Genomic DNA, 72,089 nt, shown 5'->3' with positions numbered 1-72,089 from the left:
TTTCTTCTAGATTTTCTAGTTGATTTGAGTAGAGGTGTTTATAGTATTCTCTGATGGTAGTTTGTATTTCTGTGGTGTCGGTGGTGATATCCCCTTCATCATTTCTTATTGCGTCTATTTGATTCTTCTCTCTTTTCTTCTTTATTAGTCTTGCTAGTGGTCTATCAATTTTGTTGGTCTTTTCAAAAAATCAGCTCCTGGATTCATTGATTTTTTGAAGGGTTTTTTGTGTCTCTATCTCCTTCAGTTCTGCTCTGATCTTAGTTATTTCTCACCTTCTGCTAGCTTTTGAATGTGTTTGCCCTTGCTTTTTTAGTTCTTTTAATTGTGATGTTAGGGTGTCAATTTTAGATCTTTCCTGCTTTCTCTTGTGGGCATTTAGCGCTATAAATTTCCCTCTATACCCTGCTTTAAATGTGTTCCAGAGATTCTGGTATGTTGTGTCTTTGTTCTTGTTGGTTTCAAAGAACATCTTTATTTCTGCCTTCATTTCATTATGTACCCAGTAGTCATTCAGGAGCAGGTTGTTCAGTTTCCATGTAGTTGAGCAGTTTTGAGTGAGTTTCTTAATCCTGATTTCTAGTTTGATTGCACTGTGGTCTGAGAGACAGTTTGGTATAATTTCTGTTCTTTTATATTTGCTGAGAAGTGCTTTACTTCCAACTATGTGGTCAGTTTTGGAATAGGTGTGGTACGGTGCTGAAAGAATGTATATTCTGTTGATTTGGGGTGGAGAGTTCTGTAGATGTCTATTAGGTCTGCTTGGTGCAGAGCTGAATTCAATTCCTGGATATCCTTGTTAACTTTCTGTCTCATTGATCTGTCTAATGTTGACAGTGGGGTGTTAAAGTCTCCCATTATTATTGTGTGGGAGTCTAAGTCTCTTTGTAAGTCCCTAAGGACTTGCTTTATGAGTCTGGGTGCTCCTGTATTGGGTGCATATATATTTAGGATAGTTAGCTCTTCTTGTTGAATTGACCCCTTTACCATTATGTAATGGTTTTTGTCTCTTTTGATCTTTGTTGGTTTAAAATCTGTTTTATCAGAGACTAGGATTGCAACCCCTGAAGTTTTTTGTTTTCCATTTGCTTGGTGTATCTTCCTCCATCCCTTTATTTTGAGCCTATGTGTGTCTCTGCATGTCAGATGGGTTTCCTGAATACAGCACACTGATGGGTCTGGACTCTTTATCCAATTTGCCAGTCTGTGTATTTTAATTGGAGCATTTGGCCCATATACATTTAAGGTTAATATCGTTATGTGTGAATTTGATCCTGTCATTATGATGTTAGCCGGTTATTTTGCTCGTTAGTTGATGCAGTTGCTTCCTAGCCTCGATGGTCTTTACAATTTGGCATGTTTTTGCAGTGGCTGGTACTGGTTGTTCCTTTCCATGTTTAGTGCTTCCTTCAGGACCTCCTGTAGGGCAGGCCTGGTGGTGACAAAATCTCTCAGCATTTGCTTGTCTGTAAAGCAGTTTATTTCTCCTTCACTTAGGAAGCTTAGTTTGGCTGGATATGAAATTCTGGGTTGAAAATTCTTTTCTTTAAGAATGTTGAATATCAGCCCCCACTCTCTTCTGGCTTGTAGAGTTTCTGCCGAGAGATCAGCTGTTAGTCTGATGGGCTTCCCCTTATGGGTAACCCAACCTTTCTCTGTGGCTGCCCTTAACATTTTTTCCTTCATTTCAACTGTGGTGAATCTGATAATTATGTGTCTTGGAGTTGCTCTTCTCGAGGAGTATCTTTGTGGTGTTCTCTGTATTTCCTGAATTTGAATGTTGGCCTGCCTTGCTAGGTTGGGGGAGTTCTCCTGGATAATATCCTGCAGAGTGTTTTCCAACTTGGTTCCATTCTCCTCGTCACTTTCAGGTACACCAATCAGACGTAGATTCAGTCTTTTCACATAGTCCCATATTTCTTGGAGGCTTTGTTTATTCCTTTTTATTCTTTTTTCTCTAAACTTCTCGTCTCACTTCATTTCATTCATTTGATCTTCAATCACTGATACCCTTTCTTCCAGTTGATCGAATCTGCTACTGAAGCTTGTGCATTCATCACGTAGTTCTCATGCCGTGGTTTTCGGCTCCATCAGGTCCTTTAAGGACTTCTCTACATTGGTTATTCTAGTTAGCCATTCATCTAATCTTTTTTCAAGGTTTTTAACTTCTTTGCAATGGGTTTGAACTTCCTCCTTTAGCTAGGAGAAGTTTGATCATCTGAAGCCTTCTTCTCCCAACTCGTCAAAGTCATTCTCTGTCCAGCTTTGTTCCATTGCTGGTGAGGAGCTGCGTTCATTTGGAGGAGGAGAGGCACTCTGATTTTTAGAATTTTCAGTTTTTTTGTTCTGTTTTTTTCCCCATCTTTGTGGTTTTATCTACCTTTGCTCTTTGATGATAGTGACGTACAGATGGGGTTTTGGTGTGGATGTCCTTTCTGTTTGTTAGGTTTCCTTTTAACAGTCAGGACCCTCAGCTGCAGGTCTGTTGGAGTTTGCTGGAGGTCCACTCCAGACCCTGTTTGCCTGGGTATCAGCAGCTGAGGCTGCAGAACAATGAATATTGCTGAACAGCAAATGTTGCTGCCTGATCGTTCCTCTGGAGGTTTCATCTCAGAGGGGTACCCGGCTGTGTGAAGTGTCATTCTACCCCTACTTGGGGTTGCCTCCCAGTTAAGCTACTCAGGGGTCAGGGACCCAATTGAGGAGGCAGTCTGTCCGTTCTCAGATCTCAAACTCCATGCTGGGAGATCCACTACTCTCTTCAAAGCTGTCAGACAGGGACATTTAAATTTGCAGAGGTTTCTGCTGCCTTTTGTTCAGCTATGCCCTGCCCCCAGAGGTGGAGTCTACAGAGGCAGGCAGGCCTCCTTGAGCTGCAGTGGGCTCCACCCAGTTCAAGCTTCTGGGTTGCTTTGTTTACCTACTCAAGCCTCATCAATAGCGGGCACCCCTCCCCCAGCCTCGCTGCCACCTTGCAGTTTGATCTCAGACTGCTGTGCTAGTAATGAGCAAGTCTCTGTGGGCATAGGACGCTCCAAGCCAGGCGCAGAATATCATTTCCTCGTGTGCCATTTGCTAAGACCATTGGAAAAGCGCAGTATTAGGGTGGGAGTGACCCGATTTTCCAGGTGCTGTCTGTCACAGCTTTGCTTGGCTATGAAAGGGAATTCCCTGACCCCTTGGGCTTCCCGGGTGAGGCGATGCTTCGCCCTGCTTTGGCTCACGCTCGATGCACTGTACACACTGTCCTACACCCACTGTCCAACAAACCCCAGTGAGATGAACCCGGTACCTCAGTTGGAAATGCAGAAATCACCTGTCTTCTGCATGGCTCACGCTAGGAGCTGTAGACTGGAGCTGTTCCTATTCAGCCATCTTGGAACCACCCCCACCAGTAACAAAAGTTTTAAATCACCAAGATTTACAACAATCTTATATTTATATGTATTGAATAAAATGGTCTCAAAACATATAAAGCAAAATTGAAAAAACTACAAGAAAAACAGAAAATTCCAGCACCATAATAATGAGAAAAATGTGTCACCATGTTTCTCACTGATTGCTCACTACAAAAAAAAAAAAAGATGCTCAAAGTCATTAGTAATCAATGAAAAGCAAGATATAGCCATAGCAAGATATAACGTCACATCTGCCAGCTTGGCAGAAATTTATAAACTGAACAATAGGCCATGAAGCAACAGGAATGCTCATCCACTTGCAACTGCTCAGAAAAAAAGAGTTTGGTATGTGCATTCCTTTGAACTAACAATTACTCTCCTGGAAATAGACCTTAGAGAAACTTTTTGCACATCTGTATCAGAAGAAAGGTTTGTTCATGAATTTTTTTTTTTGCATTTTTCAAAACCCAAAAGTGCAAACTACAGAAAGTATAAACTATGGTATATTTCTACAAAGGAAAATTGTAAAGCAACAAAAACAAATGAAAATAAACACAGCAACCACCAGATAATGAGGAAATCTCAGAAATATAATGTTGAGTAAAAGATTCAAATCACAGGAGAGTATAAGAACTGTGATTCTAGGAAGGGGAACATCACACACCGGGGACTGTTGCGGGGTGGGGGGAGGGAGGAGGAATAGCATTAGGAGATATACCTAATGCTAAATGACGAATTAATGGGTGCAGCAAACCAACATGGCACATGAATACATATGTAACAAACCTGCATGTTGTGCACATGTACCCTAAAACTTAAAGTATAATAATAATAAAATAAAAAACGAACTGTGATTCTATTTAAATAAAATTAAAAACAGGCAAAATCAAAGAATATATTTGAGAGAAAGAGAGAGAGAGAGTGTGTGTGTGTGTGTGTGTGCGTGTGTGTATGTGTGTTTTGCAATACAGTACAGTGGCTTCCATTGGGCCAACAAACCAAGTTGACTAAGGTAATTCAGAAAAATCAGGACATCTGGATGTGACAGCCCACACATTCAGGACTACTAGAACCCAACTTTCGGAACACTTTCCAGTTTTCCAAAATTTTCCCAAGTCAATATAGGCAATGAGGAATCCGAAAGAAATTTGAAGCTAAAAGGAATCAAAGCTCAAAGCTCTGAAAGAGAAATAGTAAGGCTATGGCCTGAGAAACAAAAGCTGTACAAAGCCCACAGTATTCATCATATTCTCTCTCTCAAATCCTCCAATTACTCCTCATAATTAAATACTAATCCCTTAGCATTCTGAATTCAACCCACTTTAGCTAAGCAAAACAGGCCACTTTACCCTCTAGCTTCACATTTTCTTCTTTCCTCATTTTTGTTACTATTATTTCCTCTCTCTAAAATCCTTTTTGCACATCTCATCATGTCAAATCCCTGCTGAATAGGGAAAAACTGAAGGCCTTTCCTCTAAGATCTGAAACATGACAAGAATGCCCATTGTTACCACTGTTTTTGAACCTAGTACTGAACGTCTAGCTAAGGCAATTAGACAAGACAAAAAAAATAAATAAATAAAGAGCATCCAAATTGGAAAGGAAGAACTCAAATAAGCCTTGTTTGCAGAGAGTATGATCTTATATTTACAAAAACCTAAAGCCTTCAGCAAAAAACTGTTAGAACTGATAAATAAATTCAGTAAAGTTGCAGGATATAAAATCCACATACGAAAAGCAGTAGCATTTCTATATGCTAACGGTGAATAACCTGAAAAGGAAAGAAAAAAGTAATCCCATTTACTATAGCCACAAATAAAATTAAATACTTAACCAAAGAAGCAAAACGTCTCCATAATGAAAACTATAAAACACTGCTGAAAGAAATTGAAGAGGACACCAAAAAAATGGAAAGATATTTCATGTTCATGAACTGTAAGGATCAATATTGTTAAAATGCTCATACTACTCAAAGCAATCTAGATTCAATGCAATCCCTATCAAAATAGCAATGACGTTCTTCACAGAGATAGAAGAAACTATCCTAAAATGTATATGGAACCACAAAAGAACCCAGCATAGCAAAATGGGAGGAATCACGTTACCTGACTTTAAACTATAGAGCTATAGTAACCAAAACAGCATGGTTCTGGCATAAAAACAGGTGTATGGACCAATGGAACAGAATAGAGAACCCACAAACGAATCTACTTACCTACAGTAAACTCATTTTTGACAACAGTGCCATGAGCATACACTACACAAAAGATAGTCTTTTCAATATGCAGTGCTGGGAAAACTGAATATCCATATGCAGAAAAATGAAACTAGACCCCTATCTCTCATCATATACAAAACTAAAATTAAAACAGATTAAAGACTTAAATCTGAGACCTCAAACTATTTAACTACTACAAAAATATTTCGAGGAAACTCTCCAGGTCTGGGCAAAATGTTCTTGAGTTATACCCCACAAGCACAGGCAACCAAAGCAAAAATGGACAAATGGAATCATATCAAGTTAAAAATCTTCTGCCCAAGAAAACGTGGCACATATACACCATGGAATACTATGCAGCCATAAAAAATGATGAGTTCGTGTCCTTTGTAGGGACATGGATGAAACTGGAAAACATCATTCTCAGTAAACTATCGCAAGGACAAAAAACCAAACACCGCATGTTCTCACTCATAGGTGGGAATTGAACAATGAGAACTCATGGACACAGGAAGGGGAACATCACACTCCAGGGACTGTTGTGGGGTGGGGGGAGTGGGGAGAGACAGCATTAGAAGATATACCTAAGGCTAAATGACGAGTTAATGGGTGCAGCAAAACAACATGGCACATGGATACATATGTAACAAACCTGCACATTGTGCACATGTACCCTAAAACCTAAAGTATAATAATAAAAAAAAAAAAAATCTTCTGCCCAGCAAGAGAAACAATCAACAGTGAAGAGACAACCCACAGAATGAGAGAAAATATTTTCAAACTACTCATCTGACAAGGGATTTATAACCAGAATGTATAAGGACCTCAAACAACTCTACAGGAGAAAAATCTATTAATCCAATGTAAAATGGGCAAAAGATTTGAATAAACATTTCTCAAAAAAAGACATACAGGACTGGGTGCCGTGGCTCATGCCTGTAATCCCAGCACTTTGGGAGCCAAGGCGAGTGGATCACTTGAGCCCAGCGGTTTGAGACCAGCTTGGGCAACGTGGTGAAACTCTGCCTCTACAAATAAACACACAAAAAATTAGCTGGGTGTGGTGGCACGTGCCTGTAGTCCCAGCTACTTGTGGGGCTGAGGTGGGAGGATTGCTTGAGGCCAGGAGGTCAAGATTGCAGCAAGTCAAGCAAGCAAGCACTCCAGCCTGGGCAACAGAGCAAGAAGCTGCCTCAAAAAGAAAAAGACATGCAAATGGAAAACAGGCATATGAAAGGAGCTTAACATCATTGATCATCAGAGAAATGCAAATCAAAACTATAATGAGATATCATCTCACCCCAGTTAAAATGATTTATATCCAAAAGATAGGCAATAACAAATGCTGGCAAGGATGTGAAAAGGGAACCCTTGTACACTGTCGGTGGGAATGCAAATTAGTACAACCACTATGGAGAATAGTGTGCAAGTTACGCAAAAAAACTAGAAATACAGCTATCATATGATCCAGCAATCCCACTGCTAACACCCAAAATAACGGAAATCAGTATATCAAAGAGATATCTGCGCTCCCGTGCTTGTTACAGCACTGTTCACAATAGTTAAACTTTGGAAGCAACCTAAGTGTCCATCAACAGAGGAATGGAAAAAGAAACTGTGTTACGTATACACAATGGAGTACTATTCAGCCATAAAAATGAATGAGATCCTGTCATTTGCAACATGGATGGAACTGGAGGTTATCATGTTGAGCTAAATAAGTCAGGCACAGAAACATTGCATGTTTCTCACTTATTTGTGGGATCTAAAAATTAAAGCAATTGAACTCCTGGAGATAGAGAGTAGAAGAACGGATACCAGAGACTGGGAAGAGTAGTGGGGAGGTTAGGGGGAGGTGGAGGCGAAGTGGGAAGCTTAATGGCTACAAAAAAAAAGTAGCAAAGGGAATAAATAAGATGTAGTATTTGGTAGCACAACAGAGTGACTATAGTCAATCATAATTTAATTGTACACTTTAAAATAACTAAAAGAGTATAATTGGATTGTTTGTAATACAAAGGATAAATACTTGAGGGGCTGGATACCCCATTTCCCATGCTGTGATTGTTATGCATTGCATTCCTGTATTAAAACATCTCATGTACCCCATAGTGGATGTGTATACCCCTATTATGTACCCATAAAAAATAAGCTAAAAAAATGGATTGAGGTCACCAAGGGACAGAGTGATGGCATTTTTCTCAGGAAAAGTGACTAGCCTTCAATACCTGTTTCTATTAATAGTTATCAGATATTTAGACAAATGACATTATTAAATGTACAAAAGCCAGCTTCTTTCACAACTCTGAATACACTGCTTAGACGTGAAAGCTGCAAAAGAATGCAGACTGAAAACAAGTAGCCATCATTTAATGTTTCTCCACTCCTTTATGTACAGGAGTCAATAGTTTTATTATTTATTAGGATAATTGCATAGGCTGAACTACCAAGAATGAAATGGAATTGCCGAACCTTAACCCAAGGACTACCATATTGCTTTGAAACCCCAATTTTACTTCATCGGAAATCCCATTCATGAGGAATTATGAGTGTAGCACAGCTGTGCTATCTGTAAACTTTAGTCTCACCTCACCTTCTGTTTCTGAGGTGACCAAGGAGTTGCCTATAAACTCTAAAATCTAGTTCTCCCATGTTTGGCCTGCTCAGTGAATGGAACAAATCTCATGGGGGCAGGAGAAGTTAGAGGACAAATACCAATCTGTGGAGTACCTGTGGAGTAAAAGGTATAAACTTGGTGTTCTGCAGTATATTATCTGGCAACACCTGTAAGCTATCTCCAAACAATAAAAGTTAATTACATTAGTCTCTTCCCCTGGTCATAGTCTCTTCCCCTGGTCATAGTCATCATTCTAGCCCACATCAGCATATAGGGTTATTTAACATATTAAATAACGTTACAGGATTACAGGACTAGTTACTGTCATATTCCAGTTGATCCAAGCACTGCTTAGATATTGGCTGCAAATCTGTTGGTTGCAACAAAATTCTCTTTGGAAAATTTCATGCAGCAGGGGTATGTAGAAGATTCATTGTGTCACTACGCTTAATGAAACTGGTTTTTGAATATAAAATTTCCCCAAGAATTATATTCAAATATATTACTTCCATTTTTGTCATTCACTTTCTCCAAAACCAGCTCAAAAATAAATTATTGAACGCAAATTATTTTACTCAGCCTTGATTAAACTCAGAGGTCATATGTTTCAGCAGCAACTAGTGGAAATTTTAAGTAAAGAGCTGTTGAAATAGGGTTTTTGAGAATGTAAAGCAGATGATTACAAATTATCTTTGTTGAAATGAAAAATAAGGGGAATGTTAGTGGTATTTGCATATTAGTTGCCTCAAAATTTCAGTGAAAGTTTTTTTTAAGATCTTATAATCATAGTTGATTTTTTCCTAAATCTGTTTACCCAAGGAAAAAAAATGAAATGTTTAACAACTACAGGAGTCATTAATTTATAAACTTGAGACTATAAATGTTTATTATCAGAAACTATATTGTTAAAAGAACTTACTCTTTCTTTAAACAATGTTTGTCTTGGGAAATTGGCTTTTCTCACCAACCTTAAGATAATTAACCTACTATCTATGATTTCCCTGATACCCTATAATTAAAAATATACATAAGAGAAATCAATGCCCAGAGTGATGATGTGAGAAGTGTGGACCCTCTTGCCAGTCACTCAACCATTCAACTGCTGAAAATGATATAAAAAAAATCTCTGGAAATTGTCTTAAGGCATACAGCAAATGGAAAACATTTAGTCCAGAAAATCTACTAAATCTCACTAAGGACATCAAGAGCCTGGGGCAATTGAGCCATGAATTTGCTCACATTACCATCACTTCCCTCAGGCCCCAGATCAATATGATGGAAGCTCTACTGCAGGCATGTGCAGCTGAGACCAAAATTCTTCTCTACCTAGCTGCCAGCCAGAGACACATAGAACTAACAGACATCTATAGAACACTCACTCAATAAAAGCAGAATACATATTCTTCTCTAGTGCACATGGAACAATTTCCAGGAGAGCCCATATGCTAGGCCATAAACAACATGGGTATTAACCAGAGGAAAAGGTCAAGAGAATTGTAAAGAAAGCAATTGTGACTTCACCAAACCCCTGAACCAACCCCAGCAGCCACCTACTTATAGATTTCTTGTTATGAGATGAAAATAAATGTCTTTTTATTAATCTGCTGTTAGTAAGGATTTCTATTTCTCGTTGAATGCTGAAAAGTATTCATTAAAAAATTCTATTGCTATACCAGAAAGAGGAGAAGATGGTGCTTAAAATTTTGGCAGGAGACTGCGGCTTTTTACAAAGGAATATGCTTTTTTCTTCCCCACATACACCATTCTATTAGGACAATGTTAGAAGTCACTTGCACTATGGCTATCCACAATCTCACTTAATACTATGCACAGCCTGACAATAGAGCAGCCCAGTCATTCACTCTTATTGCTCAGGTTCTCAGTGTGCATGTGTAATGATGTCTAATCCTTCCTGTTTATTTTCAAGGCTCTCAACTTGTAGTTTAAAGCCTTTAATGATGATCTAAAAATCAGTTTTAATTTGGTCAACAAACTGAAAAAAATTAGAGTCGATACCAGAAAGTGGTAAACATCTTTCCTAGTCTCTTCCCGTAAACTCTAATAGTGGATCTCAAAGTATAGTCCCCAAGCCAGCTGCATCAACATCATCTGAGAACTTGTTAGAAATGTGAATTCTCAGGCCCCCACAGACCTTCCGAACCACTTGCTCAGAGTTTGAGAGCCCCTGCCCTACAGCGCAGAGCCATATCAGGTGATGCACTCTCTCCTCCTACTTATGCTTTTCTTTCTTCCCACCTTCTTCCAGTATCTAGCTTTGCCCCACTCTTCTGTCAGTGTTAGAAGCCTGCAGATAGTATCCAAATCCATCATCTGATTTCATTAATTATCAGGATGATTGCTGGCCGCACAATAAGGCTCACGGGAGATTCTCCACTTCCATATCATAATACATAACCCAAAAGCCCACGCCCCAAATATTTAACCACAGACTGTCAAAACCAGGAGGGAAGTAGAGTAAAAGGTCCTATATGTCTGTCCCCATCCCAAGTAAAGACATTGAACCTCTTTTTTCATTTAATCCACCCTTAATCATGGGCCCTTCCTCTCATTTTTCCTCCCTTCCCCCTCTATCTCTTCACCTAGTACTCAGTCAACTCACTTCATGTTCAAAATAGCTCTCACTGTCAACTCGACCTCATTTCAAACTCCAATTATTATCTTTACTCTGTCTAAACTTCACACTGTCTATTTTCATTTCTTTTAGCCAGGAGAATGAAAGCTGAGCATCGATGAGCTGTGTGTATATATCCTAGAGATTCAGCCTAATTATCTTGTGTTAAAGACAATGTATTATTGTTTCATCTATTTTTAATCAGCCCTCACTGCAGTGAAAAAATGTCCTTTTTGAAGAAATGATCTCAGTGTGAACCACCCCCAACCCCGGTTACGTTTTACTAACCTCTAATTAATGTACATATTCACAAGGTTGTTTTTATATGCTTCTCACTGTGTATCCCCTAGCAGATTTTTTAACAGATATTTCTCATGTATTTTCCTGATTACCTGAAGACTTCGGAACATCTGACTTTGGTTGTATGTTCATTAAAATGTCATACAGCACTATCCTTCCAACTAGAGACACAAAAAGTAATGAAAGACAAACCAAAGCCAAGAGACTCCTCAGCCTGGGTGTACAGTAGAATTCACCCCAATTACAATAAAGTATCCCTCATTTAAGCATCTAAAAAAACAAGTTTAAAAAGTACTGTAGAACAGACGTCTCTCCTCAGGAGTGGCAGCCATTTGAAAAAAGATTTGAAGAGTATAATGGAAGTAATGCCTACATGTGTCTCTATTTACTATTCTATGAACAAAGCTACACTCTGCCAACCTTTATATTCTTCTTTTTTCCTTGGTACTGATATTTCTCTATTTTTATTTTATTTTGCTCTTTGAAGCCACCACAAATCCTTCTTGGAAAAAATATCATAAAACCAATGATTTATTCTTAAAAAAAGAGTTTCAGTAGCATATTTGTTACTTTTAGTAATATTAAAGTGATAATAATAGAATAACTTATATAGTGCTTTTAACTTTTCTATGCATTTCATTAACATTTTTCCATGGATTCTTACAGTAAATCCAAGAGCAGGAATTTTTAAATTTTAACAATAGGGAATTAAAATTTAGAGATGTAAGTCTCTCAAGGTCATTCGTTTAGATATTATTGACAATAACAAAAACAACAACAGCAGCAGCTCATTACATTTGCAGATTACTAACTAGGACTTAAGCTAAGGACCACCGACTCCAATTCTTGCACTATTTTCTCTGGTCATAACATAACCTCTCCAGCACCTATGAGAAAAAGTAACTAAAGTACTTAGAATTATCAGGAAGGAGAAATGATTAAAGCCCAAGCCAGTGATACACATCATCAGTCACTAGCATACACCTGAATATTCACATAGTTGCTCAATTCTCTATTTAAGAAAGTCTAATAAAGAAAGAAGTTAACAAAAAAGAGCCTAAATAACCAAAGAAATCCTAAGCAAAAGGAACAAAGCCAGAGGCATCACACTGTCCAAATTTAAACTATATTATAAGGCTACAGTAATCAAAACAGCATGGTGCTGGTTAAAAACAAAAAACAAAAAATTAGCAGCACAGACCAATAAAACAAACTAGAAAGCCCAGAAATAAAGTCACACACTTACAACCATCTGATCTTTCAGAAAGATGCAGAAAGGACACCCTATTCCATAAATGGTGCTGAGATAGGTGGTTAACCATATGCAGAAAAATGAAATTAGACACTTGTCTTTCACCAGATACAAAAATTAACTCAAGATGGATTAAAGATTGAAATGTAAAACTTCAAACTATAAGAATCCCAGAAAAAAAAAAAACTAAGAAACACCTTTCTGAACATTGGCCTTGGGAAATAATTTATGACTAAGTCTTTGAAAGCAATTATAACAAAAACAAAATTTAGTAAGTGGGACCTAATTAAACTAAAAAGCTTTTGAACAGCAAAAGAAACTATCAACAGGGTAAAAGAAAACCTACAGAATGAGAGACGAACTTAAACTAATTGAACAAATAAAAGGCAAATAACTCCATTTTTAAAAATGGGCAAAGACATGCACAGACACTTCTCAAAAGAAAACATACATATCAGCCAACAAACATATGGAAAAATATTCAACATCACTAATCATCAGAGAAATGCAAATCAAAACCACAATGAGATACCATCTCACACTAGTCAGAATGGCTATTATTAAAAAGTCAAAAAATAACAGGTGCTGGTAAGGTTGCTGGGAAAAAGGGAACACTTAAACACTGCTAGTAAGAATGTAAATTTGTTCAGCCACAGTTTGAAGACTTCTCAAAGAATTTAAAGTAGAACTGCCATTTAACCCAGCAACCCAATTACTGGGTATATATTCAAAATAAAATAAGTCATTCTACCAAAAAGTTACATACACTTGGATGTTCATTGCAGTACTATTCACAATAGCAAGGATATGAAATCAACCTAGGTATCCATCAGTGGTGGACTGGATAAAGAAAAGGTGGCACACATACATCACAGAACACCATGCAGCCATAAAAAAGAGTGAAATCATGTCCTCTGCAGTGACGTGAATGCAGCTGAAAGCCATTATCCTAAGTAAATTATCACAGGAATAGAAAACCAAATCTCACATGTTTTCGCTTATAAGTAGGAGCTAAACATTGGGTATTCCTGGACATAAAGGTGGCAACAAAAGAAACTGGAGGCTGCTAAAGGGGAAGGAAGGAGGCAGACAAGGGTCGAATAACTATTGTATGCTCACTACTTGATTGACGGAATCACTCACACCCCAAACCTCAGCATCACACAATATACCCAGGTAACAATCCTGCACATATACCCCTTGAATCTAAAATAAATATTGAAAGTATTTTAAAGAGAGATTGAGGTTCAGTGGTAGGACAAAATAATAGAAAAATCAGTGGCTCAAGATCCACCTAGTAGGCAGAGCCAAGACTAATTACTATTCTTATCACATGCTGGGCATGCACCGTTACTTCCACTTGAACCTATTCTTTTCTTTCTTCCACTCTAACATACAAACTTGGAGCAGGTCATTGAGTTCTATGAATCTTGGTTGTGTCGCCTGTAAACTAACGTTATTGGACTAGATGATCTCTAAGCTCCCTATTCTAATGGCCCCTTCTTCTATAAATAAGAGGTGGGCAGGTTCTTTTAACAATTCTTGAAAAGTAACAAGTGAGAAAGCAATGCTCAGAGATCATCAAGTTGGGCTTGATCAACCCTAGCTAATGATTACCACACTTTAGTGTGCAGCAAAATCATCTGTAGTATGCTTAGGATTCAGTCTGCGTATGTGGGGAATACAGTAGAGTTGTGTATAAGAATTACTTCAATCTCAGTGTTTTAAGTTCTCAACTGAGGAGCAAAAGGTCTCAGCCTTTTTATATAGGGCCTTCTCTCTCCAAATAGCTGAAAAAGTTCCAGAAGTACCCACATGTATCATTTAAATGGCCCCTAACCCTCATCAGGATTGGACCCCTTATAAAAATCACTTTTTCAGTCTCCAATGGAGGGATTAGTAAGGGAAGAGTTCACCAAACACCATGAGAGCAACTCCTTACAGCTCAGGTCTGGGATCTTCTAGTGATGCTGGTCTCGGGCCTCTGCCTCCCTACGGGTGCTCATTTGGGATCATTGACTGTTAGCCCTGGGATGTGTGTGGCTTATCATTCTCTCCAGTTAGTAGAGAAATGCTTTCCCATTTCCTGTACAATTTTATAAGATTATCTCAGAGTAAAGCTGTTTTGAACCCAGACAACAGTGGGGTTTTTCTGTTTGTTTTTTCCCACCCCTCATGAGACTTACGCGGTTATGTTTATCTCCCTAGAGCACCTAGAGCTCATTGGTGGTGGAGGGCGTCTTACGGCATAGGTGGCCTCTCAGAGTCTCAGCAAGGTTACTCTTTTCCATATGTAATAATGAGCCATTGTTCTATTCATCATTACCTCATAGAGCCCTTTCTTTTTCTCAGTTCTCATTTACTTCCTCTTTTTTTTTTTTCCTTTTTCTTTTCCTGTACCTTCCTTTGGTCCTTATAAGTATCCAAATTGCACTGTAAGTATGAATTTTACGATAATGTTCTCAATTTGGTATATCAAGACTGATCTTAGTAATTTCCTTGCACTAGGTACGTTCAGCTTAAAAACAAAAAGCGCAATCTGTTTTCAATAGGAAGAGATAATGTTGTCCAAAAGCCTGAGGATAACAGTTAAATCCACTGAAAATCACTAAAAAGCCCTTTAAAGGCTACTATTTCCTTTAGTGACATTTTTCCTTAGTGTTGGATGTCCCCTACCACCAGACAATTGGTAATAGGATTGCAACTGGTATAGGGAAGGTGGAGGGACTGAGGAGAAAAGAGAAATTGAATTTATGTGTCTTCTCCTTAGCACAGCCTCAAATTTCTTTTTCAGAAAATAACTTCTGCACATACAGCATTAGGAAGCAGTATTTCCCAACCACTACATTTGAATGGTGAGTACCCAACCCAGAGGTCTCAGGAACCTACCAGATTCCCAACTCTGCCATGATTTTGCACCAAAAGGCACCCTCACTTAACTTCTTTGTGGATGTAAAATGAAGAGAAAGATGCCTGCCTATCAGAAGCCAGCACCATGCTCCAGGCATAGGGCTTCAAAAAAACACAGAAGATTCAAAAATGAGGATTGTCATCTCAGAGAAGTTTATGAAATTATTAAAATTTGAAAAAACAATTTTAATCCTATCCAGGGGTCAGCATGACAAAGCATTCTCCCCCAGCCAAGCAGCAAGCAAGGGAAAGGAAGAGCTGCTCATCTTCCATCTGAGGGACTGGGCCAGGGACAGTTTTATCGAATGTGAATCTAGGCATTGCACCTCCATACATGACCATCGATGTTTACAATTTTCTTTTCTGCATTTACTCTGGTTTCACCTTTCATATGGGACTCCTCTGACCTTCAATTCTCTCCCAACTCATGTCTTATCAGGCTGGCTCTGACATCTGATAACTGACATCATCTGGCCCTATGACTTCTCTCTCTCATGAATAGGCAGTCAAGGTCTGGCATATCCTGACTTCTGTAATCAATTGTTGTGATGAAAAAATTCATTTGAACAAACATAGAAGTGTCAGAAACATTTTTAGGAAGGCAGGACCGACCCTGGAAACAGAGTAGGAAATGATGACAACATGCCAACTCGAAAATAATGTAAGTTATTCTATAAATAAAACCTAGTCAACGTGAACAAATGACTCAACTATTTCTCCCAACAATAGCTGTAGAAAATATTTTTTTAATGTTGAAAATATAAATATTTGGGTAATTACCCACTGCCATTACTCCACACAGTGTCTGGATTTTCAGCTTTACCTTCCAGTCAGATGAAAGATTCTTGAACTGGTATGTGAGTTCCACATCTTCTATTTAGGAGAACTATTTAGACAATGCTCAACTTACAAAGAAATTGCCACTACTCCTGTGTGAGAAAAGGGCACACAAGAGAAGCAGTGGCAATTTCTTTATAAGTTTAGAGGGACTCTGCTGGTTGAGAGGAACTGCTCAAGCTTCTCTCAACTAGCAGACTTTCCTGGACTGCCTGAATCCCTGTCTGCTGTAAGAAGAGAATTTCAAAACGTGCTGGTGCTCTTGGACAGCTCCTGGGTTCAGAAGTGAGGAAAGGGAAGATGTTTCAAGACCTATGTGTATCAATTAGTGATTTTTTTTGCAATTAAATGAAAAACTCTGGTAACAAAAAACATTTGTTTCCTTAGCAAGAAATCCAAGAGGAGGACTGAGAGAAAGGCCCCAATTTAGCAACTGGGAACCCAGAATCAAATAGGTTCAGCGGACTTCAGTAGAATGGTCAGGGTAGAGACCATGTTGCAATGGGTTGTCTGAGAATAAGCAGTTTTTTTTTGAAGTGCAGAGATAAATTATGTACTCTAGACCTTAAAAAACTTAAAGGACACACAAATGGCCAACAAGTATATGAAAAAATGTTCAACATCACTAATCAACAGAGAAATGCAAATCAAAACCACAATGAGGTATGATCTCAGCCCCTATTATCGAAAAATAAAAACTAATGAATGCTGGCAAGGATGCAGAGAAACAGAAAACTTATATGTGGTTGGTAGGACTTATACTAGCAAAGCTACTACAGAAGACAATACGTGATTCCTCAAAAAACTACAAATAGGGCTACCACATAATCCAGCAATCCCACTACCAGGGCATTTATCCAAAGGAAAGAAAATCGGTGTAACAAAGAGACCTCTGCACTCTCATTTTTATTACAGCACTATTCACAATAGCCAAGATATGGAATCAACCTAGGGTCTAACAACAGATGGCTGGATAAAGAAGATGTGGTATATACACACAATGGAATACTATCAGCCATTAGAAAAAGAGGTTTAATTCCACATGGCTGGGGAGGCCTCAGAATAATGGCAGGAGGCAAAAGGCATTTCTTACATGGTGGCACGGGAAGAGAGAATAAGGAGGAAGCAAAAGTGGAAACCCCTGATAAACCTATCAGATTTCATGAGACTTATTCACCATCACAAGAATAGCACAGGAAAGACCAGCCCCCATGATTCAGTACCTCACCCTGGGTCCCTCCCAAAACACGTGGGAATTCCAGGTGATACAATTCAACTTGAGATTTGAATGGGAACATGGCCAAACCATATCATCTATATATATGACATTTCATGAATGGAACTGGAGGACATTATGTTAAGTGAAATAAGCCAGGAACAAAAAGTTAAACACCGCATGTTCTCATTCACATGCAGAAGCTAAAGAAAAGTTAACCTCATAGAAGTAAAAAGTAGAACACAGGATACTAGAGGCTGAGAAGGGTAGGGGAAAAGGGATGGGATGTAGGGAGAGATTTGTTAAAGGATACGAAATTATAGCTAGACAGGAGGACTAAGCTCTAGCATTCTATAGCACTGTAGGTAACTATAGTTAATAACAATATAAAGGTTCAAATAGCTAGAAGGAGGATATTGAATGCTCCTAACATAAAGAAATGATAACTATTTGAAATGATGGATATGCTAATTACTCCAATCTTATCATTACACATTGTATGTATTGTCATATCACTACGTACCCCATAAATATGTATGATTATCTATCCATTTAAAAATTTTTTTAATTTAAAAAATAGAAGAAAAAACCTTAGCTTTAGAATTTGGCAGAGTCACAGAGACAAGAAAAATTTCCCAAAAGGTATCTATAGATATTAAAAAACATAACAAGATTAAAAAGGGAAAGGGTAGGTTTTATGGTAAAATAATTTAGGGATATATGGAGTAAGCAAAGGTAAGCAGATGTCTTTTCATTACTGCAGAACTTCCCAACACCTTTAACAAGCTACTGTGAGTTCTAAATATTCAAAAGGAAGTTAATAGTATATGAATGACTCAAATTTATTTGACGAAATGATTTTTTCCACTGAGTACCTCCTAAAACTAGTGTTTAGAAGACAGGCTACAGAAAACGTGGCTTAAAGGATAGAGGATACCATTTTATAACCAGGTAGAAACACGAAGTAAAAAAGGAGAGATTAAAGAAGCATTAAGGGATACCTGATGGGAGAAGGGCTCAGAAGGTATAAGAAGGGGTGTGGCAAAAGTGAACAGGTGGAGGCTAGAAGGGTGCTTCTTCCTCAGCTGTCTGAGAGGCATAAAGAGAGAGGGAGAGAAAAAGGTGTCAGCACATCTACACAGAGCAAAGGGAGTTGAGGAAATTCACAGGGGAAGACTTCATTCTTTTCACAAAAGAAAAGGTTAGATGTGCATAAAGGACAAAGGGCAGGACTGACTAAAGGAAAGAGAAATATAAAGCCGTCAGGGCCTGGGAAGGGGCACCAGGAACAAGGAATAAGTGAAGGAAGGGAGATGGGACAATATCAATTTCAAAAATATGCTTTTATTAACTGTCAAGATTGTAATTCTGCATGAGCTTTGACCTAAAATTTTATTTTAATGGCATTTACTCCACATATATGTATATATATGTATATACATACTTGTATAAGTCTGTAGTTACATGTCCTAGGGTGTTTATTAAAACATTGTTTACAGTAGTAGAAAAATTTAAAAACATCTACATGTAAATTACTTAAGGATAGTTAATAAATTAGCCCACATTCTTATATTAGAAGAGTAGATACGCAGACAATAAGCATATACTGACTTGGGCCGGGCGCGGTGGCTCATGCCTGTAATCCCAGCACTTTGGGTGGCCGAGGCAGGTGGATCAGGAGGTCAGGAGATCGAGACCATCCTGGCTAACACGGTGAAACCCCCGTCTCTACTAAAAATACAAAACAATTCGCCGGGAGTGGTAGTGGGCGCCTGTAGTCCCAGCTACTCGAGAGGCTGAGGCAGGAGACTGGCGTGAACCCGGGAGGTGGAGCTTGCGGTGAGCCGAGATCGCGCCACCTCACTCCAGCCTGGGCCACAGAGCGAGACTTCGTCTCAAAAAGAAAAGAATATACTGACTTGGAAAGATGTCCAAGGGTGAAGAAATCAGTTTATAGAACAATATGTATAACATGAACTCATGTGAAATAAGTGTGTGTGTGTGTGTGTGTGTGCGCGTGTGCGCACATGCGTGCACACAAAAAATGTCTGGTGGTTGCATGTCTAAGTACATAGTTCTAGTCTATGGTTTTGGCGGAACTCAGGCTGGAAAAAAAGAGGAATTTTTACTTTTTACTTCATATCCTTCTGTTTGGACATTTTTACAGTAAGCACATACTGCATTTATAGTTTTTACAATTTGTTCCTTCCTGGATCCACACTCTTGAGACCCTCCTCCTTCTCTCCTGCAGCACGGCTTTTCTTCCCAGCTCCCAAGAATCAAGGGCAGGTTGTACTCTCCTGCTGTGACTCAGGCCCTCCTAGACCTCAGGGCCTCATGAAAGACAGAGTTCGCTTAGATTCACTGATAATTTCACTTTGTGACTTCACTTTGTGGCCAATCCTTTCTGGCTCTCTGATCTTCAGACCACAAAAATGTCATCCAGCTCTAAGTTTGATCCCAATTCTACGCAGACTAGAAAGGGCATGCTGGGACAATGACATTAATTTTGAGGGCAAACAAGCTTTGTTTCCAATAAATAACATAGAATGAATTCCTGGAACATAAGTGTGTTTTTAAGTCCAGCCTGATCACATAATACTAAAAAATCAGTAAAAATACCGATCTGGAAATTATTTTTATAGAAACATGATTTTACCTGAAATTCTCTATTATTATTTCTTCTATGGACTCAAAATTCTTCTTTCATTTTTATTTTATTTATTTTCAAGGAGAAATTCATTGTCCGATATTCACTTTTCAGAAAATCCAGTCAAAATTCGCTTACAATAAGCCGTGCAGATGTTTCTTATAACCACTAGGGGTCAGACTACTACATTAGTAGAAGTCAAACCCAACTTGAAACGTGGTATTAATTGGTTGAGGATCAGGCTAACGTTCTCCTGCATAAGAACAGAAGACTGACCATTTAAATTAAACATTTTATAAAGGAGATAATGAGAAAGAATGCATTTGACAAGAGAGACTCAGAAAGTTGAAACTATCATATATAATAAATAAAATATAGTAAAGAAATTTCATCCTTAATAAAAATTTCAATTATTCACTTGCTCATTCTCATTGGCAAGATATTACTCCGATCTAAGTGGACTCAGATCAGAGGATTAATCATTGAACTGGGCAAATGTTAAGAGAGCAGAAACAACTAAAATCATGAAACTGTCAGCAAGAAAGAAGAAATCCTCATTTATAAATGATAAACCGCATGACTAGCAGAGGATTGAGATGAATGGCAGAAACATTTTTCCAATGGATTTCAGCCATTGTAACAATAAGTCTAAGTCATCTCACAGCAATGGGTGGGTTCAGGAGTGTGGGCAGAGGGCAGCTCTGGACTGGGCCTCTGTTCCACTCCCAGCCCTGCCACAAATTGACCCTGTGGTCCTGAACACACTCCTTCTCTTCTCCTGGTCTCAAAATGTCTTGAGTAAGATTACATAATTTATAAAGAATCTTCAGGCCTTAAAATTAAACAGATTTATCTAATTATATTGTTACATAAAAGGTAAGAAAGTGAGGGGAAAACTTGCCAAGATTTAATTTTTAATAAAAATTTTAAAAATGAGGGTATTCACTCTCAAGATACATTATTACGAATTGTGTTTTTTAAAAATGGAACAAATTGAGATCACAGACCATATTTACCGTCAAAGTAATAAAAAGTCAAAATTTATTTACATTTTTAATGGTAGTGTTTTGAAGTAAATACTCTAAGTGTGTATGTAAACATATATGCAGGTTATTCCCTGGAATGATAAACAAATTAAAAACTGGTTTACCTGTTGGGGGTGGGGTAGAATTAAATGGATATGGATAGTGTGGCTGTAAGAATATAAGGTTTGCTTCTTCATATATTGTTTTGTTGTTTTTGTGATGGTATTACATGATGCATTACATTTTTTAAATTTTGAATATATCCGTTGCCTATTCAAATTTTTTAAAAATTAATTTTAAACTTTATACATAGGACAAAAATGTGGGCCAATACAAAAATAAACACAACTGAATATGAAAATCCTCCATGATTTGAATGGGGGTTAGAAATGACACAAGGATATTCGTTACTTATATAAGTTGGCAATACAACAGTGATACTGTGTTTTAAATGGGCTGCATCAAAACACCTCAACCAAATTGGTCACATCTTAATGGTTGTATCTAAAGATTTTATTTGGTAGATTTTTCACCTGTGCCCCAAACCCTCACTGAGCTGCTTATACCTCATATGACACTAAATCAGGAGAAGAAAGAAGTTCCCCCCTCCCCTTTTTTTCTTTACATACACACATGCATGCACACACTGGCTTGTGTGTCAATGAATATTAATGTATGCAAATAAACAATGGAGATGGTTACAGGGAAATTGGTTCCGCAAATTGCTAACCTAACTCACAGCCTTCTCAATATACAGGTCAAATGTAATTTCTATCAAAATTCCAGCAAGAGAATTTGTAGATGTAGACAAGATTATTGTAAAATGTATATGGAAAGGCAAAGGAACTAGAATAGCTACAACCATTTTGATAAAGAATAAAGCAAGAAGAATTATTCTACTTGATTTCAAATTATATAGCTACAGTAATCAAGGCTATATGGTGATAAAATAGACACATAAATCGATGGAACAGAATGGAGAACCCAAAATAGACCCATACAAATATGTGCAGTTTATTTTTCACAATGGTGCAAAAATAATTCAGTGGAGGAATGATAACTTTTCAACAATGGTGCTGAAACAATTGGACATCCATAAGCCAAAAAGATGAACGTGGCCCTAAGCTTCAACATCAAATTAAAATTAACTCAAAAAGTATTAGCCTGAGCAACATGGTGAAACCTCATCTCTAAAAAAAAGGTACAAAAAATTAGCCAGGCGTTATGGCATGTGCCTGTGGTACCAGCTAATCAGGAGGCTGAAGTGGGAGGATGGCTTGAGTTTAGGAAGTCAAGGCTGCACCCCAGCCTGGGTGACAGGGCAAGGCCCTGTCTCAAAAAAAAAAAAAGGATTAAATATTTAAGTGAAATTTTAAAACCATAAAACTCTTAGAAAAGAGTCATAAGAGAAACTCTTCAGAATCTAAGACTAGGTAAAGAATTTTTAGATTTGACACCAAAATCATGATCCATAAAAGAAAAGATTGATAAATTGGATTTCATCAAAATTTCACACTTTTTACAAAAAATTAGCCGGGCATGGTGGCGGACACCTGTAGTCCCAGCTACTTGGGAGGCTGAGACAGGAGAATGGCGTGAACCCAGTGAACCCAGGAGGCGGAGCTTGCCGTGAGCCGAGATCGCGCCACTGCACTCCAACCTGGGCGACAGAGTGAGACTCTGTCTCAAAAAAAAAAAAAAAATTCACACTTTTGCTCTGTAAAAGGTTCTATTGAAAGGATGAAGAGACAAGCTTCAAATTAAGAGAAAATATTTGCAAAAATGTATCTGGCAAAGGACTAATATCTATAATATATAAACTATTCTAAAAACTTAACAAGGAAAAACCCAATTAGAAAATGAGCAAAGACATAAACAGACATACTAGTGAAGAGGATATACAGGTGGCAAATAAGTACATTATAAGACATTTCACATCATTAACTGGCAGGGAAATGTAAATTAAAACTACAGTGAGATGCCATTACACACCTATTAGAACAGCTAAAATAAAAAATTGTGACAACACCACATACAGACAAAAATGCGTAGAAACTGGATCACTCATACATTGCTGGTGGGAATATAAAATGCTACAGATACTCTGGAGATTATTTTGGCAGCTTCCTATAAAACTAAATATGCAACTGTCATACAACCCAGGAACAGAATGGAGAACCCAAAATAGACCAGCTTTTAGTCAGGGGGGAAGGGGGTGGTAAAAAACTTCCATCCGCAAAAAAACCTATACATGGGTGTTTTTAGCTACTTTATTTGTAATAGCCTAAAACTGAGTACAGCCCTGATGTCCTTTCATGAGCGAACAGTTATACAAAATCTGGTCTATCCATACATGCAATACTACTCAGCAAGAAAAAGGAGTGAACTATTGATACACACAACAACTTGAATGAATGTCCGGAGAATTACGGTGAGCCCAAAAAGCCAATCCCAAAAGGTTACGTACTGTATGAGCCCATTTATATAACACTCTCGAAATGACAAAATAATAGAAATGGAGAACAGGTTGGTGATTTCCTGAGGCTAAGAATGAGGTTGGGAATTGGTGAGAAAGAAGGAAGAATACTATAAAAGAATGCTACAAGAATCTTTGTGATGAAAATTCTCCGCATCTTGACTGTATCAATGTCAATATCTTAGTTGTAATATTGTACTAAAGTTCTGTAAGATATTAGCATTGGAGGAAAGTAAGTAGGGTATATGGGATTTCTCCAGGGTATTTCTTAGAACTGCGGGTAAATCTACAATCATCTCAAAATGATTAAGTTTAGTTTTATATATATATATAATATATATACTTATATATGTGTGTGTGTAATTTTAATTTTATACCTATATAAATATGTTTACTTTACATAAAATATTTCTAAAAGAATAATATAAACTATGGCCTCAAGTTGTTATGGAAATGAGGATTATAGTAACTATGCATATTTTTTCCTTGCTGGATGTGAGTGTGTGTGCGTGTGTGTACAAATTATTAAGTTATTGTCTACAAGTTCCAAAGCTACTCTTCTCTCTGCCTTATGTTTCTGGAACTGAGACTTCATAAACCACACTTCTACTTTCCCAACTTAGGCTTTCCCTCTGAAGCTCCACAAACATAGGGAAACTAAAAGAAGGAGAATAAAGGAACTTCCTCCTTCTCATTTGCTTCCTGTGGACTTCTCTGTTCCATGTCCCTCTGGGCATCGCACAATAATAGGTCTTCTTCATCTGAGAGTATCAAGGCCTTCCAGTAGCAGCAGCTGAATCCAATTTGCATGTTTTCCAATCCTTGCAAAACCAGTCACATTGAATGGGTGTCAGCAAACTTTTGCTATAAGGACCACATAGAAAATATTTCAAGTTTTGCAGTCCATTCGTTTGTATAGCAACTACTCAACTCTGCTATTGTAGAAAGTTGTAGATAATATTTAAATGAATATGCATGGCAAGTATAACTTTATTTTTGGACACTGAAATTTTAATCTTATATGAATTTCATGTGTCACAAAATATTATTATCATTATAAGTGGAATTGTGCTCTCAAAAAGATATGTTTTACTTCTAACCTCCTATATCTGTGATTGTGACCTTATTTGGAAATGAAGTTTCTGCAGATAATCAAATTAAGGTGAAGTCATTAGGGTGGCCCTAATCCAATATGACTGATATCCTTCTTTTTACTTTTTTTTTTTTTAGAAATGAGGTCTTGCTATGTTGCCCAGGCCAGTCTTGAACTCCTGGGCTCAAGTGATCCTTCCTCCTCCACCTCCTAAAGTGCTGCAATTACAGGCATGAGCCTTCATGCCCAACCAAATGGTGCCCTTACAAGAGAAAAATGTCATGCAAAGACATGGACACAGAGAGGAGTCCATTCTGTGAATGGAAGCCAAGATTGGAGCAATGCAGCTACAAGCCAAGGACTATTGCCACCTCCAGAAACTAGAAAAAGTCAAAGAAGGATTCTACCTAGACTCTCCTGGAAATCATCGGCTTGTTGCTAACTATTTTGGATTTCTAGTTCCCAGAACTGTAAGAGAGTAAATTTCTGTTGTTTTAAGTCATGTAATTTGTGGTACTTTGTTACAGGTGGCCCCAGGAAACTAACACCCTTATTCTTTTATTTTTTTAATCAATGTTTTAAAAATATATAAAAACCATTCTTAACTCCAAGGTTATACAAAAAACAGGTAGTAGGCTGGGCGGGCCTATAGACACCTGACCCCCACCTCAAAACATCAACATGTGCCAAGCAATGCCCATACAGTCTGAGTTTTAGACCTACACTACTAAATTTTAAGAATTTCAATCTCTTCCCTTTGCCTCCACCCTGAGGGAAAGGTAGATGCTTCTGTATTTGCTACTTATATTACACTTTGCTGTTCTCTCTTTCTTTTTCAGTTACCTAGCTAATAATTGTATACCTAGTTAACAATTATTTATGTTAAATTTTCTCTTGTTAAAATATCTTTTTTTCCTGGCTAGATCCTGACTGATATAATTTTCTTTTTAAAAGATTATTCAAGATTTTATATGAAGTACATTGACCTTTAAGGCTTTTGGAACGCCATGGTAATTATTAAGTTTGATTTTAGGTAATTAAGTTTGATTTTAGGTAATTGAGACAACTCTTTGCAGAGCTGAAATCCCTGACACAAAAATTGCATACTTTGTCACAAAATTTAATTAATAATCATTCCTGCTTTAATAGATTCATTCCTCTGAGGACCCTCAAGTACTTCAGAAGAATGAAAAAATGAATACCACGTTACACCAAAGAAGAAATGAAAGCTGCCAGTGTCTTCTGAAGTTAAACAGGCTCCTGTTCTTTGACCCAGCAATCCAATCCTAGGTACTTACCCAAGAGAAACAAAAACATGTATTTACAAAAAGACTTGTATAAAATGTTCAAAGCAGCCTTATTCATAACAGCCAAAATCTGAAACAACCCAAATGTCCATCAATAGGATAATGAATAAGCAAACTGAAATATAACCATACAATGAAATAGCACTCCATCAATAAAAAGGAATGAACTTCTGATACACAGAACAACGTGAATAAATTTTAGGGACATTACGTTGAATAAAAGAAAAGATACAAAAGAACATATGTAATTTTGTTTATATGAAGTCCAAGAACAGGTAAAAAAATAATCTATGATGATGGAAACCAGAAGAATGGTTGACTTAGGGCACAAGAAGAATGTTGACTGGAAATGGGCACGAGGGAAGTTTTGGGGTGATAGAAATATATCCCAGTTGAGATAAGGATGAAAGAGGCTTATATATTTGTCAAAGCTCATCAATATGCACTTTTTTTTTTTTTAGATGAAGTCTCACTCTGTCACTCAGGCTGGAGTGCAGTGGCACAATCACTGCTCACTGCAGCCTCAACCTCCAGGGTTCAAGTGATCCTCTCACCTCAGCCTTCCCAGTAGCTGGGACCACAGATGTGCACCACCACACCCGGCCAATTCTTTTATTGTTTGTGGAGATGGGATCTGCCTATGTTGCATAGGCTAGTCTCCAACACCTGGGCTCAAGCAAACCTCCCACCTCAGCCTCCCAAAGTGCTGGGATTACAGGCATCAGCCACTGTGCCCAGCCAATCTGCATTCTTAATAGGTGCATTCCACTTTATGTAAATTTTACTTTAAAATCTTAAGAATAAGTAAAAGAAAAAAAAGGCATAGGTGAATCTCTAATTTTCAGATCTGAAATTCATAGATAACCTTTGGAATTATAGACTCTAAGCCTGTAGAAGGCAAGCACTAACACTATCTTGTTTATTTTATACATAATTTAACATGCTGTAACATATCTATTGATCCAATAGGTGTTAATATTAGAAGCATGAGCATTTTTCAAACATGTAAAGTAGGTGTCACTTCCAAATAAAATCTGCATAAGTAATTCAAGTTTGGCTTTCCCTTTCATCCTTCCTCTTTTACAGTATAAAAGATTCTGAGAATTTTTTTTTTTCTGAGAGATTTTTTTCTCACCAGATTTTGATTCCCAGCAAGCATCACCAATATACAATAACTCATTGAAGGAAAATATTTCTCCTTTGGGAAAAGACTAAAATTAAACATTTTTCATCTACCTAAAAATCATTACAATGGCATCAAAATGTGAATAATTTATTCTGCTCATAAAATATTGCCTACCACTGACGGTGCTTGGCCGTATGTTCAGATTGACCCAATTTAAGAATTTCTAGACACAGGCTGGGTGCAGTGGCTCACGCTTGCAATCCCAGCACTTTGGGAGGCCGAGGCGGGTGGATCACGAGGTCAAGAGATCGAGACCATCCTGGCTAACACGGTGAAACCCCATCTTTACTAAAAAATACAAAAAATTAGCCGGGCATGGTGGTGGGCGCCTGTAGTCCCAGCTACTTGGGAGGCTGAGGCAGGAGAATGGCGTGAACCCGGGAGGCGGAGCTTGCAGTGAGCTGAGATCGCGCCCCTGCACTCCAGCCTGGGCGACAGAACAAGACTCCGTCTCAAAAAAAAAAAAAAAAAAGAATTCCTAGACACAAAAAGTCAATTTCAAGTTGAAAAGTGGTCACAACAGTCACCTTTTCAAGTCTAGTCCACAAATATTATGAGTAATTTTTTTGCAGTGTCAAGCCATTTTGGCATAACATTTGCCTTGTGTCATGAATGGCTAAGTGCTCCCTGTCTTTTTTTTAACCTTACTTTTAATTAAACAAATAATATATTGTTGGGGGCTGGGCATGATGGCTCACACCTGTAGTTCCCAGTACTTTGGGAAGCCAAGACAGGCAGATAGTTCGAGGTCAGGAGTTCAAGACCTATCTGACCAACATGGTGAAACTCCATCTCTACAAAACGAACAAAAAAAACCCAAATAACAAAATAACATATTTTGGGGTGTGTGTGCATGTAACTTAGAAAATAAATTTGAAACAACTCAAGTGCTCATTAATAAGAGAATTGATGAAATAATTATGGAAATATGCAGCTTTTTTCCTTCTTAATGAGATACCTTTAAATGTGGTGACATGAAAATTTTTCCTGGATATATTAAGTTGTTTAAAAGGAAGCAACAGAAAGATAGGCATAGTATGATCATATTATGTTCAAAAATCTATGACTGCATAAAATAAAATGTATATAAATACTATCAAAGGAAAAAAGAAAACATTTAGAAGGATCCATCTACACTGTTACAGTGGTTAACTAGAAAGAAATGTTAAAAAGAAGGTGTACACAAAAGGATTTGCACTTGAATTTTATAATCAGCACATAAATTCAGTTTCTGGAACAATGCTTGATACAAAGTAGATAACAAATAGTTGTTGAATGAATTAATAGATTACTTAAGGAATCAATGGCTTCTATAACTTTAAAACAAAACAATTATATGAAAAAAACACAAATAAGTAAAACAAATAGAAACCACTTAAAATCTGCCACCCAAAGAACTGTTGTTTACATTTTTGCATATACATATAGACCAATATTTTTATTTTTAATTTTCAAAAATTGTATATATTTATGGTGTGCAACATGATGTTTCTATATATGCACACATTGTAGAATGGCTAAATCAAGCTAATTAACAGATCTATTACCTTACATACTTTTGTGTATATGATAAGAAATCTAAAATCTAAGCAATTTTCAGCAATTTTAATAAGTATACAACATATTATTAACTATATTCATCATGTTGTACAATAGATCCCCTGAACTTATTCCTCCTATCTAAATGAAATTTTGAATTCTTTGTATCCAATATTTTTCTTTTTCATATACAATATTAAAACACCAGGCCAGGCATGTAGCACAAGCCTATAATCTTAGCACTTTGGGAGGCAAAGACAGGTGCATCTCTTGAGGTCAGGAGTTCGAGACCAGTCTGGCCAACATGGTGAAACCCCATCTCTACAAAAAAATACAAAAATTAGCCAGGTGTGGTGGCTCCCACTTGTAGTCCCAGCTACTCAGGAGGCTGAGGTGGAAGGATCACCTGAGCCCGGGAGATGGAGGTTACAGTAAGCTGTGATCATGCCACTGCACTTCAGACTAGGCAACAGAGTGAGACCTGTCTCAAAAAACAAAACAAAACAAAACCAAAAAAAAAGATAAAACAATGCACAATATTTTGTAAATCATCTCTTTCCCCAATCAAAAATATACCAGGCTATGTTATCTTTCTTTTTTTTTTTTTTTTTTTTTTTGAGATGGAGTCTCACTCTGTTACCCAGGCTGGAGTGCAGTGATGTGATCTCGGCTCACTGTGCAACCTCCGCCTCCCGGGTTCAAGCGATTCTCCTGTCTCAGCTTCCCAAGTAGCTGGGATTACAGGCATGTGCCACCACACCCAGCTAATTTTTGTATTTTTAGTAGAGACAGGGTTTCACAATGTTGGCCAGGCTGGTCTTGAACTCCTGACCTCCAGTGATCTGCCTGCCTCGGCATCCCAAAGTACTGGGATTACAGGCGTGAGCCACTGCACCCAGTCACCAGGCTATCTTACTATGCCAATAAATACATGCCTCAATAATTTTTAATGTCTCATTTTATTTTAGCATTCATTTTTTTGTTCTAACAGAACTACTCTCCTTAATTTAAATGCCAATAATGTTCATTCATTGTGTCAGTCAGTAGCTCAATCAATAAATAGTTTTAAAGACCATGCAATATTTCAGGCAGGTACTCAGGCGAGCATAGGAATACAACAGTTAGTGAGGGGAAAAAAGGCACTGTCTTCATAGCAACTTGAGTCTATAAGGTGAGATAAACATTATATGAATAAATAGAAAGATAAATACATAGTTTTAAAATATAATAAGAAAATTTTTTTTAATTTTGGGGACAGGGTCTTGCTCTGTCACTCAGGCTAAAGTGCAATGGCAAGATCACAGCTCACTACAGCCTCTATCTTCTGGGCTCAAGTGATCCTCCTACATTAGCCTCCCAAGTAGCTGGGACTACAGGTGTGCACCACTATGCCTGGCTAATTTTTTAAAAAATTTTTTTAGTAGATATGAGGTCTTGCTGTGTTGCCTAGGCTAGTCTTGAACTCCTGAGTTCAAGCCATCCTCCTGCCTCAGCCTCCTGAAGTGCTGGGATTACAAGTGTGAGCCACAGCACCCAGCCAAGAAACTTTTTTAGATGATACTATTCATAATAGAAAAAAATACGTTTAGAAGATGTAATTAAATAATTTCCCTTTGTGAGTGTCCAACTTAAGGTGAACTTGCAGGATGGGTTGAATTTGGCCAGGCAAAGAGAGCAGAGAGCACTGCAGACAGTGAGAACAGAATCGGAGAAGAGCACAGCACTGTGGAACAGAGAGAAAGCAGAACTGAAGAAACTTCTGGAGGAAGGGGGGTGGCACTAGACTAGGTTGCAGGGTAGAACTTTGGATTTTATTATAAATGCAAAGGGGAGCCACCAAAGAGGGGTTTTGTTTTTGTTTTTTTCCCCTCCCCATCCCAGTATAAATGTACAAGGTTTTTCTTTCTTGAGTTCACTGACCACTGAGAACAGAATGGATTGTAGGAGCAAGAATGAAAATACACCGATGACGAATAAAATGAGGGTTTCCAGGCTTGGGAAAGTGTGAAGGAGTAAGAACAGCTGTCCATGAATAGCAAGTGTTGCAGAATCATTTGGCAAAGAAAGATGATGGGGAGGGAGTTGGAAAGTGTCTTTCTGTAACAATTCGATGCACACAGTATTTTACATATAATTTCAGGGTCTTTGTAGAACCCCTGGATAGAAGACCATAACTTTAAGACAGGTCACCATCCTCATCAAGAGAAAAGCAGGATTTGAGGTGGGTTTAATAATTCTCTTGCCCTTACTGCCCTACTTGCCTTCCTTCCTTTCCCTTGAGAATGCACCAAGACCTCAGGAGCCAAGGTAAGGTTAATCTTAAAATATTAAAACTAATTTACATTGTCAGTGTACCTTCATACTCATTTAAAAAAAAAGGAGACTGCCCAGAAGGAGTGTGCTGGGAGCAGAAAGAAACCAACTTAGTGCTATACTCTTACCACAAATCATTTAGAATGAACATTTACAAACTGGCTAGTGGGCGATGAAATACCTTCCCAAATTTCTCTGCTTGTCTTTCCCTGTCTGGTCGTTTACTGTGGCACTTCTACATTGCTAAAAATAGGTTCTCAAATATGCCAAGAATAAGTGAGTCCGCTTTCCTCAATCTCCAAGGGATAGGAGGCTGACATTAAACTGAAAGTAATCATTCTGAATAGAGAGATGTTTTATTGTTTGGGGCTTGTTGGTATGGATGCTTCACCCGTGTTTTTTGTTGTTGTTGTTCTTGTTGTTGTTTTTAATATACTTTAAGTTCTGGGATACATGTGCAGAACGTGCAGGTTTGTTACATAGGTATACATGTGCCATGGCGGTTTGCTGCACACATCAACCCATCATCTACATTAGGTATTTCTCCTAATGCTATCCCTCCCCTTGCTCCCCATCCCCCAACAGGCCCAGTGCGTGATGTTTCCCTCCCTGTGCCCATGTGGTCTCATTGTTCAACTCCCACTTATGAGTGAGAACATGCAGTGTTTGGTTTTCTGTTCCTATATTAGTTTGCTGAGAATGATGTCTTCCAGCTTCATCCATGTCCCTGCAAAGGACATGAACTCATCCTTTATTATGGCTGCATAGTATTCCATGGTGTATATGTGCCACATTTTCTTAATCCAGTCTATCATTGATGGACATTTGGGTTAGTTCCAAGTTTTTGCTATTGTGAATAGTGCTGCAATAAACATACATGTGCAAGTGTCTTTATAGTAGCATGATTTATAATCCTTTGGGTATATACCCAGTAATGGGATTGCTGGGTCAAATGGTATTTCTGGTTCTAGATCCTTGAGGAATCGCCACACTGTCTTCCACAATGGTTGAACTAATTTACACTTCCACCAACAGCGTAAAAGCATTCCTATTTCTCCATATCCTCTCCAGCATCTGTTGTTTCCTGACATTTTAATGATCACCATTCTAACTGGTGTGAGATGGTATCTCATTGTGGTTTTGATTTGCATTTCTCTGATGACCAGTGATGATGAGCTTTTTTTCATATTTATTGGCCACATAAATGTCTTTTTTTGAAAACTGCCTGTTCATATCCTTCACCCACTTTCTGATGGGTTTTTTTTTTCTTATAAATTTAAGTTCCTTGTAGATTCTGGATATTAGCCCTTTGTCAGATGGCTAGATTGCAAAAACTTTCTCCCATTCTGTAAGTTGCCTGTTCACACTGATGATAGTTTCTTTTTCTATGCAGAAGCTCTTTAGTTTAATTAGATCCCATTTGTCTATTTTGGCTTTTGCTTCCATTGCTTTTGGTGTTTTAGTCATGAAGTCTTTGCCCATGCCTATGTCCTGAATAGTATTGCCTAGGTTTTCTTCTAGGGTTTTTATGGTGTTAGGTCTTATGTTTAAATCTCTAATCCATCTTGAGTTAATTTTTGTATAAGGTGTAAGGAAGGGGTCCAGTTTCAGTTTTCTGCATATGGCTAGCTAGTTTTCCCAACACCATTTATTAGATAGGGAATTCTTTCCCCATTGCTTGTTTTTATCAGGTTTGTCAAAGATCGGATGGTTGTAGATGTATGGCATTATTTCTGAGGCCTCTGTTCTGTTCCATTGGTCTATATACGTGTTTGGGTAACAGTACCATGCTGTTTTGGTTACTGTAGCCTAGTAGTATAGTTTGAAGTCAGGTAGCATAACGCCTCCAGCTTTGTTACTTTTCCTTAGGATTGTCTTGGCTACACGGGCTCTTTTTTGGTTCCATATAAAATTTAAAGTAGTTTTTTCTAGTTCTCTGAAGAAAGTCAATGGTAGCTTGATGGGGATAGTGTTGAATCTATAAATTACTTTGGGCAGTATGGCCATTTTCACGATATTGATTCTTCCTATCTATGAGCAGGGAATGTTTTCCTATGTGTTTGTGTCCTCTCCTTCGTCTTTTCATGTAGTCCTATATTCCTTGGGGGCTTTGTTCTTTCCTTTTCATTCCTTTTTCTCTAATCTTGTCCTCATGCTTTATTTCATTAAGTTGATCTTCAATTTCTGATATCCTTTCTTCCGCTTGATCAATTTGGCTATCGATACTTGTGTATGCTTCACAAAGTTCTCGTGCTGTGTTTTTCAGCTCCATCAGGTCATTTGTGTTCTTCTCTAAACTGGTTATTCTAGTTAGCAATTCCTCTAACCTTTTGTCAAGGTTCTTAGCTTCCTTGCATTGGGTTAGAACATGCTCCTTTAGCTCAGAGGAGTTTGTTATTACCCACCTTCTGAAGCCTACTTCTGTCAATTCATCAAACTCATTCTCCATCCAGTTTTGTTCCCTTGCTGGTGAGGAGTTGTGATCCTTTGGAGAAGAGGCATTCTGGCTTTGGGAATTTTCAGCCTTTTTATGCTGGTTTTTCCTCATCTTCGTGGATTTATCTACCTTTGGTCTTTGCTGTTGGTGACTTTCGGATGGAAATTTTGCGTGGTCATCCTTTTTGTTGATGTTGATGCTATTGCTTTCTGTTTGTTAGTTTTCCTTCTACCAGTCAGGCCCCTCTTCTGCAGGTCTTCTGGAGTTTGCTGGGGGTCCACTCCAGACCCTGTTTGCCTGGGTATCACCAGCAGAGGTTACAGAACACCAAAGATTGCTACCTGCTCTTTCCTCTGGAAGCTTCTTCCCAGAAAGGCACCCGCCAGATGCCGGCCAGCGCTCTCCTGTATGAGATGTCTGTCATTCCCGCTGGGAGGTGTCTCCGGGTCAGGAGGCATGGGGCTCAGGGACCCACTTGAAGAGAGCCTGTCCCTTAGCAGAGCTCAAGCACTGTGCTGTGAGATCCTCTGCTCTCTTCAGTGCTGGCAGGCAGGAACATTTAAGTCTGCTGAAGCTGCACCCACAGCCACCCCTTCCCCCAGGTGGTCTGTCTGAGGGAGATGGGAGTTTCATCTATAAGCCCCTGACTGGGGCTGCTTTCTTTCAGAGATGTCCTGCCCAGAGAGGTGGAATCTAGAGTGGCAGTCTGGCTACAGCGGCTTTGTGGCACTGTGGTGTGCTCCACCCTGTCCAAATTTGCAGGCGGCTTTGTTTAAACTGTGAGGGGAAAACTGCCTACTCAAATGTCAGCAATGGCAGGCGCCCCCTCCCTACACCAAGCTGCAGCATCCCAGGTCGACTCCAGACTGCTGTGCCAGCAGCAAGAATTTCAAGCCAGTGGATCTTAGCTTGCTGGACTCTGTGTGAGTGTGATCCACTGAGCAAGACCACTGGGTTCCCTGGCTTCAGCTCCCTTTCCAGGGGAGTGAATGGTTCTGTCTTGCTGGCATTCCAGGCACCACTGGAGTATGGAAAAAAAAAAAAAACTCCTGCAGCTAGCTTGGTGTCTGCCCAAAAGGCAGCGCAGTTTTGTGCTTGAAACCCAGGTCCCTGGTGGCATAGGCACCCGAGGAAATCTACTGGTCTGTGGGTTGCAAAGACTGTGGGAAAAGCATAGTATCTGGGCCAGAATGCACTCTTCCTCATGGCACAGTCCCTCATGGCTTTCCTTGGCTAGGGGAAGGAGTTCCCTGACCCCTTGAACTTCCCGGGTGAGGCAACGCCCCACCCTGCTTCTGCTTGCCCTTCGTGGGCTGCACCCAGTGTCAATCCAGTCCCAGTGGGATGAACCTGGTACCTCAGTGGGAAATGCAGAAATCACCCTCCTTCTGCATTGATCTCGCTGGGAGCTGCAGACCAGAGCTGTTCCTATTTGGCCATCTTGCCTGGGAATCCCTGATTCAACCCAGTATTTTTAACTAAAAGCAAAAATGTAGTCATTTCTCTGCCCCAATAAGGTACTGCACCATATCTTCTCACAGTGTTCTGTAAATATCAAGAATACGACATGTCCTTTGCCTATAGGTATAAGGGAAATACCAAGATAGTTTCCAGTCTGTAACTTTCTGCTGGGAGGGCTAAAGGAAATAGTCATACCGCAAATCTAAGGGTCTCTTCACTGAAGTTTCCATAGCGCCTCTCTAACTTCTCCATGCCATAGGGTCCTCCCCTCCTCTGAACTCATTCAGTGGTCATAGGCTCCTCATAGTATTAGGTATCTTTTATAATATATGTCTTGCCTTTACAAGACCCTGGAGGCATTATCTCTTACCTTTATCTGTGCTTCCCATGAAATTGGTGCAGTGCTTGCTCCCTATAAGCGCTCAGCTAATGCTGATTCATACAGCATAAAAGTTCCTAAAACTTGGTAGGGGATACAGTCTTTCTTTTTTTTTTTAAAAAAAAAAAAAAAAAAAAAAAAGGCATCCAGAATAACAAGATGTTCTAGACTTTAGAACAGTTCATATGGCTATTAGGTCATCCTCTGAGATTCACATTCTTGTGAATGTGGTACAGTCTTGAATGTTTTTTAGGAATACTCTGGCTCTGGGATTGTCTAGGCAATAGAAAATGAAGACTCTAACACCAAGGAGGGCAAAGCTCCTGGGAAGTAACGTGAACACCTCATCTCACCACCTCTGCCTTGGGAGTCAACACAAGTTTATCTTTAAGAAAAACAGACATCCTAAAGAACTCCAGGGCCAGTGGAGGACCCTGGCCTTCCTCAGAAGCTGACACAGAAGGCCAAACCTTGCTCACTCTCACTCTAATTTCCCTAAGCTCATTTTTAACCGGTCAGGTCACCACAACCCAAATAGCCAGCATTCCCACAAGAACAGGTCCAGGTCAGGACAGCTGTATTAATTGTATTAATAGTATAATATCCACAATAAAGGAAATGAGAAGCCCATTCCCCCATCGTGAACTCAGCCCTGCGCTGACCAAACCCAACGGAGCAGTCAAGGAGCCACAATTTAAGACAATGACATATTAAACTGAGGCAAGAGGTGAGAGACTAAAACTGCATTTTGAGGAATCATTAAAGGAAACTGAGGGTGTTTGACCAAGAAAAGAGAAGGCCTGGTAGCTGCATTGTAGAATTTGAAGGAAGAAAGTATAAGAAAGATGTTGACCATTCCAAAGCCAGCCACATGGCAGAATTAGAAGCAGTGAGTGAAACATATACAGGGCAGATGTCTTAGTCTAGGTTCCTTAGAAAACAGACTCTAAGGCAAAGCTTAGGCATTACTGCTTTATCTGGGGGCCAAAGGTAAAAAAATAAAAGACATGTGTGGCAGGGAAGGAGGGAGAGCAAGAAAAAAATCGTATGTTATCAGGCTGTACACAGCTTCCCAAGAAACACCGCTGGTCACACGTCTCTGCAGAAGCAGGGCAGGCACTGCACTATGCAGCAGTCAGCAGGAAGAAGAGGAGCTAGTCATTTATCTCCCGGATCCTTCCTGACTCTTCACTCTCCACATGGCACAAATATCACTACACTTGTTTTTATTTTGTTTTGTTTTGAGACAGTGTCTCACTCTGTCACCCAGGCTGGAATGCAGTGGTATGATCTCAGCTCACTGCAACCTCCGCCTCCTGGGCTCAAGGGATTCTCATGTCTCAGCCTCCCCAGTAGCTGGGACTCCAGACATGTGCCACCACACCCAGCTAATTTTTGAATTTTTAGTAAAGATAGGGTTTCACCATGCTGGCCGGGCTGGTCTCGAGCTCCCTACCTCAAGCGATCCGCCCTCCTCAGCCTCCCAAAGTGAAATACCCATATGCTTCTTAGTAACCTTCACCTACCCCTTCAAGGGGCACTGAGAGAACCAGAGCCTCAGTGATGCAGCAGGATCTGATCTGGCCCAAGCCCTGGAGTTGCCACAGCTCCTACCACAGAGAATGTGACCAAGGCTGTGCCAAAGCCCAACCGTCACACCCAGGAAAGTCAGAAACTACTGAGTGTAAGGAGATGAGATGGCCACAAATGGCAGTGGCGGTCAAAGCTTTATAACTGCAGGAATGGCCAGAAGCTGGGCTAACAGCCGAGGCTGTGGGGATGGGTTCATAGACCACACCAGTACATCAGGTTTTAGTAAGATGTCAGTTTCTAACATTTGAAACCATTTAACGATAGAATTAGCCGGTGCTTTTCAAACATTACGTATATATGAGTACCCAGTACCCAGGAATCTTGTCAAGTGAAGATTCAGATTCAGCAAGTCTGGGACAGGGACTCAGATTGAGCATTTCCTACTAACTCTCCAGGGATGCCTCGTTGCTGCTCCCAGGCTGCACTCTGAATATTAGGTGAATGTTCTGCTTCACAAAGTGGTGAGTTTTACATCCCTAGGTGTGTTTTAGCAGATCCTGAATTGATTGATCTTCTGTCACAAAGAGTCAGGTATTTTGCAGAAAAGGTCTCCTGCCTGGGAATAAAAGGTTGAACTAAATGACCACTATAGAACTTTCCAAATTTAAGATTTTATTTACCAAAACCTGATGAGCACTAAACTAATAATGAATGATACATTAGTCTAAAAAGAAGAAATGCCTAGCTTTAGTCTTATTCATTGCTCACTTTTCAGTGACTCCTTAACAAACCCAAAGCACAATTAGCCAAGATTCTGATTGAAATTTAGAGCTTTACCTAATGACGACTGACCAGAAATGGATGTAATTCAGTCAGTAACTAATATGAGTGATGTTTTTCTCATCATCTTCCTTTCAAAATCCTTCCTCATCCACAAGCAACTCAAGGAGCAAATGCAGAGATGTTAAAATGTATAGACAGGACATCTAGGATTATGGGTTTATTAGAGACTGTCTCCTCCAGACTCTTATCGAGCCTGAGTTAAGCGTAAAGTGAAAATTCAATCCTTTCACTTCATTCCCTGATGAGTGCAAACCAAAAGAAAATCTCAATCCAGGGCGTGGTGGTGGGCGCCTGTAGTCCCAGCTACTCTGGAGGCTGAGGCAGGAGAATGGCGTGAACCCGGGAGGCGGAGCTTGCAGTGAGCCGAGATTGCGCCACTGCACTCCAGCCTGGGCGACAGAGCGAGACTCTGTCTCAAAAAAAAAAGAAAAGAAAAAGAAAATCTCAATCCAGAACCTTAGGAATGTGATTTTCTAGACAGCTGAGTTTGCTAGCAAGACAAAAGCTAACACTTTAGAACTAGATATATTCTTCCTTTTTATCTAATGATTTTATTCTAATTATCACTTAGAACTGCCGTACAAATTTGAATTCGCCACTTCTCTTCACTTTTCAGTGAATTTATCAAGTTTTCATATTCCCTATTATCAAGAGGCACGGTATCAGCTTTTTTAAGCCTTCTCCACATACACACTGGGCTTTGTCCCTGGATGCTGAAGCCCTCACACTCCAGGGAGTTTTCAAGGCTGGGCTGGGAGAATCGGCATATAATTCTACGGAGTTAGAATCACACTGCTCCTCTCTGCCACACGGTGGCACTGTTGAAGACTGGCTCTACCCGGTGATGCGTGTCCGCTGCTGCAGAGCCTCTGCCCGCCCAGACCCAGGTAGAAAAATCCGTGGCTCCCAGAGGAAGGACCGCCCCATCTCTCAGGGCTGAGCTCAGCCACGCGATTGCAGCTCTTCCTTCCTTGCACTCTCGTGCCGCATACGCCCGCTTCCTCAAATGCTGCCCAGCCCCCCAGGGATGCTGTTCAGGACTCGTTCCAACATTCACCACTTCTCAGATCCAAAATCCTTTTCTCTCTTCCCTCCCTCAGAATGGGGTGTATAGTTGGATTTTAAACCTTCAAAATACAAAAGGTCTTATTACAGCCCTCTTTCCTGTACAACCCACACCAGCCTTTCTTAGGAAAGCTATCCTCAGTGACTCCTAGGTGCCCTTACCCAGCCCCAGCCTCCTATTCACTTTCCTGACTTCTTAGACAAGATACACTGAACACAATTTAAGTTTTTGTTAACAAAAAATGTTAACAAAAAAGTCTCACAGCCATCATTACGAACATCATAGTTTGGTTTGGTTTGGCCGTGGTATTTTTTTAAGGTAAGTATACATGTTTCTTTTGTATTAGGAAAATTACAGATTCGTAGACGTGATTTGACGATCCTATTGCAGAGCTAATATTTTGGGGAGATCCTTGATTTCTAACCCATCTCTGGCTGGGAAGCACATGCTCTTTGCAATTCACCATGTGGTCTCCCTACCTCCCTGCCTCCCTGCCTCCCTACCCAGGACTCTCTGACGTATGCCATCACTTCTCCTTCAATCTTACTCACTTCTTTTTCACATACATATCTTTATGCTCCAGCTAAATTTAACTATGACCATTTCTCCAAAAACAAGCTATACTTTCCCATCTCTGTGCCTTTGCTCACGTTGTTCCTATTTTCCTAAATTGCCCCTTATTTTATCCCTGCCTTTTGAAAGCTTAACCATCCTTTGAGGTCCACCCACACACTAAATCCTCCTCCAGGTTTTTTATAATCCCTCCCACTAAATGTGATCTCTTCCTCCTTTGTACCTCCACAGCAATTTATGCATTATCTCTTTTAAGGTAATTTCATCCTACATTGCAAACATTTGAGATGTTGACTTCAGTGAACATAGCATTTTAATTTTTTTCCTACAGCATTGAGAATAGCATCTTATACTTAGTAAGCATTTAGTAAATACATGTTGAATGGAATTTCATTGCCAAAAGCATCCTTGAATGTTTAGTAAAATTCTTCTGCTAATCTAGGCTTGGTCCCTTTTGGCATACTCTAATCACATGAGGATTAAATTCAAAAGAGGAAATATAAAATAGGAAGAAAAGGAGGATATTGAAGTTTTGTATAGGTTGCAAAAGTCCCAAATGGTTCTGAGAGCTAGGAATTTCTGCTGATACATTCAGTGACCTCATGGCATAGAAGAAAATCATCCATGTTTGCAGCTGAGAAAGGGGGAATTGGGGGAGGTAAAAATGGGGGTGTCATTTCATAGAGCTGATCACTCTCTCTTCTCTTGGTTCTCATGATGACACTCTCGCTTTGCTTTCCTGACATCCAACTGATCCCAGTTCCCTCTCTTCAATCTCTTGATGCTGGAGTACCCCAGTACTTAGTTCCACCTCTTCTATTATTCTCCATCTACCCCTTCTTCCCAAGACGTTAACTTTGCCACATGATCAACTTACAATCCACTAGAAAATGACTGATATGGAGCACAGGTGGGGACTGATCTTAACCATCATAACATATTTCCAGCTTCTGACACTGGCACAGAGACTTGCAGGCTGTGAGTGACAGGTGGCAATGAGTGTATAAAATCAGAACTTTAGTTCACCTAGGTGTTTCTTCGGACATGTGATGATTTGTAAGACTGGTAAATAAAATCAAGTGCGTGTTTGAGAACTAGCCGTACCCAGTGACGTGTATCTGCTGCTGCAAAGAGCTTTTGCTGGTCTAGACCCAGGTAAAGATTTCTTTTACCTGGAAAGAAAAGGATAAGTAGAAATGATCCTGAACCAATGTTTTTCCTTCTGCTTTTCTTGATGGTAATCAGAGAACTCCACAGACATTAGACCTCATAAGGCCAGTCGCTGTGTGCTTACGCATGCCAAATGTTTTGTTCTTTGGAGCCTTTTTAAGAATGGAAGAAAATAAAAAATGCAAGAGCCTTTTATGATCATTTATTGTACTGCTGCTAATTTGAAGCCTGCCACTCATAACATGGGGAATGATGATTACTATACATATAGTACTATATACATAGAAATATATAGTAATATAGATATTATCATATACATTTACACATATATTATATACTATAATATATAGTATATATTGTTTATACATAATATACTATATATTCCTACTTTCCTAAATTGCCCCTTATTTTATCCCTGCCTTTTGAAAGCTTAACCATCCTTTGAGATATATATTATATAATATTATATATTATAGCATACTATATATTATTATATAATATATATATTTATATAACATACATAATATAGTATGTTATATGTAAAACAATACATACTACATATAGATATGGTAATATGTATTACTATGTATTTCTATATATATAGTAATCATTATTCCCATGTTATGAGTGGCAGGCTTCAAATTAGCAGTGGCACAATAAATAATCATAAAAGGCTCTTGCGTTTTTTATTTCCTTCCATTCTTAAAAAGGCTCCGAAGAATAAAACATTTGGGATGTGTAAGCACACAGTGACTTGCCTTATGAGGTCTAATGTCTGTGGAGTTTTCTGACTTTATATATATGTGTATATATATATGACTATATATTTATATATGTAGTACTATATAGAGTAATCATCATTTAATCATCATTCCACAATGAGAGAAAGAGAGAGAGAGACAGAGTCTTGCTCTATTGGCCAGGCTGGAGTGCAGTGGCACAATCACAGCCAATACAGTCTTACCTGTACCTCCTGGACTCAAGCGATTCTCCAATCTCAGTTTCTCAAGTAACTGGAACTACAGGTGCGTGCCACCACACTTGACTAATTTTTAAAAATTTTTTGTAGAGATAGGGTCTCCCTATATTGTCCGAGCCAGACTCTAACTCCAGAACTCAAGCAATTCTCCCACCTTGGCCTCCCAAAGTGCTGGGATTACAAGCATCAGCCACGGCACCCAGCCTTAGATAGGGTCTCCCTATATTGTCCAAGCTGGTCTCTAACTCCAGAACTCAAGCAATTCTCCCACCTTGGCCTCCCAAAGTGCTGGGATTACAAGCATGAGCCACGGCACCCAGCCTTATATATTCTTCTACCATGGAAGTTAGTAGGGTTAGGATTTCAAAATATGAATTGGGTGGGGTAGAGACGCAATTCAGCTCATGAGAAAATCCATATTTCAAATAGTTTTGCTTATAATGTTGAAGTTATGGGTCAATTTCTTGTCAGATGTGATCACCTCTGCCATTGACCTTGCATTACCTTTATCACATCATTTCAATACATAAATATTTTAAGACCCTTGCCCATTTCCCATGCTTATATATATAAACTGCAAACCCTCATAAGATGCTGAAAGAAAAGGATGAATGACAGCACTGTTGTGCGGCACCACCCCTCCCTCATGGCACCTTGACCATCTGAAATCTAGACCATCTGAGGGCACTACCAATTTCTTCATTGCATAAAGCTCTGATTCATCCTTTTTTATATTAGTTCTAATATATCATAACTAATTTTATATTTAAGTACTATATTTTATATTAGTTCTAATATTTTATGTATACTATATATATACTTAGTTATAATATATTCTTCCAGTGTAGCAATGGATTGTCTTGTGGGTGTGATCATCCCATGTTGGAGACCTCTGATCCAGACCACACTTTCTAAAAACTACCTGCACATTTTCAAATTCAGACTGAAAAAATTATTTATAAAAAGGGCCTGTGGCTGTGATGTAGGCTGTGAAATCATGTTGCAGTCAAACCAAATCAAAAGGGCCCACAGACTTATGATACTCATTTTCTCTTTTCATTGCCTCCAATACACAGGTATTTAATTGTTCCCTGAGGTTTAAGGCAGTGGACTGAGGATAATACAGGCTCCAGCTTTCATTAGTTCAATGGATGATGCTGTTCAATCCACAATGTTTGGGGCATTTGTTGAAAATGTCATTCAGAAGATATCAACACTTTCTGAGTCACGGTTTGATTGAATTTATAGAATTACGTGATAGAAACCGCATTCTTCACAAAAGTCACAAGGCAATAATGACGACAAGGGTTGAAAATGAAAGATGCCAAATATTCTGATCAATTCAATGAGGCAAAAAGACAAGTTAGTTCACTCAGTTCTCCATGCATCAACTTCATAGAAGGAATGGAAATTCTACCTGTTTCCTAAAGAACTGCAGAGGTAAAATCTCCTTTGTTTATAATGCATTTGGCCAAGTGTATTCTAGTTCTGGGGGCCTAAATAGGCCATCAAAAGAGCAACAATGCAGAGGCCAAATTATATATTCAGAGGAAATTAACAGCCTGCCAAAAGGAAAGGAGACCTATCAAAAAGAACAAGATGGAACACCCTATTGAGGTGGCTGTAAAATTCTCAGAGCTGGTCCTGCAACCGTAATGCAAAAATAGCAACAAAAGCCAATTAAATGGAGAATGTTTGATGTTTTTCATCCTCCAAGTGCATTCTAAACTGGCACAAAACAGTTACTTTCTACAGTTCTGGGTAGAAAGGAAATAGCACGGGTGAGCATTACAACGGTATCTAATCATGGTACAGCAAAAGGAGAACAAGTCTGGAGCCTTGGTCCTCTGTGACCTAGGGATACTTACCTCACATCCTGCCCCACCTCACTGATCTTAATTCCCAAAAACACCATGCTTCTGGGTGTTTCTATGACTTGTAATGGTAGTTAGAAGCTAAGTTCATGTCTCTGCTCTACGTAGCTTAAACTGTCCTACTCAAGTCGCTTTGAGTACTGCCTCTATTTCATTGCACATAATTCTACAATTATCCATCTTACTACATCCCAATGTTCTTATCTAAACACTAATCTCCCTTACTAGACTACAAGTTCATTAAGATCAGGGATCATGTCTAATCTTTGTATTTCCAGTGCCAACACAGATACTGACATTTAATAAGTACACAGTAAGTGTTTGGGGGACATAAAAAATAATAACCTGTTCTACTGTTGAAAATTTTCAAAATCCCTAGTGTTGTCATACACATAGTCTTATAGACCCCTCACAAATTCATTATCAATATTCTTATTTTAAAGGTGGGAAAATTTGATCAGATGAGATAAATGATTTGCTCAAGGTCACAGAGCTTTTAGGAGCAGAAGCAGGACTTCCACCCAGTTTCTGATGCCTAGGTTAGTTAATATTTTTTTACCACCATACAGCAAATTCATGCTTTCTTCTGAGAGAGAGGGAAGGAGGCACTCATGCCCAATAGTAAGGGAACCAAAGGCAATATTCTAGGTCTGTAAATGAGAGAGTAAAGACCTGTGAGTTGCTTTCTTATACTGATAGAATACCTGGAAGGGTAGCCCACTATTCTGTACAATTAGTTAATGAATAAATGAATGAACAGGCTGCCAGACTTCAAGGCACAGACAGCAATTTTCATCTAACAATACAGCTCATCACTGGCTTCAAGTAAGGGCCTCAAATGTCCAGGTGAGGCCTGAAGGCTTTGAGGCTGATTCTGAGAGAAAGTACATGTGGGGTAAATCGGTTCTTATTACAATTGAGACCTTTGTCCCACAAAACAGGCACTGCATTAGTTCAGCTTATATTTAACTTTTTCCAGTAACTGCAAAGAGGCTAGGCATGTGTCCCTGTCTGCCCAGTGATCACTCCTATGCACTTCCCTCGGGATTCTAGAGCAGGGGTATTGAGAGTTTTCAAAAAGAGAGGCTTGGGAGACAGATGCGCTTGGGATGAAATCCTCGTTCCTCTCTCACTGCCTGTGTGGTGCTGGACAAGTTGTTTAACCTCTGTGTGCCCCAGAGTCCTCGTTGGTGGAGCTGGGTTGATGCGAGTGTCTATGTCATAGAGTTTCTGTGAGAATTAAATGGGGCTGAAACTTAGGTGATAATTCAACCAAGGTTTCTTAATTTGGAGTCCTAAGACCTCTGAGAGTCCTCAGATTTTTCTCAAAATTCAAAAGCTCTGTGAGAATGTAACCTTGTGTTTTCATTTTCATAATATAAATATTAATGCAACACAGCTGTGTCATCTGGATGAACATGAGATTCTAATAGCTGCCTATGTATTTGTGTTCACAATCAGGTGTACACCAGACTGAGGGCAAATGCTGTTACTACTCACTGTGCCAGATGCTGTTACTACTCACTGTGCCAGATGCTGTTACTACTCACTGTGCAAGACTTCTGAGGCAATTTGGACATAGACAAGTGATGGGAAAATTGAATCATTATATGGCTCATGACAGTGTTGGAAATTCAAACATCCAAGGACCTGTACCTTTGCTAAGTGCCATGCATATGTTGCTGATAAAGACGCAATAGGCCGGGCACGGTGGCTCAAGCTTGTAATCCCAGCACTTTGGGAGGCCAAGGCGGGCGGATCACGAGGTCAGGAGATCGAGACCACGGTGAAACCCCGTCTCTACTAAAAAATACAAAAAATTAGCCGGGCGTGGTGGCGGGCGCCTGTAGTCCCAGCTACTCGGAGAGGCTGAGTCAGGAGAATGGCGTGAACCCAGGAGGCGGAGCTTGCAGTGAGCCGAGATTGCACCACTGCACTCCAGCCTGGGCGACAGAGCAAGACTCCATCTCAAAAAAAAGACGCAATAAACACTCTTTTGTTAAATTATACTTACTATTTTTCAGTATGGGGAGTGTGCATTCTAAATTGACCAATCTTCAGTAGTTTAAAATGACTTTATAATTAAAATAGCAAAATAGTAATAATTACAATTTAAATAACGATTAGCAATAATTAAGATTGTCATGAGTAAAAATAATTATGCCAACTCATCTTTCTATTAATACACCTAGCATTGACAATTTAAGTTCAGCCAATACCTGCTTTTTAAACTGTCATGAATTTGAATTGTATTGGTTATCATTTTGTTTAAATATACATACATATATCTATGTCTATAGATAGTTTTTTTTTTTTTTTGAGACAGGGTCTCAGTCTGTCACCCAGGTGGGAGTGCAGTGGCACAATATCGGCACACTACAACCTCCTCCTCCTGGGCTCAATCTAACCTCCTACCTCAGCCTCCAGAGTAGCTGGAACTGTAGGTGTACGCCACCATGCCCAGCTAATTTTTTGATTTTTTGTAAAGATAAGGTCTCACTATGTTTCCCAAGCTTGTCTCAAACTCCTAAGTTCAAGGGATCCACCTACCTCGGCTTCCCAAAGTGCTAGGATTACAGGCCTAAGCCACCATGCCCAGCTTATATTTAATTTGCAAATTTGTTTTAGTTTTTATGATTGTATGGCACACATGTAGTTTTATATTTTTACATATTTCAGAAATTTTATAATAAAAAGTAATAAAGGTGTGCTGAAGATCTGCAAGAATTTATTTTCTTTAAAAGAGATTTGTATATACCCTGGATTACTCAAATTCAGACATTAAACCAGATTATCTCTTTCATGTTGAAAACCCTATGATAAGGAAACTAATAAGTGTAGGATACACACAGAAGGGATAGGAACCAATGGGGTGCCCTCAGATCATTATGAGACTTTTCATTATAATCATTAAACTATTTTTTTTTGAGAGAGAGAGAGAGGGTCTCACTCCATCACCCAGGCTGGAGTGCAGTGGCATGATCTCGGCTTACTCTTCGACTTCCTGGGCTCAAGCAATCCTCCCACCTCAGCCTCCCGAGTAGCCGGGACTACAGGCATGCACCACCACACTCAGCTAATTTTGTTTTGTTTTGTTTTAGATGGTGTTGTTGATGGTGGTGGTGGTGGTGGTGGTAGAGACAAGGATTAAGAGTGAGTTGCCTGGGTTGGTCTCAAACTCCTGGGCTCAAATGATCTTCCCACCTCAGTCTCCCAAAGTGCTGGGATTACAGGCCTGAGTCACCACGCTCAGCTCAAACTATTTTTTCTGTCTGCTTTCCTACAAGGAGAAAGTAAAGACAGCAGAGATATTCTAGCTGAACAAGAATGAAATGCTACCATGCAAATTCAAAACTATAAAGGGAAGCATCTCACACTTTGCATGGTTATATCTCATCACTCAGAGGTCAGTAGACAGGGAAAGAGCTAGTAGTTACCATCTAGTCAAATAAGGACTGTCTTGTCTGTGGAGGATTCATTACAAAACTGCTCTTAATATTTGTGAGCTACAAAGTCCACACATCTGAGTGAATTAACCCAGCAGTTTTGTTGTAGGAACCCAGCTGGAAAGTGTTTCTAAACAACTGATAGCAGCTCCTGTTTTCTTCAAGCCTAAACAATGACAAAGACATTGTTTTTTAAAGTTCTAGGGAGGGTGGGAAGGGTACGGCTTTTTAAATGTGTAGTGTTTATTCCTAGGCTGGCATCCTCTTTGCCTCTATTGATGAGCAGCACCTCTCCCTTTTATTTAAATTCAGTAGTTTGGTGATCATGTGGTTCCAGAGGAGAAGGCAGAAGTGATGGTGCAGCAGAGTCCCCACGCCTGTAACCCAAGTGCCAAGCTATAATCTGATAGATTCATGTAATAATAGGTTTCTAAATTGTGGAGTCAGACACAAAAGGTCATCAGCAGATGGTGAAACCGGTTGGGCCAAGCTAAGGGAATAACGCACCCTGAAGGGCACACTGCCTTGGACTGGCACAACATCACACGTGCTTTCTTCCTTCTTTTAGTCCTAACGTGAATGGATCTTCTCAAGTACGTGAAGTACTAGAGACCAGAGGAGGGCATCTAACCCCAGACAGCAAAAAGACAGGATGTCCACAGATGCTTGGTGGGAGAGATTGGACCAATAACCATGACAGTGACTCACTCAAGCAATCTGTGCCTCTTTCGCAAACATTTGAACTCAGATTGAGAGTGAGTTAATGGTAGATATAACTAGAAGCATAAAGACACAAAAAGACAATAATGACAGCTTGATATTTTGAACAGTTACTGGGTCCTGAACAGTGCTTTAAACATGTTACACCCATTATCTCTTTGATCCTACAACAAGTCTATGAGGTAGGTAGCATTAGTATGTGGAAACTGAAGCCAAGAGAGATTAGGTAAAGTGCCTGATAGTACACATAATAAGCCAGAATTCTAACTCAAGTAATCTCATTCCAGGACTCCAACTAAGCCACTATGCTGGGAGCAGAGATGGGGAAGAATTGCTGAGTCATGATAAGAGAAGGCACTACAGGAAGAAATAGTGAACTCTTACAGCTGGGCAAGCAATGAGTCAGCCTGGGTGGTCACTCCAGATGCTCCCAGACACATCCCAATTTCTGGGATGTCTTGCTGTGAGTGGTTTGTCACATATGTCCTAGTTGTGCAACTGTTCCTTGGGTTCCTGTGAAGCCTAATCTCATTTCCACAAGTATCCTTGTAATAAGCCTTCTCCATTGTTTTGGATAAGCTGTGGATAAACTCTCTTGCCTCCCAAAAGCCTAAACCTGGAGTAAACTGGAAATGATTCTCCAGCAGTGGTTCTCAAACTTTAGCGTACATCAGAATCACCTGGAGGTTTGTTAAACCAGATTGCTGGGCTCCACCCCCAGAGTTAGTGATTCACTAGGTCTGGGAGGGGCCCAAACATTTCCATTTCTAGCAAGATCCCTGGTGATGCTGATGCCACAGATACAGGGACCGTATTTTGAAAATGGCTAATTTAGAGCCTCACTAACCCCAATGTGGAGATGCCCAGAAACAGCGGCCTCAACTGGGAGCTTGTTAGAAATGCAGGGTCTCAGCACCCACACAGGCCTACTGAACCAGACTCTGCATTTTAAAACCCCTAGGTGCTTTGTGTTCGTGTAAAGTTAGAGAAGCACTGCTAGAAATATCAGGAAGCCACACACACAGAGGCTAATTTAGCAGGTTGGGAGTGTGGCCTGGGCATGGGGACTTCCCAGATCTCTCTATGTGATTCTAATGTGCAGCCAAGGTTGTGAACTGCTAATCTTTTGGTGACATACTGGCATTTTCTTTTCCTCCACACCAATGCACAGGATATGTACTTCTCAAGGAAAAAAAGTGGTCACTATATATATAATTAAACTGACAGAGGAAAAGTGGAAATAACATATGTCTTAGATCTCCATTTTGGCGAAGACAGGCTTCAGCTATAAAGAATCGAAGAATAAAATGAGACCAACAAAGTGAAATCATTTCTGAACCCAGTAAATATTACTGCAGCACTGATCTGCTGAACCAGCAGAGGAGTCCGAAAGAAAAATCTGCTCATCCCAAATGAGTATTTACTCTCAATATGATGTGTTTCACTAGCTCCTTTCCTCTGAAGCACTTTTTTTCCCTTGCATTGTTTTTTTTCTAATTATATGTGTGGCTTTAGACAAATTATTCCAATTCTCTGCATCTCGAGTTTATCAAATAAAAATCAAGAATAATCTCTAGCTCATGGTGTGCAGAGACTGAGTTTGATTCTGTATGAGGTGCCCAGCACAGACCTGGCCATCTAGTGAGAGAACAGTAAATGGTCTACTTGGGAGTACTCCTCAGTTAGAACTTTAATGATTAGGTAGCTAATGATCTGTAATACCCTCCTTAGCACCTGTTAATCTCACTTTAATGAGGAGAGTATGTCCGGCCTTTCACAGGAAGCCACAGATACTCCAGCCAGCAAGGTTGGAGGCAAGGCTGGATCTGGACCAAAGAGGCTGATCAGCAAGTGCTTGGGAGCCAAGTCCTGAAAACATTCATCAGAAACGCTTCCTGCAGCTTCAATGGCCTGTAGACTGGGCAGCAGGCAGCTCTCTAAATTTTACTGCAGTCAGAAGTTCAGGATGGGAACCTGCTCAGAAAGGGTGGGGCGCAGCATTTCAGGGGTTACGGTCATCTCCAGGAGAGTGGAGTAGTAGGTTGTGAAGAGGCGAGTACTTCTACAGAATCTCTGAAGTCATCATTTTCACGTAGGAAATACAGATGGTAAGGAATTGAGATGAAAAATGAAACAACTCTTTCAAGTGTGTTTCCTCCACACTTCTCTCTTATCCTCCTTTGTCTGAGCTCTTCCATGGGTGGTATTTTAAAAGCTGCCTTTTCCAGTAGAAGTTTTGTTATACTTTAAAAATGCTCAGAGGAATTTTTCCAATTTGGAGTCAATATACTTTGTATACTGATGAGATACTGCAGTTAAGTAATTAGCTGTCTGCAACTAGTTAATTAAGAGGTACTGCAGTACCTTGGCCTCAGGCATCAAGCAAGTCTAGCTGATAAGCTGGAAATTGGCAAATAAGGGGATTGACAAGACACAAGAGCATAATGCGACACTCAGGAATTTGTTTTTACGGTGGGTAAATGAGTGAGTGCCACCTAAAGTTGTACAGGTGGGTCTTTTTAAGAATCCCAAATATTGTCAGGAAAGCAGAGACTTCCAACTGTTGGAAAATGTAGCAGTAAACAGAATTCTTCCTGAATTTCATTCTATTTTTCCTTTTCCTATCACCCCAGTCCTGAAATTACTGAATTCAAAGGGAGAGTTAAGATTGAGAAACCCTTGAGGTTGCCACCTGGCAGGGTCACAACTAGCAGAGACCTCGTGTGGACTTTTAAAGGGCAGCTTTTCCTCTAGCCAGACCCTTGCCCTTGCTCCAGCATCCAGCTTGCTGAGTAGGACCTGAACTGGACTCCACCTACACTTACCCTTTGGGAATTCATGCTCAACCTGCACAACCATAGGCAGGACCCCCACCTCCCACCCACCCAGATCAAAGGAAGACTAGATTTCGGAGAGTAAATCCTCTCGGAGAAGAGATCAGATCATTTCTCCCTACCTTGGAAGGCAAGGAACATTTCCAAGTGAAAGGTCTTGTCTGCTACTCACCTACAGCACAAGTCCCACGGTGCCTTGAGTGTTTGCGAGTGTCTCCTCACACCCAGAAATGCCCCACTAAGGGACATCTGCATTTCTTGGAGCTAAGAATTACCTATTGGTGAGTGGAGTAGGAAATAGAGGAATAGTATCAGAATCTGGGCGGGCCTTCCACATGCCCACCTGAAGACCATGATGTGTGACCACGCCCCCTTAGGAGCATGCCCTCTCCCACTCCCTGCTCCCATCGCTTGCAAATTCTTACGTAATGAGAAAATCCTGAAAGAGTATACACATGTGAAGAGGATCAAAGCAGAAAACAAATTGGGAAATTACAGATTCCTCCTTAAGTCAAAGCACTAGACGATTTGAATGGTATCTCTCTCCCACGCAGTGTTCTTCAGTGCCATGCTCATTGTGAGCTGCACTGACTACCTGCATAAGAATCACTTGGATACATGTCAAAAATACATCCTAGGCTTACTAAATCTGAATTAGTAGGAACAGAGCCAGAAATCTACATCTTTTAACAAAGTATCCAGGTGACTTTTATGTATTCCGAAGTTTGTGAATGACTAATCTACCAGGGCTGGTATCTTACACAGTCAATGATCGTTTATCTATCAGAATCTGGGAGGGCTTTCCACAAGCCCACCTGAAGACCATGTGTGACCACACCCCCAGAGGAGTGTGCCCTCTCCCACTCCCCAATCCCATGGCTTATGACTTCATTCACATTTAGAGAGTGGACAGTGAATCCCCGATGTCATTTACACAGGTATCTATTAGCCCAAACCTAGTATAATTCTACTTGACTGTAAGCACAGAACAGCAATCTAACTTCCACTGGCCATAAATAATCATGAGCTTTTGCTAAGCTGTTTCCATTGAACTTATATGGGATCAATCATCCAGTTCTGAAACTTCCCTAAAACCAATCATATCTCAAATACATGCCCATTATCATGTATCCCCATTCACTCTGTTTCCAAATCTTGGGACAGTGCTGAGAAGAAGCTCTTTGCTGAAAGAGTGAAGGTATAGTGGGGATGGAAGGAGGAACACATGAGTAGGTCAACTTGTGTCTGAACAAGGCAGTCCATTTCCTGGCCACATTCAGAACCTTGTTTTTAGTGCCCATAGAAGACTCCATGAAGTTAAAGGGTGCAAAGGGCTTTAGGACAGACCAGGAGAACAGCTTTAAAGTAGCCAGGGTGTATTAGTTTCCTATTGCTGCTATAGCAAATTGCCACAAATTTGGTGGCTTAAAACCACACAGATTTATTATTTTATAGTTCTCTTTTAGTTAAAAATCTGGTATATGTCTCACTAGGCTAAAATCAAGGCACCGGCAAGGCCGCATGCATTCCTTTCTGTGGGGTCTAGGTAGGACATTTCCTTGCTTTTTCCAAGTTCTAGAGGCTGTCTACACTTGTTGGCTTGTGACCTCCTTCCTCCATCTACAAAGTCACAAAGGCAAGGCAAGTCCCTCTCATATCGCATCCCTCTGAGCTCCTCCTGTGCCTCACTATTCCACTGGTAAGGATCCCTGTGACTATACCGGGCCCATCAAGATAATCAAGCATAATCTCCCCATTGTAAGGTCAGCTGATTGACAACCTTAATTCCATCTGCAACCTTAATTCCCCTTTGAATGTAAGCAACATATTCACAGGTTCCAGGGATGAGAACATGGACATCTTGAAGGGGAGGGTGATTATTCTGCCTAACACACAGGAGAACTCTGAACCCTAGTTAAGGATGAGAGTAGATGTCATAAACACCACATGTCAATTCCAAGATACGAGGTTAGGCTACAAATAGGAAAGTAAATCTAGTGATCAGAAGCATGAGGGATTGAAGCAAACCAAGTTGCAGAACAGGAAAGAGGTTAGATAAAGTGGTTCAGGACCCATACAGAGAGTTATGCAGTAGAGTTGAAGGCTTGCTTTCACAGGATGCCAGTTGCATTGTGGCACCACTCATGAGCTTGAAAGGATGTGTAGGTCCAGACAAAATTTCACTGATGCTATCTCATCTCTCAATCTCTTACCATTTGTCATAATCCTCCTGCTTACTTTTCTCTCCTCTGTTTACCTCTCTGATCTCTTCCATATCTTCCTCCTAACCCTTACTTTTTCTTCAAAAATAAATGAAAGAAAATCAACTATATATAAAATTGGGGGAAATTAATGTTTTTACAGTATTTTCTGAATTTCATTACATACATATACTACATGCCAGTGATATCTGGTTTGATTATAACCTTCTAAGAGGCATCACCTTGTATTTATCTTTGAAAAAAATTGAAAAAGTTTTACATACATTTTAGCACCTGTTACAAAGAATCTAACAGTATCATGAACCCAGTAAACATTAAAATGTAAATTGATGGGAACAAAAAAGCATTTAAAAATTGTTTCAGGGAAAAACAAGAGGTCAACCTGAGATTCAGAGTTAAAGGAATTGCTGAGGAATAGATAATGCTACTAGGAACACTGGCTGAAATACACTGGAATGCAGAAAAAATTGGATTCCTGTTCTACTGGCTGCAGTTCTGCCTGGAGCAGAATTTTTTTCTTTTTTTTTTTTTTAAATGATACTTTCAGTTCTAGGATACATGTGCAGAACATGCAGGTTTGTTACATCGGTATACACGTGCCATGGTTGTTTGCTGCACCCATCACCTCATCATCTACATAAAGTATTTCTCCTAATGCTATCCCGCCCATTGCCTCCCACCCCCTGACAGGCCCCAGTGTGTAATGCTCCCCTGCCTGTGTCCATGTGTTCTCATTTTTCAACTCCCACTTATGAGTGAGAACATGCAGTGTTTGGTTTTCTGTTCCTGGATTAGTTTGCTGAGAATGATGGTTTCCAGCTTCATCCATGTCTCTGCAAAGGACATTAACTCATTCTTCTTTATGGCTGCATAATATTCCATTGTATATATGTACCACATTTTCTTTTGGTTTTTTGTTTGTTTGTTTTTGAGACGGAGTCTTGCTGTCGCCCAGGCTGGGGTGCAGTGGCACATTTTCTTTATCCAGTCTATCATTGATGGGCATTTGGGTTGGTTCCAAGTCTTTGCTATTGTGAATAGTGCTGCAATAAACATACATGTGCATGTGTCTTTATAGTAGAATGATTTATAATCCTTTGGGTATATACTCAGTAATGGGATTGCTGGGTCAAATGGTATTTCTGGTTCTAGATCCTTGAGGAATTGCCACACTGTCTTCCACAATGGTTGAACTAATTTTCACTCCCACCAACAGTGTAATAGCATTCCTATTTCTCCACATCCTCTCTAGCATCTGTTGTTTCCTGACTTTTTAATGATCGCCATTCTAACTGGTGTGAGATGGTATCTCATTGTGGTTTTGATTTGCATTTCTCTAATGACCAGTGATGATGAGCCTTTTTTCATATGTTTGTTGGCTGCATAAATGTCTTCTTTTGAGAAGTGCCTGTTCATATCCACCGCCCACTTTTTGATGGGGTTGTTTTTTCTCCTGGAGCAGATTTTTTTGGATCTCCTAACTGGAGCAGATTTCAGCATGTGTCTGTATTTCTGTATTAGATGCTGATACAGAATCATCCATGATCTTAAGTCATTCTCTGCCTCTGGCTCAGAAAGATAGTTGTATTCTACTGACTGTTCACTTTTGTGTTGGGTTGATTTTAAATTATAACAGTAATAAATGCTCAATTTATCTTCCCAAAATTCAAACCATGCAGAAATGCATGAAGAGCAAAAGTCACTGTTCTACTCCTTCCCCATTCCACATTCTCTCCCCCCAAAATAACCATTAAAGGTACATATTCTTCCTGGCCTTTCTCTGTGTCACACAGAGGCATATGAGCATATAGGTATATCATTTTTGTTGTTCTCATTAACTTGCTTTTTGCACTCAATACATCCTGGATATCCATCCATGGAAGTATAATTAATTCAACCACCTTTTTAATTGGCTTCATAAGGGAAAAATGCCCTGTGATTTGTTTAACTCCTCCTTTGTGGATGGATATTTACTTAGCTTCAGTTTTTTTTTAAAAAAAGCATATAATGATTAATTTCACTTGCTTTTTCCTGATCAGTTTCAACTTCAGACATATTCTCACACTATATTGTGATGCTGCCTTTGAAGGCTATTAGGCTCCTGTGGATCCTGTGGAAGGTTGCTGTGGTCATCAATACACAGTATCAGGCCACCTGGAGTTAATCTGGAACAAAGCAAACGGAGATTCTGGACAATGGAGCAGAACCATCCATCATTCTCCCCTGGGCATCTCCCTATCTACCCATAGGCTTCCTCTTCCCTCTCTACGAATTAACACAGAGGCTTGTGGGACTTAAATCAATAGTTCTCATGGGGCAAGTTATCAAGTTTAGGGAATATCTTAGTCTGCTTTATTCCTCAATTTATGGAAGAGTATTGGGCAACAATCTCTGAGAATTCTCAAAATGGCATTTAAAAAAGAATATGGATTTTAGAGACAGACAAATCTAAATCCTCCATCTGTTAAATTCCTGATGTTGATCAAAACACTAAACATTTGTGTTAAGGGTGCTCCCAGGATTGCTGCAAGAATTAAATAGAATATTAGATGCTCAATAAATTTAAGAGTTCCTTTTCATCTTCTTGTCTCCTTCTGTGTAGCCCCCTTGAATACCTGGGTCTCTCCTTCAACCTGACAAGGCACCAGTCCCAGCCAATATAGTCTTGCCCTCTCCTTGAATCATGGACCGGAGGCTGCTATTTGGTCTCAGTTCAGCCAGCTGATTTCCCTGAAGACTAGGTTTTTGTCCTTGCTCTTCTTTCACCTCATGTTTAGAAAGGAAAGATTTTCTTGAAGGACACTACTCCACCTAATTGTCCCATCCTCATTTCTCTAAAGCTTAAAAGCCTCTGGATTCCAAAGCCTGCCGGACATTGGATCAAAATTGCCAATCTTGGATTTAGACTTAACCTTCTCTTATTCATCATTCCCTTCATCTCCCCCCACCCCATCATTCAGTCTCCATTTATGTTTCTGTGCCCCCATTCCCTCCAATCTGTGCCCCATTCCCTCCAATCTGTGCCCCATTCCCTCCAATCCCTGTGCTGGTTCTAACATAGCTTTCCTTTGCTAGAACAATGAGGCATTGCCATGCAGTCTATTAGGCTCCCAGAAGTTCACCTGGGCTGATTGTTTATCTTGGTTCTAGTAAATAATGCTGATGAAGAGAAGGAAGTAAAGTTGTCCAACAGAAAGGTATGTTTCTCTCTCCTTTCTGTCCCTCCTTCTTGCCTATTAGTCACTCATGGTACAGGAAGCTCCCTTTTCTCCCAAATTGGGAAAATTTATCAGTCTATGGAGAGAAATCTCTGACAAAGTCAACTAAATCAATGAGCATACAATAGCCCATTATGAGAGCAATGGGCAAGAGTGGAAAACAGAAATAGCCACTAATATTCCACAGGTCTGAGATCAAGTTAAAACCTTATAGAAACTAATCAAAGCTGGTCGGGCGCGGTGGCTCACGCCTGTAATCCCAGCACTTTGGGAGGCCGAGGCAGGCGGATCATGAGGTCAGGAGATCGAGACCATCCTGGTTAACACGGTGAAACCCCATCTCTACTAAAAATACAAAAAATTAGCCGGGCGCAGTGGCGGGCGCCTGTAGTCCCAGCTACTCGGGGGGCTGAGGCAGGAGAATGGCGTGAACCCAGGAGGCGGAGCTTGCAGTGAGCCGAGATTGCGCCACTGCACTCCGGGCCGGGTGAAAGAGCGAGACCCCGTCTCAAAAAAAAAAAGAAACTAATCAAAGCTTTCACCTTTTTATGTTTGTACCTGGCTGTGTTATTATTAGAGTTATATCTAAGTGCTTTTCTGAAACATTTGCAAATGTGATTGCCAGAATGGCAGAGGCATAATGTCAAGCATTCTGCTTTCATTAACGAATCTATCAGAACTTGCCTCTTAGCTTTATCACTAAGACCATTAGTGTCTTTAAATATTAAATAATCATAATAATAAAGAAGGAAAATGTTGTATATAATTTGCAGAGGTGCTATCTGTATTCATTAGGATATTATTTCAGCTGTTTAAACAGAGACCAAATCGCAACAGCTGAAAACTAGATAAAAGGTTATTTCTCTCATTAAATTTCAATCAGATAGGTTCAGTAGGTAGACACTCTACTCCACAAGATCACACAGGGATCAAAGCTCCTTCTATCTTATTTTGTCATTTCTTACAGTGTTGTTCTTGTCATGGTCTAAACCAGCTGACCCCACTGCCACATTCATCCATCAGCCTATGGGAAAAGGGAAAAAGGACATGGAAGGCAAGCAGCTTCCTTTTGGGAACAAGATCTAGAATTATGGACGTTATTTCTGCTCACATGCCATTGGCCAGAACTTGGTTGTGTTGCCACACCTTGCTAAGAGAAACTGTGAAATGTAATTTCTAATTGAACAGTCATGTGTCCACTTAGACCTCAGGTGGTTCTGTTACCAAACTTCACCATGCCACATATACAACTTCTAGCCTACTTAAAAATATATATGTTAATAATCATTTCCCCATGCTGTTAATAAATCTTCATGAACATCATCTTTAATGACTATGTAATGGTTGTACATATGAAAGTATTTCCCTGCTGTCAAACATGTAGGTAGTTTCCAGTTGGGGATTTTATAAATAGTACTGCAGTTAATATCTGCCATATGAATCTTTATTTGCTTTTCTGGTTATTTCCTTGGTATTTATTCCTACAGGTAAGACTGTTTTAGTGAAAAGTTATGCCAATTAACCTTCTCCTCAGAAGCAAATGAGAGGGCCAAATTTTACACCACCATCACTCGCAGTAATTTGGTCTTATTTTTATCTTTGCAAATTTGATCAATTGAAAATTATATCTAATTATAATTTTAAACTTCATTCCTTTAATTATTAGTGCATTTATTACTCATGAATTTTAACATGTTTCAGATATTTATCAATTATTTGTATTATTACTCTTAAGAATTCGTCTTTGCCCATTTATTATCTTAGCTTTTTTCCAACTGTAAAACAAGATAGTAATAGTACCTGCATAATAGGGTATGGTGAGAATCAAACAAGAAAAGGAAAGACAGAAACTTTGTTTCTTCTGGTTTCTCCTGATCAAGTTCTGCAGACTTGGGCTCAGTCTATGTTGTAGCTACAATGGAGTGGTCTGAAGAGCCCTCATCACTCTGCCACAAAGCCCCATCTTATTTTCTTCATCGTACTGATGATGATCAAAGATTCCATTTTTCAGTGGTTTACTTATTTACGTCCCTCTCCTTCCCCACTAGAACCAGGCCCTTGTCTCTCTTCTCTACGGATATTTCTCTACCACCAAAACAGCATCTGGCACACAGTAGATGCTCAATTAATATTTTCTAGATAAATAAATAAACCTTCTTCCCTCACTGCCAGAATCTCTTGACCTTGTTAAAAACTTAGGCATAGTCTTCAATTACCTCTTTTCCAAAGACAAGATGTGATGCCCCCAACAAACCCTCCCACATTCATGCATACTCACTGACTCATGCTTCTAGGCTCTTCTTGCCTCGGCCCCCATCTGTCACACTTACAATCCCAATTCAAAGTGCCACCGCCAGTTGCTCCCTAACATTCCACTGAACACATCTGGCATGGTTTCTACTAAAACATGTAAGTTTCTAATTAGGAGTAGTCTCTAATCACGAATGAAAAGAGAAGGCAAAAAAGAGGAGAAAAACTCTGATCTGGCTGACTATAAAATATCCTCATGCAGAAAGGAATGTGGCTGCCTGACTTTCTGGTTGGAATCTGTGAGCTAGCAACAGGCTGTGTTGGTAACAGAGAGCTTTTTCATATCCTCTGCCAGATGATGTGTACTTTTCCACACCACAGGGTGGAACAAATGGAATCCATGACTGTGCTTCTCAATCCAACACCACTGATGTGGCAGGATTTGGAAATTCTCAAGTTCAGCACGTAGTCTTTCTATATCCTGCTTATCAGAGCTGCTGCAATTAAAAAATATATTCTTGTACATTTTGAGAGGGATTTTCATGGGGTGTTAGGAGAGAACAGATGTGGTCCCTCTATCTAGAATAAAAGTCTAGTTAATGTCAAATTTTAAATTCGTTTTATTTAGCATGCAGTAAGAGCTATTGTACATTTTTTTCTTCAATGTCTTGTCCTGTTTTACTTTTGTTGCTTCAGAATTAATATGAATAGTTTCAAATGCATTTTAATATTTGAAAATCAATTCCACTTTAATTGGCAACTATTATGGTCTATAGGAATAAACGTTTTTGAGATCCAATAATTAAGTAATTAAATTTCAGAGTCTCTTTGACAAATTAAAAAGCAGGGAGAACATATGAATTGCTTTTAGAACTTAGGGCTTAATACTCCGTAGTAAAAATGTGAGCTATCTTTCTGAAGTTCCCATGGAAGGCATACCTCCAGTTCTCTCAATTCCGAAGCCTCTCTCAACCTCTTCTTCTCTTCCTGCATATACTCAGTTCCTTTCTGAATTGAATGGAAGTCCTCTTTAGTAAACCTACTTCAAAAGTATGTTCTGACCACCCTTAACCCCAAATCTTCCCATCTTGAAACAAGGGAAAATACCCTCTCCTCTCATTGTTCTATTTAAAAGTGTCTATAAACTCATGAAAAGACTGCATGTTACTTTAGAGTCACACGAGACACATTTTTACTGGAGATTCATTGGCAAGGGAATAAGTGGTTGGCCAGATAAATCTTTTCATGTGTCCCATTGTCTCACTACATCCTAAATGTTCGTTCAACAAGGCTCTCTATCGTGGCCAACATTCAGCATGCCTGCAACTAAAGCAGAGTTTGTTGTTTCTTCAGTCTTTTCCAGATACGGCCTGGGATTTACATCTGGGGAGCAAGGATACAGCAGCCCAAGAATAATTAGGTGGGGCAAAATATTTACTCTGATGAACAAGGCACTGACAAGGCAAGCGAATCAAAATATCCCCAGTCACGGATACGATGACAAACTCTCTCTCTCCAAGTCCTCCTGTCCTACTGTTGTTTGAGTGATTATACCTAATTCCATCTCAATTCCCCTCAATGTTCCTCACAAATTGATGACCTAATACTTCATGCCAGGACATTCCTGGTTATACTGGAATTCTAAGGCATTTTAATTATCATTGTGCTTTCAGAGATACTGATTTCTACAATACAGAAAATGTTGAAACTTACAAGTCTGTGAAACCAGAACGTACAAAACCTATCTGGTTCTGAGTAGTATTGAAACTGTCAAGGGATAAATTGGTATTTAATAAAATCATCTTTTTATTATTACCATGGGAACGCTCCACAGTACACAAATACAGATGCTAAAAAGGAATAAAATACCCAGCACCTCTGGCATACATTAATATAAAGGCAACATAAAATGACAGACAAATATACAAAATATTAAAATAACTACTCAGGACAATATTTAAAAGTTTCCAAGGTTTTCAGTTTAGAAGACCAATTTTTTACAAAGTTCTAGTATGTCAACAAAAGTGGGCATCAGTAAGACCTAGCCCAGTAGCTAATGAATCTGGAAAAGTCAATCTAACAGGACTCTATTTTTTGCACAGTAATTTAAAAGACATTACATTTCAGATGTTCTAAGATTATTCTTCAGAAGAGTTCAGATAAATGACTTTGATAATGACAGCTTTGAATGTGGGCAGATCTTCGTTTCTAAGAGGAAATCTGAAACTAGGTTGTGGCAGTGACAGTCACAGGATCCTATAAGCAAGGTCACTGTTAGGAAAGGCAGTAGCGTGCCATCCTGTCAGCTGATAGCAATGGGCCTTGGGCCTGAAATACTTCCTTACCAAGAGATAAAGAGTCCTCACAGCCTGTGTTGGACTTGTCACCTTGGGTGGGAATATCTTTCTGTTTCAGACTCAATGTATGCTCCTTTGTTCTGCATAAGCATGTGTGTTATTTGGCACCTGGCCAACACCATGATTATATCTGTTCCCTGTGGAAAGGGAATGGCATTCTTCCACTATACCACAAGAGGGGTGTGTGCAGGCCAATGACCCTGTGCCAGCTGCCAGGAGGGACCCCCTGTCTGTGGAGGACCAATACCTACCACCAAAGCTGACCTCACTCCATCTCTTATCTATATGAGTGAAGCATTACTCCATCCAGTATTTCACTACTTTGAGTTTTCCTTGGAGACTCCAATACCAAGACGCAGTGGGCAGAAGTGCTTCTACTTCTGCTTCTGATAATAGGCAACAGATGCCACTTTCTTGACAGTCATGCTTTAGATGCGGCAAGAGTCCTGCCTCATAAGCACTTAGAATGAGAATAAGTTGAAAATGCTAAACTAGCTGCAGTAGCAGATGAGCTTCCAAGTTATCCTGCAGGACTTGTAACATCACATAGACATCAATAAGATGGCTTCATCCAGAGGAGATGTGGAGGGAACACTGAACACTGTTTGTCTTGAAGAAGTTGTAGAAACTCCTAGGAAAAGCAGTGTACTGACCTGGATTTAATTTGTGAACCCAACCCAACGGTGAGCCAACAATGAACTCACTGAGTTACAATAGGCCATCAAGGCCATGTGATCTAAACACTTACGTCATTATTTCACAGAGGCCAGCCTGTCAAACAGCTGTATCAGAATCCACCTGGGGGAACATTCTTTTTTTTTTTTTTTTTAATACCTTAAGTTCTGGGATACATGGGCAGAACATGCAGGTTTGTTACATAGGTAAACAAGTGCCATGGTGGTTTGCTGCACCCATCAACCCATCATCTACATAAGGTATTTCTCCTAATGCTATCCCTCCCCTAGCCCCCCACCCTCAACAGGCCCCAGTGTGTGATGTTCCCCTCCCTGTGTCCATGAGTTCTCATTGTTCAACTCCCACTTATGAGTGAAAACATGCAGTGTTTTATTTTCTGTTCCTGTGTTAGTTTGCTGAGAATGATGGCTTCCAGCTTCATCCATGACCCTGCAAAGGGCATGAAGTCATTCTTTTGTATGGCTGCATAGTATCCATGGTGTATATATGCCACATTTTCTTTATCCAGTCTAACATTTATGGGCATTTGGGTTAGTTCCAAGTCTTTGCTATTGTGAATAGTGCTTCAATAAACAAACGTGTGCATGTGTCTTTATAAGAGAATGATTTATAATCCTTTAGATATATACCCAGTAATGGGATTGCTGGGTCAAATGGTATTTCTGCTTCTAGACCTTTGCAGAATCGCCAACACATTGTCTTCCACAATGGTAGAACTAACTTACACTCCCACTAACAGTGTAAAAATGTTCCTATTTCTCCACATCCTCTCCAGCATCTGTTGTTTCCTGACTTTTTAATGATCACCATTCTAACTGGCATAAGATAATATCTCACTGTGGTTTTGATTTGCATTTCTCTAATGACCAGTGATGATGAGCTTTTTTTCATGTTTGTTGGCCACATAAATGTCTTTTTTGAGGAAGTGTCTGTTCAGATCCTTCACCCACTTTTTGATGGGGTTGTTTTTTTTCTTGCAAATTTGTTTAAGTACTTTGTAGATTCTGGATATCAGCCTTTTGTCAGATGAATGGATTGCAAAAATTTTCTCCCAAACTGTAGGTTGCCTGTTCACACTGATGATAGTTTCTTTTGTGTGCAGAAGCTCTTTAGTTTAATCAAATCACATTAGTCAATTTTGGCTTTTGTTGCCATTGCTTTTGGGGTTTGAGTCATGAAGTCTTTGCCCATGCCTATATCCTGAATGGTATTGCCTAGGTTTTCTTCTAGAGTTTTTATGGTTTTAAGTCTTACATTTACGTCTTTAATCCATCTTCAGTTAATTTTCATATAAGGTTTAAGGAAGAGGTCCAGTTTCAGTTTTCTGCATATGGCTAGCCAGTTTTCCCAACACCATTTATTAAATAGGGGATTCTTTCCCCATTGCTTGTTTTTGTCAGGTTTGTCAAAGATCAGATGGTTGTAGATGTGTGGTTTTATTTCTGAGGCCTTCATTCTGTTCCATTGGTCTATATATCTGTTTTGATACCAGTACCATGTTCTTTTGGTTACCATAGTCTTGTAGCATAGTTAGAAGTCAGGTAGCGTGATGCTTCCAGCTTTATTCTTTTTGCTTAGGATTATCTTTGCTATGCAGGCTCTTTTTTGTTTCCATATGAAAATTAAAGTAGTTTTTTCTTATTCTGTGAAGAAAGTCAATGGTAGCTTGATGGGGATACCATTGAATCTATAAATTACTTTGGGCAGTATGGCCATTTTCATGATATTGATTCTTCCTATCCATGAGCATGGAATGTTTTTCCATTCGTTTGTGTCCTCTATTATTTCATTGAGCAGTGGTTTGTAGCTCTCCTTGAAGAAGTCCTTTACATCCCTTGTAAGTTATAGTCCTAGGTATTTTATTCTCTTTGTAGCAATTGTGAATGGGAGTTCACTCATGATTTGGTTCTCTGTTTGTCTATTATTGGTGTATAGGAATGCTTGTGATTTTTGCACATTGATTTTTATCCTGAGACTTTGCTGAAGTTGTTTAACAGCTGAAGGAGATTTTGGGCTGAGATGATGGGGTTTTCTAAATATACAATCATGTCATCTGCAAACAGACAATTTGACTTCCTCTCTTTCTCTTTGAATACCTTTGTTTCTTTCTCTTGCCTGATTGCCCTGCCCAGAACTTCCAATACTATATTCAATAGTAGTGGTGACAGAGGGCATCCTTGTCCTGTGCTGGTTTTCAAAGGGAATACTTCCAGCTTTTGCCCATTCAGTATGATATTGGCTGTGGTTTGTCATAAATAGCTCTTATTATTTTGAGATCCATTCCATCAACACCTAGTTTATTGAGAGTTTTTAGCATGAAGGGGTGTTGAATTTTATCGAAGGCCTTTTCTGCATCTATTGAGATGATCATGTGGTTTTTATCATTGGTTGTGTTTATGTGACGGATTATGTTTATCAATTTGCGTATGTTGAATTTGAGTGTGCATCCCAGGGATGAAGCCGACTTGATCATAGTGGATAAGCTTTTTGATGTGCTGCTAGATTCGGTTTGCCAGTATTTTATTGAGGATTTTTCTCATTGATGTCATCAGGGATATTAGCCTGAAATTTTCTTTTTTTGTTGTGTCTCTGCCAGGTTTTGGTATCGGTATGATGTTGGCCTCATAAAATGAGTTAGGGAGGAGTCTCTCTTTTCGAATTATTTGGAATAGTTTCAGAAGGAATGGTACCAGCTCCTCTTTGTACCTCTGGTAGAATTCGGCTGTGAATCCATCTGGTCCTGGGCTTTTTTTTGGTTGGTAAACTATTAATTACTGCCTCAATTTCAGAACATGTTATTGGTCTATTCAGTGATTTGACTTCTTCCTGATTTAGTCTTGGGAGGGTGTAGGTATCCAGGAATTTATCCATTTCGTCTAGATTTTCTAGTTTATTTGCGTAGAAGTGTTTATGGTATTCTCTGATGGTAGTTTGTATTTCTGTGGGATCAGTGGTGATAGCCCCTTTATCGTTTTTTATTGCCTATTTGATTCTTCTCTCTTTTCTTCTCTATTAGTCTGGCCCCTCTGCTGCAAGTCTGCTAGAGTTTGCTGGAGGTCCATTCCAGACCCTGTTTGCCTGGGTATCACCAGCAGAGGCTGCAGAACAACAAAGATTGCTGTCTGTTCCTTTCTCTGGAAGCTTCGTCCCAGAGGGGCACCTGCCAGATGCCAGGCAGAGCTCACCCGTATGAGGTGTCTGTCGGCCCCTGCTGGGAGGTGTCTCCCAGCCAGGAGGCACGGGGGTCAGACACCCACTTGAGGAGGCTGTCTGTCCCTTAGCAGAGCTTGAGAGCTGTGCTAGGAGATCCTCTGCTCTCTTCACAGCCAGCAGGCAGGGACGTTTAAGTTTGCTGAAGCTGCACCCACAGCCGCCCCTTCCCCCAGGTGCTCTGTCTGAGGGAGACAGGAGTTTCATCTATAAGCCCCTGACTGGAGCTGCTGCCTTTCTTTCAGAGACGACCTGCCCAAAAAGGAGAAATTTAGAGAGGAAGTCTGGCTACAGTGGCTTTGTGGAGCTGTGGTGTGCTCTGCCGAGTTCAAACTTCGCAATAGCCTTTGTTACACTGTGACGAGAAACGGTCTACTCAAGCCTCAGTAATGGTGGATGCTCCTCCCCTCAATAAGCTCGAGTGTCCCAGGTCGAATTCAGACAGCTGTGCTGGCAGCGAGAATTTCAAGCCAGTGAATCTTAGCTTGCTGGGCTCCATGGGGTTCGGATCTGCTGAGCTAGACCACTTGGCTCCCCAGCTTCAGCCTCCTTTCCAAGGTGGGTGAATGGTTCTTTCTCATTGGCATTCCAGGTGCTACTGGGATATTTAAAAAAAACTCCTGCAGCTAGCTTGGTGTCTGCCCAAACATCCACCCAGTTTTGTACTTGAAACCCAGGTCACCCGAGGGAATCTCCTGGTCTGTGGGTTGTGAAGACTCTGGGAAAAGTGTAGTATCTGGGCTGGAGTGCATCGTTCCTCATAGCACAGTCCCTCATGCCTCCCTTGGCTAGGGGAGGGAGTTTCCTGACCCCTTGCACTTTCTGGGTGAGGCAATGCCCTACCCTGCTTCTGCCCGCCCTCTATGGGCTGCACCCACTGTCTAACCAGTCCCATTGAGATGAGCCCGGTACCTCAGTTGGAAATACGGAAATCACTCGCCTTCTGCGTTGATTCAGCCATCTTACCAGCCACCTCGGGAACATTCTTAAAATACAGATTTCCAGGCCACATCTTGGGGACTTCTAAATTAGTTAGTCTAGAATAGGGCCCAAGCAACTCTACTTTTAACAAATTCCACTGTTGGAAAAGCAACTTGAAAAGATGCGTGTATATACTGGACAACGGGTGATATTCCAGGCAGGAAATCATGTCAAAGAGCCATCAGACTGTGGGTCCTAGCAAGAGGCTGAAGCATGGCAGCATTTAGAGATGAAAGCAGACAGGCAGGCCAGCAGAGGCCAGTGGTTCCCGTCCACAAGGCCTAGAAGAAGGAGCACAGTCACAACCATGAAGTGGGGTTTAGAGAAAGCTGCTCAGTGCTGAAAATGATCAAGTCCTGAGCAGGTTATCCACACAGGAACACAAGCATGGCAGGACCAAAGAGGTGAGTGGAACTGGACAAACCTGGGGCTTGGTCATGAGAATAGGACAGAGGCCCAGTCTTTAAAGCTAACACAGAATTAAGGGGCATTAGTGCTTGTTGAACAATTCTGTGGAAGGTGCTTTTCACAGGCTGGCTCTGGTGTTACCCTCACAAACACTGATTTAATCCCCATTTAATAGATGAGGTGGATTTAAAAGGTGAACAGGGGCTAATTTTTATCTTACTGGGCCACAATATCACCATCTTTAAAATGAGCAGAATAATTCTTACCCTGGCATGGTATGGTCCCTGGTACACAGTAATGTTTACAAGAAATTTCATAGTCTCTGAAAGGACACCCTACACTTACGTTTTGCTATTTTGCAATAAAATGTGTCCAAAAACCTACCACTGCTTTTTATATCTAGTTAACTTCCCTAACTAGCTTTTAAAGCCCTCTCTTACCCAATCACACGCTCCACATCAAATGCATTTCTCACACTCCTCCGAGCCCCACACTCCATGCAAACTAACCCAGAGGCACACCAGGCTTCCTTTACCATCCTCTCTATTGCTAGGTGGTGGAACACATCTGTACATTTTCCCCTTCCTCCTTCCTTATATATATAAACAGTGAATTTGTAGTAAATACATGATCTATGCCAGGCACTGTACTGCGTATTTTATTTGCATTATTTCTTTCAAGAGTCACGATGACCCTTTAAGGTAGCTATTATTATTTTAACACTTTTACCAATGAGTAAAGTGAGGCCTTAAAGAAGAGACACAGCATACTTAAGATGACACATTTAGTAAATGACAGAGACATGCTTTGGTCTCAGGTTTATCTGTGAACAAAGCCTTCGCTTCTAGCATCTGTGCCATGCTCTCTGCTGTTGACTCAAGCTGTTGGTCATACAAGGCTGAACTAACACTCACTTCCTCCCTGAAGGGGAGGGCACCTCTAGGCTTCACTGGATCAAAGGCAACACCAAAAATTTTATTTAAGCACATCAAAGTCTGGAAACCAAAAAGAGAATCAGTGAGAACACTTCATTATCCCTTGCAAAAGGTGCCCTAAAGGCAAAACAGGGGAAGAGTGAAGCTCTCTGAATCCTTAATACTTGAGTCTTGTTCCAGGAAGACATTAGGTGGGCCTCGTTTATTTATTTATTTTTATTTTTTTATGGGAATTTTTAAATTTGTGTCTAAGTAGGTATATGTATTTGAACATAAGACAGGCCATATTTCATACAGATTGTGTGTATTATGGATGAAAACATATTTTGTGTAAGTCAGAAATAGGCATCACTTTCACCATGGCTCGCCTGAGGTAACTGTTTTGGTTGCAAAGCCACTTGGTCACCAACATCTGTTAGTCACTTAGGAACCAATCTAAATTAGATAGGTGGCAGGAAGAGAGTGACTCTGTGTGTGTAGCACTGGAAAGTCAGATATCTTCAAATAGCAATCTTAAGGTAATTTGGGGTACTGTCTTCTTTTAATATGTTTTCTGATTATAAAAATAACACATCATAATCATAGTATCATTGAAAAATACAAAAATATATAAAGAATAAAATTCTTTAATCCTGTGATCCCGCTTCCAGAGATAACAACTAATATCCTTTATCTTTCTTTCCAGTGAAGTGATCTTTAAAAGCCAAGGAAAGGCAGATAGGAAAAATGAAGATAAATCCCGAACTTTTAGTCTGCATTTCAGTGTACATCGTTGAGAGAATCCACGGAAACTCCAGGAAGCTTTTATCAAAGATAGAAGTTGTACTTGCCAACACATCAACAATTTATGTTTAGAAACAAGATACTCAATCTCAAGTTATCTTCCCTCTGTAAGCCACATTTAGCTTTTTAAAAATCAAGATATTGAGATGCATTATACATATTGCAAAATTGATGTTTTTAGGTGTACCGTTTTATAAATCCTGACAAATTTATACAGTTGTGTTTCCAATACCACAAACAAGAAACAGAACATTTCTATCACTCCAAATGTTTCTTTGTGTCCTTTGTAATCAGTTTTCTTCCTCCAAGGCCAGAGCCTGATAGCTACCAATCTGTTCTGTGTCTTAATTGCTTTGCCTTTTCTGGAAGGACATCTCAATGGAATCCTATAGTATGTAGCATTTGAGACGGGCATCTTGCTTCTAATATATTTGAGATTCATCAGTGTTGTTGCATGCTAAATCATATTCCATTGAATAGGTTTGCTGCAATATGGTTTATGTATGCACCAGTTGGTAGACATTTCTATTGTCTGCCAATTTTGGCAATTATGAATAATACCAATATAAACATTTGTGTGCAAGTCTTCATGTGCAAGATGTGTTTTCATTTCTTTTCAGTAAATTTCTAGTAGTGAGATTATGAAGTCATATGGTAAGTGTATGTATAACTTTAAAAGAAACTGCCAAACCATTTTCCAATCAGGCAGTAAAAATCTGCATTTGCACTGGCAATGTGTGATAGTTTCACCCACTCCACATTACCATAAGCACTTAAGATTACCAAATTTTTAAATTTTTAGCCATTTGACTTGCTGGGCTGTTGCTATGATTTAGATTTCCCTAAGCACTTAGAATTATCGGATTTTTTGTTTGTTTGTTTTGTTTTGTTTTGTTTTGTTTTTTGAGATGGAGTCTCGCTCTTGTCTCCCAGGCTGGAGTGCAATGGTGCCATCTTGGCTCACTGCAACCTCCGCCTCCTGGGTCTAAGCAATTCTCCTGCCTCAACCTCCCAAGTAGCTGGGATTACAGGTTCCCACCACCACGCCAGGATAATTTTTGTATTTTTAGTAGAGACGGAGTTTCACCATGTTGGCCAGGCTGGTCTTGAACTCCCGACCTTAGGTGATCTGTCCGCCTCAGCCTCCCAAAGTGCTGGGATTACAGGCATGAGCCACCGCACCCAACCAGATTATCTGATTTTTTTAATTTTAGCCATTGGAATAGATGGGCTGTGGTTATGATTTAAATTTCCCTAGTGACTAATGATAGTGGGCATCATTTTATGATTTTTTTTGCCATCTGTATCTCCTTTGGTGAAGTATAGATTCAAATAGTTTGCCCATTTTAAAATTCAGTGTGTTTGTTTTCTAATTATTGTGTTGTGAGAGTTATTTTTATATTCCGCATACCAATGCTTTGTCAGGTAAGTGTTAACCAACATATTATTATAATGTGTGGCTTGTTTTTCATTTTCTTTTTTTTAGGATTTTTTTTAATTTAACTTTTATTTCAAGTTCAGGGGTACATGTTTATGTTTGTTATATAGGTAAACTTGTGTCATAGGGGTTTGTTGTACAGATTATTTTGTCACCCGGGTATTCAGCCTAGTATCCATTAGTTATTTTTCCTGATCCTCTCCCCCATCCCACCCTTCATTTTCCAATAGGCTTCAATGTGTGTTGTTCCCCTCCATGTGCCCATGTGTGCTCATCATTTAGCTCTACCTTGTAAATAAGAACATGCAGTGTTTGGTTTTCTGTTCCTGCATTAGTTTGATAAGGATAATGGCCTCCAGCTCTATCCATGTTCCTGCAAAGGACATGATCTCATCCCTTTTTATGGCTGCATAGTATTCCATGATATATATGTACCATATTTTCTTTATCCAGTCTACCATTGATGGGCATTTAGGTTGATTCCATGTCTTTGCTATTGTAAATAGTGCTGCAGTGAACATACGTGTGCACTTATCTTTATGATAGAATGATTTATATTCCTTTGGGTAAATACCTAGTAATGGAATTGCTGGGTCAAATGGTATTTCTGGTTCTAGGTCTTTGAGGAATCGCCACACTGCCTTCCACAATGGTTGAACTAATTTACATTCCCACCAACAGTGTAAAAGCATTCCTGGTTCTCCACAGCCTCATCAGCATCTGTTGTTTCTTAACTTTTTAATAATCACCATTCTGACTGGCGTGAGATGGTATCTCATTGTGGTTTTGATTTGCATTTCTCTAATGATCAGTGTTGTTGAACTTTTTTTCATATGTTTTCTGACCAGATAAATGTCTTCTTTTGAGAAGTGTCTGTTCATATCCTTCACTCACTTTTTAATGGGATTGTTTGTTTTTTTCTTGTGAATTTGTTTAAGTTTTTTGTAGATTCTGGATATTAGGCCTTTATCAGATGGACAGATTGCAAAAATTTTCTCCCATTCTGTAGGTTTTCTGTTCACACTCATGATAGTTTTATTTGCTTCAGAGAAACTCTTCAATTTAATTAGATCATATTTGTCAATTTTTGTTTTGGTTGCCATTGCTTTTGATATTTTTGTCATGAAATCTTTACCTGTGCCTATGTCCTGAATGGTATTGCCTAGATTTTCTTCTTATAGTTTTGGGTTTTACATATAAGTCTTTAATCTATCTTGAGTTAATTTTTGTAAAAGGTGAAAGGAAGCGGTCCAGTTTCAATTTTCTTCATATGGCTATCCAGTTTTCCCAGCATCATTTAATAAATAGGGAATCCTTTCCCCATTGCTTGTTTTTGTCAAGTTCCTCGAGATTAGATTATTGTAGATGTGAGGTCTTATTTCTGAGATCTCCATTCTGTTCCATTGGTCTATGTGTCTGTTTTTGTACCAGTACCATGCTGTTTTGGTTACTGTAGACTAGTAGCATAGTTTGAAGTTGGGTAGCATGATGCCTCCAGCTTTGTTCTTTTTGCTTAGGATTGTCTTGGCTATACGAGTGTTTTGTTTTTTTTGGTTCCGTATGAATTTTAAAGCAGTTTTTTTCTAATTCTGTGAATCAGAAAGTCAATGGTAGCTTGATGGGGATAGCACTGAATCTATGAATTACTTTGGGCAGTATGGACATTTTTGTGATATTGATTCTTCCTATCCATGAGCATGGAATGTTTTTCCATTTGTTTGTGTCCTCTGTTATTTCCTCGAGCAGTTGTTTGTAGTTCTCCTTGAATAAGTCCTTCACTTTCCTTGTTAGTTGTATTCCTAGATATTTTATTCTCTTTATAGCTATTGCAAATGGGAATTCATTCCTGATTTGGCTCTCTGCTTGTCTATTATTGGTGTATAGGAAGGCTTGTGATTTTTGCACATTGATTTTGTATCCTGAGGCTTTGGTGAAGTTGCTTACCGTTTAAGAAGCTTTTGGGCTGAGATGATGGAGTTTTCTAGATACAGGATCATGCCTTCTGCAAACAGAAACAGTTTAACTTCCTCTCTTATCCTTTATTTCTTTCTCTTGACTGATTGCCCTGGCCAGAACTTTCAATACTATGTTGAATAGGAGTGGTGAGAGAGGGCATCCTTGTCTTGTGCTGGTTTTCGAAGGGAATGCTTCCAGTTTTTGCCCATTCAGTATGATATTGGCTGTGGGTTTGTCATATATAGCCCTTACTATTTTGAGCCATTCCCTTCAATACCCAGTTTATTAAGATTTTTTAACATTAAGGGATGTTAAATTTTATCAAAGGCTTTTCTGCATCTATTCAGATAATCATGTGGTTTTTGTCTTTAGTTCTGTTTATGTGATGAATTATGTTTGTTGATTTGAGTATGTTGAACTGGCCTTGCATCCTGAGGATGAAGCTGCCTTAATTGTAGTGGATAAGCTTTTTGATGTGATGCTGGATTCTGTTTGCCAGTGTTTTATTGAGGATTTTTGCATCAATGTTCATCAGGGATATTGGTCTGAAGTTTTTTTTGTTTTTTGTTTCTTGTTTTTTTTTTTTTTTTTTTGTATCTCTGCCAGGTTTTGTTAACAGGAAATGCTGGCCTCATAAAATGAGTTAGGAAGAAGTCCTTCCTTTTCAATTGTTTGGAATGGTTTCAGAAGAAATGGTACCAGCTCCTCTTTGTACCCCTGGTAGAATTTAGCTGTATATCCATCTGGTCCTGGGCTTTTTTTGGTTGGTGGGCTATTTATTACTGCCTCAATTTCAGAACTTGTTATTGCTCTATTCAGGGATTCAACTTCTTCCTGGTTCAGTCTTGGGAGGGTGTATATGTCCAGGAATTTACCCATTTCTTCTAAATTTTCTAGTTTATTTGCATAGACGTGTTTATAGTATTCTCTGATTATTGTATTTCTGTGGGGCTAGTGGTGAGGTTTTTTTTTTTGAAATGGTGTTTTGCTCCTGTTGCCCAGGCTGGAGTGCAATGGCATAATCTCGGCTCATGGCAACCTCCACCTCCCAGGTTCAAGAGGAAGTTAAACTGTTTCTGTTTGCAGAAGGCATGATCCTATATCCAGAAAACCTCACCCTCATGAGTAGTAGGGATTACAGGCATGCCCCACCACTCCTGGCTAGTTTTGTATTTTTAGTATAGGCGAGGTTTCTCCATGTTGGTCAGGGTGGTCTCGAACTCCCGACCTCAGGTGATCCACGCGCCTCGGACTCCCAAAGTGCTGGGATTACAGGCGTGAGCCACTGTTTCCAGCTGGTGATGTCATTTTTTTAAACAGTGAGTCAGAAGCATGAAAACAAATAGTGATA

The 72,089-nt window shown here is 39.6% G+C and overlaps 2 long non-coding RNA genes across 3 annotated transcripts; both read left to right on the top strand.

Annotated features, from left to right (window-relative positions):
* Positions 1-14,807: 14,807 nt before the first annotated feature.
* On the top strand, positions 14,808-48,973 carry LOC131381566 (uncharacterized). 2 transcript variants are annotated; one of them, XR_009210392.1, is made up of 7 exons: positions 14,808-14,852; positions 15,212-15,272; positions 25,774-25,914; positions 30,797-30,877; positions 42,487-42,850; positions 47,738-47,913; positions 48,622-48,973. It is a non-coding gene; the product is annotated as an uncharacterized LOC131381566 (long non-coding RNA). The 2 variants fall into 2 exon arrangements; XR_009210393.1 differs by lacking the exon at positions 42,487-42,850.
* A 15,765-nt stretch (positions 48,974-64,738) lies between these two features.
* Positions 64,739-67,612, top strand: LOC131381567 (uncharacterized). The gene is made up of 2 exons (XR_009210394.1): positions 64,739-64,795; positions 67,247-67,612. It is a non-coding gene; the product is annotated as an uncharacterized LOC131381567 (long non-coding RNA).
* The last annotated feature ends 4,477 nt before the right edge of the window (positions 67,613-72,089 follow it).

Source organism: Hylobates moloch, unplaced genomic scaffold (genome assembly GCF_009828535.3).
Source record: "Hylobates moloch isolate HMO894 unplaced genomic scaffold, HMol_V3 SCAFFOLD_16, whole genome shotgun sequence".
In the NCBI taxonomy this organism is placed as follows: domain Eukaryota; kingdom Metazoa; phylum Chordata; class Mammalia; order Primates; family Hylobatidae; genus Hylobates; species Hylobates moloch.
Note: the sequence above shows the minus strand (reverse complement) of the source record. Positions and strands in the feature narration are given on the sequence as shown.